The 72,089-nt window shown below is 35.8% G+C and overlaps 1 long non-coding RNA gene across 1 annotated transcript; it reads right to left on the bottom strand.

Annotated features, from left to right (window-relative positions):
* Positions 1–15,278: 15,278 nt before the first annotated feature.
* LOC137005206 (uncharacterized) lies at positions 15,279–64,340 on the bottom strand. The gene is made up of 5 exons (XR_010892215.1): positions 64,195–64,340; positions 31,727–32,003; positions 29,046–29,143; positions 27,752–28,004; positions 15,279–15,931 (listed from the first exon to the last, which is right to left on the bottom strand). It is a non-coding gene; the product is annotated as an uncharacterized lncRNA (long non-coding RNA).
* Between the last annotated feature and the right edge of the window lie 7,749 nt (positions 64,341–72,089).

Below are 72,089 nucleotides of genomic sequence, written 5' to 3'. Positions count from 1 at the left end.
GAAAATTTGATGTTTATCTGCTTACCCCCAGTGCATCCAAGATGTAGGTGACATTTTTTCTTCAGTCGATCACAAATGATGATTTTTAACTGCAACCGTTGCCGTCTGTCAGTCAAATAATGGCGGTTGATGGGAACTTCATCTATAAGAGTGAATAAACCTTGCTTAGACAAATCCAAATTAAACCCTGCGGCTCGTGACGACACATTACTGTCCTAAGACACGAAACGATTGGTTTGTGAGAGAAACCGAAAAGTATTTATATCATTTTTTACCTCTAATACACCACTATGTCCAACTCCGTTCAGGACTCCTTTTAGTGATGTCTGATCGCGCTCTGACAGCGGCAGTGATGTCTCACACTCATTGAAGTATATGCGCGAGACATCACTGCCGCTGTCAGAGCGCGATCAGACATCACTAAAAGGAGTCCTGAACGGAGTTGGACATGGTGTATTAGAGGTAAAAAATCGTTTCGTGTCTTAGGACAGTAATGTGTCGTCACGAGCCGCAGGGTTTCATTTGGATTTGTCTAAGCAAGGTTTAGTCACTCTTATAGATGAAGTTCCCATCAACCGCCATTATTTGAATGACAGACAGCAACGGTTGCAGTTAAAAATCATCATTTGTGATCGACTGAAGAAAAAATGTCACCTACATCTTGGATGCACTGGGGGTAAGCTGATAAACATCAAATTTTCATTTTTGGGTGAACTATCCCTTTAATTAAAACGAATCTTTTGTTTCGAGTCAGTGGTTGGGAGCGCCAAAATCACATGATTTCAGTAAACGAGGCTTCATTACATCATAAGTGTTTCAAAATTTCAATAGTTCTCGTGACTTTGCCAGTTTGATACACGATCCGAACTACTGATTCGAAACAAAAGATTCGTAAAGCTTTGAAGCTTCATGAAACAGTGTTTTGAAATCGTCCATCACTAGATTTTGTTGAATAAAGTCGTTATTTTGGGTTTTTTGGCGCACAAAAAGTATTCTCGTCGCTTTATAATATTAAGGTTGAACCACTGTAGTCACATGAACTGTTTTAAATATGTCTTTAGTAGCTTTCTGGGCATCTGAAATTTTGCTGGCTATGGAGGCCACATTGAGTTATCAGATTTCATCAAAAATATTTTAATTTGTGTTCAGAAGATGAACGAAGGTCTTACGGGTTTGGAACAACATGAGGGTGAGTAATTAATGACAGAATTTTCATTTTTGGGTGAACTAACCCTTTAAGGTTATGGTTAGTATGATTTTTAAAAATGTTTTTGAATAAAGTCTCTTACACTCACCAATGCTGCATTTATTTGATCAAAAATACAGTAAAAACAGTAATATTGCTAAATATTACTACAATTTAAAAACTCTTTTCTGCATTTTGAAATGCATTTTATTCCTGTGAAGGCAAAGCTGAATTTTTCAGCATCATTACTCCAGTCTTCAGCGTCACATGATCCTTCAGAAATCATTCAAACATTTCTTATTATTATCAATGTGAAAAATTGTTGTTTTTTTGAAAACTGTGATACATTTTTCCAGGATTCTTTGTTGAATAGCAAGTTCAAAAGAGCAGCATTTATTTGAAATAGAAATCTTTTGTATTTTTTTTTCTCATCTGTTTTTATTGCCCAGCAAACAAACAAGCTCCGTGTAACTTTCTATTTTGGTGCTGCAATGACAAAATGCATTGTGATGGGCCACCTGAAATATTTACACAATTAACCTCAATCATCGTAATGGATCTGCGACGGACAGAAATGACTGAGTGAGTCAGTCTAAGAGCAGAGGCTCAGACCACTTTTTGTAATGAAAAGACTTGGCTGTCTTTCAGACTGGGAGAAGCGAGAGGTGGATGGGAGGGTCAGCGTTCGGCGGGATGAGTGGCACCGGAGTGGAGGTATAGCTGGGGTTCTCGATTGCACCACAAGAGCTCCGCGACTCATTAGCCAAGAGAGTGATGAAGAGAGGGAACATGCTCTGAATCTTAGTGGAGTCCTGGACGAGCGTGACTGCAGGACCGGAGCAAAAGCCTCTTGTTCTGAGGAGAGTTATGGTGGCTCTGGTGTCATTAGGCCTGTTCTGATGTGATTGACTGCTCCACTGGGTGCAAATACATTCTCATAGCTGACTGAGGATGTGATGTGCCCTGTTGGACTATGTCAGTATGAGGCCAGACAGGTATGGCTGACGATATGCTGAAACATTTGCAGTACTGGGAATTATTATTGCATGCTGGCAGCTCTCATAAACTCACAGCACTCTCTTCTGTCCCTGCTCATCCAACACAGTCTGAGACAAGACAGGCAAAGATATTTGGCATTAAATCTGGTGCATATTCTGGCCAAGAACCGTCAAATACAGTGTGAGGGGGCGTGTGAGTGACATATAAAACAACCAAAACATAGTTTGCTCATTTTTATGTGACACTTATTGGGGCAGGCAAATATGAAATTAACGAGACTACAAAAATAGCAGTGGTTGTCCTGCTAACATTCAGCAACAAATACAGTGAGCTGCAATGTCTGATTCGTGAACAAATGACTCTTATGAATAAAAAGCCGTTATCGCCGATTTCCATGTTCGTGAAGTAGCCTAATGTTAAATATGTTTACACGGCTTTTTAAAAATGCGTTTGACCAATCAACGTACACTTACATCACTGATAGTTCCTATAGTGCTGGTTTAGACCCTAATCTGAAGTAGGATATTTTACAAAATATGTGATGGTTTAACATCCATTTGAAACAAATTTACTCTCAATACAAGACAAAGTTGCAAACTAAGTGATTATCTTAGGTGTCTGCATATGTAATACTAAAATGAAATGACATAAAAAAGGGAGGGTAGGTGATTAATTGGACCAAAAAGTATTTGTTCACGAGGCTGACAAAAGCTAATTATCCTAAACAACAGTCAGCACTGATCCCGGCCTGTACACTGTATTGCTATCATCACAGCAGACGTTTTATCATGCAGAGCACGGATAATCTCTTCTGAAATTTTTGCTAATCTGTTTTGATACAAATATCACCCTGAAATAACCAAAGTGTCTCAGTAGGAAGACTACACTGCTCAGATATCAGAAGTGATTCATTATAATGTGTGGGTTTTATGTTCACATTCATCCTTGTCAACAGAGATGTTTGCATTGATCCATCAGCGTGAGCTATTTCACTTGGTGCATCCATCTCCTGACCACAGTCTTGCACACTGACATGCAAAATAAAAATGAGATGAATAAAAATGGGGGGCGTCAAGTCAGCCTCAATAAAATAATGTAAGATCTTTGCACTTCAAATTCAAAATAAAAGGGTTTTTTCATAATGTATTAAAGAAGTAGTTCACACAACAATCATTTACCAAATCCATATAACTTTATTTCTTCTATGGAATGCAAAGTAAGTGGTCATGCACTTTAGCTTTAAGTTTAAGTTTTTTATCTAATATTTATATTTTACAGAAGAGGATTAGGACCAGCAACTTTTTTTCTCAAAATTTAACGTTTTTTCTCGAAACACAACTTTATTCTCAATTTAATGAGTATTCTCAACATTTTATTTCAACTTTTTTCTCGAAAAATACGACTTTATTCTAAAAATGTAATGAGTTTATTCTCAACATTTTATTTGGACTTTTTTCTCGAAATTTAAAGAATTTTTTCTCGAAACACAACTTTATTCTCAATAAAATGAGTATTCTCAACATTTTATTTTGACTTTTTTCTGAAAATGTAACTATCTTTTTCTAAAAACACAACTTCATTCTCAATTTATTGGGTATTCTCAACATTTTATTTTGATTTTTTTCGCTAAATTTAACTATTTTTTTCTCAAAACACAACGACTTTATTCTCAAAATTAAATGAGTTTATTCTCAACATTTTATTTAAACTTTTTTCTCGAAATTTAACAGTTTTTTTCTCGAAGCACAACAACTTTATTCTCAATTTAATGAGTATTCTCAAATTTTATTTTGCCATTTTTCTCAAAACACAATTTTATTCTCAATTTAATGAGTATTCTCAACATTTTATTTAGACTTTTTTCTGAAAATGTAACTTCTTTTTTTCTCGAAACAACAACCTCATTCTCAATTTATTGAATATTCTCAACATTTTATTTTGACTTTTTTCCTCTAAATTTAACTAGTTTTTTCTCGAAGCACGACTTTATTCTCAAAATTAAATGAGTTTATTCTCAGCATTTTATTTAAACTTTTTTCTCGAAATTTTACATTTTTTTCTCGAAACACAACAACTTTATTCAATTTAATGAGTTTATTCTCAACATTTTATTTAGACTTTTTTCTGAAAATTTAACTATTTTTTTCTCGAAACAACAACTTCATTCTCAATTTGAGTATTCTCAACATTTTATTTTGACTTTTTTCTCTAAATTTAACAAGTTTTTTCTCGAAACACGACTTTATTCTCACAATTTAATGAGTTTATTCTCAGCATTTTATTTCAACTTTTTTCTCGCAATTTAACAAGTTTTTCTCTTTATTCTCAATTTAATGAGTATTCTCAAATTTCATTTTGCCTTTTTTTTCAAAACACAACTTTATTCTCAAAATTTAATGAGTATTCTCAACATTTTATTAGACTTTTTTCTGAAAATTTAACTATTTTTTTCTCGAAACAACAACTTCATTCTCAATTTATTGAGTATTCTCAACATTTTATTTTGACTTTTTTCTCTAAATTTAACGAGTTTTTTCTCAAAACACAACGACTTTATTCTCACAATTTAATGAGTTTATTCTCAACATTTTATTTTGACTTTTCTCAAAACGTTATTCTCAAAATTTAATGAGTATTCTCAACATTTTATTTTGACTTTTTTCTCAAAATGTAACATTTTTTTTTAAACACAACAACTTTATTCTCAATTTAATGAGTATTTTCAACATTTTATTTCGACTTTTTCCCCGAAATTTAACAAGTTTTTTTCTCGAAATACAACAACTTTATTCTCAAAATGTTCAGTTTATTCTTAACATTTTATTATGACTTTTTTCTCTCGTTTTTTTATCAAAACACAATGACTGTATTCTTGAAATAGTAAACCTCTTCACTCCCAATTACATGCAATTTTCATTACTCTGATTATTCGCTAAGAACTGTGGTTATTTTTTACCGCCATTCTTCACATACCCCAATGCACAATACAAATGATGAACTCACATACAGTAGGTGTGTTACTGGCCACTGTTTGAATCTACTTGCATCAAATGCAAAACACATTTGATGCACAATATGATTTCGATGACACATGCGCACTATGGTCAGAGTGGAACAGATGCAATTAAAGTGTTTACATGCCAGTTTATTGTGATTAAAATCGGCATACACCACATACGATTATGAACTCAATCACATCAATTTGATCAAAGTATTGTGTTTGCATGAGGTAAGGTTTAATCACAATATTTCCTAAATCTCATAATCGCATTATGAGGGTGCATGTAATTGTAAACAAAGTCATTATGTATAGCAAAATCAAGACCAGCTGCCTCAGTTGTGTCATCCACATTCTTCATACAATGGACTGCTTTCATTGAGTTTAGAATTAATTGACTTCAGTGGATTAAGTCAAGCGTGAAAAAATTGGAGATAGCAGCATTAATCAGAAAACACTTTTCAAGATTTCACTTTTTAAATGGTGCTTCCACACAGATTTTATTAGATTGCTATTATTAGCTACAGTGCATCATATAATTCCTCTCTCTTAGAACATGGGATGGTTTTACCTCCTTTATACGAATAATTGCAATGGCAATACAGGTGTATAAATAACTAAACAGCTATTTCAGCTTGCTCTGCATAATTACTAGCCCAAAATTGCTTTAGCATCTAAGGTCTTTAAGATAAAAAGCAGCTATAATTGGCTTTCGCTGTAGAATAATGCTATCTCAAAAAGCGTATGATTCTGCTCCCAAAGGCAAAATTAGCCATTAAAGTTCATTTGGGATCTCATTTTCACTTGACACAGTGAGCACTTAACACAAGGCTAGATACATTTTTCAGAGTGATTTAAGATGGAAGCACTAAAAATCACTTACCTCCATTATTAGTGTTATATTAGAATTGTGTTATTTAGCAGTGAATCGCTGCTGACGCATCATGGCTGGGATTTTTTTTTTTTTTTTTTAATTATGCATCTAAATCATTACAGCTATCAGCTCTTGATGCCTAATTTTGAGGTGAACATCTGAATAATTTAACTGCAGGAAGAGTTTGTAGTCAATATAAAACGGTACCTCATTTAAAATACAGAAAAGGCAGCTCTATGCCACCCAGGTGCTGTGCTGTCAGCATGAACAACAACAGCCATTTATTAAAGGGCTTTGGGTAGCTTGCTCCTGTCTCCTAACTACAGAGATCCTTGTATTATGTCAAAGGCGAGTTTTGTCGCCTGAGTCAAAAAGGAAAAAAGAAGGGTTGGAAAAAATGCATCTAAATGCAAATCTGATATTCCATATGGCTTTGATCAGAGGAAGAGAACTATGGACTGTCTATCACAGGACACCTTCATGCATTAGTTCAGTGTAGTGATATTGCAACAGCGCAAATGTAGATAAATGTACTTAAAGGGTTAGTTCACCCAAAAATGAAAATTATTTCATTAATGACTCACCCTTGTGTTGTTCCAAACCCGTAAGACCTCCGTTCATCTTCGGAACACAGTTTAAGATATTTTAGATTTAGTCCGAGAGCTTTCTGTCCCTCCATTGAAAGTGTATGTACGGTAGACTGTCCATGTCCAGAAAGGTAATAAAAACATCATCAAAGTAGTCCATGTGACATCAGTGGGTTGGTTAGAATTTGTTGAAGCATCGAAAATACATTTTGGTCCAAAAATAACAAAAACTACGACTTTATTCAGCATTGTCTTCTCTTCCGGGTCTGTTGTCAATCCGCGCTCACGACTCCGCAGTGACGCTGCTGACTTAAGACGCTGCTGACGTGTTATCTGGTGCGGCAGAGCTTTGTTTACAGTCTGAGGGAGACGCACGCTGTATTCAAGCTATTCTACATTATTTGTATTTTGGTATTGCTATATTTTTTTAAATGGTGCGTAAGTGTGCATGTCGCGGATGTCCTAATCGCCAAAAACAACCTAACTAACCCACTGATGTCACATGGACTACTTTGATGATGTTTTTATTACCTTTCTGGAAATGGACAGTCTACCGTACATACATTTTCAATGGAGGGACAAAAAGCTCTTGGACTAAATCTAAAATATCTTAAACTGTGTTCCGAAGATGAACGAAGGTCTTACGGGTTTGGAACGACATCATTTTCATTTTTGGGTGAACTAACCCTTTAAGTGGCCACAACAGTTTAGTGCCCCAAACTTATTTTTCTTTTTAAATGAGAGCAGTGCTTGAAATGGAAAAATAAATGTGCTGGTACTCTTAGTGCTCGGTTCAAAACGCGTTCCTGGAGGAGGAGGGCGCGGCAGGCTTCCGTACGTGCAACATGTCGGAAGTGCCGGTGTTGTGCCGAATTTTGACTCCCTGCCAAATTATTTCTCCCCTCATTGAGGTCGCTATCTGATAGCCTAATCTTAACCCCTCCCCCACACCTAATCCTAAACCTACCAATACTAGAGGGGTAATAATTTGGTGGGGGTCAGAAATCAGCACCGGTACGCAAGGAAAACTGGCAGTGCGCTAAAGGTAAAAATAAGGGGCTTTTGCACCAGAGGAACATTTACATAGTTCCCAGAACTATTGGTGGAAGTACCCGTATTTTGAGTGTTCACACCTCAGGAACTAGGAATGATTTTAATTCTAGGAACTCCTTTTGGGGAAACTAAATTAACTCCTACTTCAAAGTAGGGTCTAAACCATCACTATAGGAACTACCAGTGACGTAAGTGTATGTTGACTGGCCAAACGCACGCGAAACACAGGCACCCGCCATTTATAAAATCCGTATACTAATGAAGATGGAGAATATGAGCGCTGTGTGCTCAGGCTCTGGCATTGTCAAATTAAAAGTCACAACAACAAGCACAACTTACGTTACTTTATAGTTCCTACTGACAGTGCGAATGCAACCAGGAAAACGGCCTTAGGGGACTGTTAGTTCTCAGGGAACCACCCTGGTGGCTGGAGGCCCCGGTGCAAAAGCCCCTATAGAGAAGTTGCGGTACTGCCTCACACTGAATGAGAGAAATCAAAATTGAAATCACAACAATGCCTTCATTTTAGCATAGTAAAAAAAAAGAAAAAAAGTTGCAAAACAAAAGGCAAAAAAGTGTGTGTATTATATTATATATATATATATATAAATATATATATATATATATATATATATATATATATATATATATATATATATATATATATATATATATATATACACAGACTCAAACAGATTTCATCTCAGAATACAGTATTTAGAATCATGAATAACAGTTTAAAATTTCTGAATGTCATTGCATTAGATGAAAAATATCAAAACATATTCCACAAACAACTAGCCTTTTTTGTCAGGTTTGAGGTAAGGGTATTTTTATTCATCAAAAACATAAAACAAAAACTACCCTGTGGGGGAAAACATGACTGGCTGGAATAGACAAGGCGGGGAACATCAGGGAGCAGGTAAACATGATGCACATATGACAATGATCTATCACAGGACTGCAAACACAAGGAGAATAAACAGGGAGAGCAAACAAAGCAGGTAATGAGGGAGGATGGGTGGGGGAAATGAAACAATAATCAGATAACTAGAAGGCTTGGGTTAGACAATAGACAGGAGAGCACATGGCACATAGAAACAAACGTGACAAGCCACATGCTCACAAAAACAAGAGCACATGGCCAGTGAACATGTGCTCAAACAAAACATGACACAAACAGGCAGGCAATGAGAGAACTCACCCCGACACAGAACCAAAACCAAACCAAAGTGCCAGGATCTGAACGCCACATTCCACACACAAAACAACTCACGTGGACGGGAGAACATATGGCCCAAGCAAACTCGAACTGCATGCTCACAACAACAAGACAGTAGTGTCACGGCTCTGTCACCAAACAAGAATAAACCAGACTGAAGTGAGAGAACCCTGTCACTTTTTGTTTTCTGAGAACCTTTTATTATTCATTTTGAGCAGTACAGTATATCTAGTGTTTTATCATTTGACTGTTTGATAGATGATTAAAAATGAGCAACTCTAGAACCAAAACAGTAGGCTGAATTTGCAACTGAATAGGTGTCATTCTATGAGAAAACCATTTTCAATATATCAGGTTTATATGGCTGTCGTTTGCTGGCTACTCGCCGCATTCCCATGTCACTGCCCCCAGCTTTTCAACTTCATGAATTATTCAAAATCATAGAAGTAAACAAAATGATAAAACAAGGGGAAAGACCCTGGCTAGTGGCAGATGCATGGCAGGATCAGAATGGAGGCTAGAGGCTCTGTGTTATTTAAACATGCAGACATAAATATGCACTCATGAATATTAAAGCACATGTATACATCCCCCAGAGACAGGAAGTCCTATCATCTTATTTTAGCAGCACACTTTTCAATTCCAGTTTATAGTTTGTTTTCCCCTAGCGATGATGGATAAATTATTGCGGCGCTAGATCTTCATTGGAAAAATGAAATGTTGGTGTGAATACAAAGAATGCAGACACCAAGTACTTCTTTTCCATATATATGTAATGCAGCTCAGTTCCATTTTATCTATAACAGAAAAACAGCTCACGAGAAGTGCTTATGACTGGACTTTACATTTCACTTGTTCACACAGAGCTGTTATTAAAAATATCTGTACTCCTTGAATGTTATATCACTGGTGCATTGTTAGTTATAGCTATCCAATTTTTTTAGAGATAAATCATGCAATTTTCAGAAAAATCAGGACTGCAGGTTAGACTGAATATTTATGCTTTCAGCTATTTGTGCGGCTTTGAATTGCAGCTCTCTTCTTTTGCTCTTCAGGACTGGTCAAAACAGAGCAAAAAGGTCAGAAAGGTACTGTAAGCCTCTTGTATTCATAATACACACAGTCAGAAGCTATTTCTTAATGCTAATTTAGGACTCACTCTGAAAAGCAATTTCTTGACTGGAGCAGTCTTACAATCTTTTTCTCCTAATTGACCCACTTAAAGCTGGCAAATGATTTTCATTTGGAAATTTCCACTTCAAGAGTTCTATAATTAGCATTCCTTATAGGCCTAATAAAAAATTTTAAGTGTTAATTGCACTCCTGTTTCCCGGCTCTAGCAGTTAGTCTCAGACCATGAACCCTAGATGCGAAAACGCCCTCTGGCATGAGCACATTTAAGAAATTCACACTTCATACATGCGTCTCTTTGTCAATTCCACTGGTCAAATTAGAAATTCAGGTAAAGTATGTATTCTCAATGGTTTTGATTCAACATCTATTGATACTTTGTGCTCAGTTTATCAGCTATAAATAAGTAAACAATCACCAGAACATGTTTTTAAATTAAATCCACTTAAAGGTGCGCTATGTAATATTTTCTGTCCGCTAGAGGTCACCAGAGGCCTATTGAAAACAAAGGCGTAGCTTGATGACACCAAGTTTGAGAGCGGAATCTTGGGACATGTGGTCTTTACCTCAATTGCTGTTGGAAAAGAACTGAAATAGGACTCAGGAAGAAATCATGTTCATGGATGCGATTATTAATGTTACTGTAGTATGAAGCAGAGCAGGAACGAGTGTTGTGGGAGGCCACTGGCAAATTTTATTATGACACAGTCGCCGCGCTGCTTCCGCTTTTCCGGTCATGAGTATGAGGTAACACAGCTCTGTTTATCATATTAGATACATTTGAGATTGTTGAAAATGATGTTATAACATTACTCTGCACGTTCGCTAGGCGGCTGCTGTGACACACTGCAGTAAGCTAGATTGATTTTAGAATATCATATTAAATGCTGGATGGCTTGTGTTGATAAATGGCATGCAATTAATTTTAAAAAGTATTGTATGATGGAGAAAATTCTGTATTAGTGTTATTAAAATTGAAGCTGCATCTGATTATGCTATGTTAGCTACTTCACAAAGTAGTGTTTTTCTCTGAGGCATGGTAAAGCATGGTACTCGCAAAAAATCAAGAAAATTAGATTTAAACAATAAGACTATTTTGTTGAGCTATATAACAATAATTAGATTTCTGTCTATAAATATATCAAAACAGTTGTTTCCTTGTCTATTAAAACATGTAAATATTAAAGCGTCTTTGGTGTTTGCATGGTTTCTACAAAATAAAATCGGAAACCGAGGGTAACGCGGGTATGACGCAATTGACAGGCGACTACTCACACGTCCCGGAGCCTTGGTTAAAATTGCGATTTTTTCACGATTTACAAATAGTTGCAAACAATTGGGATGTTGTAAGTACTCAAGTGAACAAAATACATAACACTGGCCAACATATTGCACCTTTAAACAATGATCTGTTTCCACAATGACCTCTGACGTTCAGAATACAATGACTGTTAGTTAACTGTATCAAATTCAGTGGAGCTGTGTAAAGTGGGGCATCTCTTTCTGATTTCTTAGTGGCTTTTCAAAATAAATATTCCAATGTTACTCAAAAACAGGTGCTTTTTAATTGCTTAGCTTTCATTTTTGGCCCATTATTTCAGGGCTGTCTGCAAATCCATTCTTTAATATTCTAAAGGAGCCCTTTCTTTTACAAATCCAGGGATTTTTTTTTTTTTTTCACTTAATCAAGGATGTAAAAAGGCCAGTGTGTGCTAATCTGCAATGCAAGTTTTCCAGATAAAAGACAGTTCTAGTGCACTATTCTTAGACACAAGTTTTGAAGGAACTCTTCATTATGATATGCATAAACAGCTCGACAGCTTGAGAGAGGCTGAGTGAATACTTCAATTTTGAAAGCACTTTATTACATTTCTGAGCCACTGAATTGAATTTGTGTTTTCAAATAGGTTTCTGAACACTATATAAACCTATCATTATCTGGGATAAGAGAAGGTATTTAAACTATTCATTTTGGATTTAATTGAGAATGCTTTTTAAATTTCAGGTCAATTCCTCAATTTGAATTGAGGTAGCAAGCACAACATAATTGCAATTAGAATTTGAAGTTTGACAGATAGAATGTCAGACAAATGGACGGATATGTATTTTTACTTCATGTCCAGTCAGACCAGTAGATATCACATTTTAAATGCTATCATATAGCAATACATATGGAAAAGGTGAAGTGCTGGGATTGTTTTGAACACCGCTTATTGTGTTGTGCTCTATTGTTTAATTACAGTGTTTGCGGCCATGAGCATAAAGTGATTGGTTTCTCCACGAGAGTCATTTTTAAAAGCATCCAAATCGAGGGCTTTCATCATCTATCAAATGCTTCAAAATGCTTCTAATTCAGCTATTATCAGTGCAACATTACCATCTCTACTTGGTACATGTTATAAAGCAATATGGATGCAGTTGCAAAAAAAATAAAAATAAATAAAAATATATATATATAAAATAAAAAAAATAATACCATTTCATTCTTGATCATAGCCTCACAAATACACTCACTATGGCAGAATAGTAAAGCAGCAGGTCTGAAATTGCTTTAGTGCTCACTATACTTCTAGTGCATATGACTGATTACATTAACTGACATTAATCTTCTGAAAAGAAATCTATTTCCCTAGATACAAAAAATGAACCTAGATTCCTGTCCAGGCTTGAGGCTGATATATATTTCGTATTATTTTGTCTAATGAATCTATGATGTGTTCTACTCAAGCAGGATACTCAAGTTTCCAGTGGCACACAAATTGTCAGGGATGCATCAAAAGTAAAATTCTGGCCAATACCAATAAGGTGACCCCATGTTCAGATTTTGACATACAGCCAATACAGGTGCAGGTCATATAATTAGAATATCATCAAAAGTTGATTTATTTCACTAATTCCATTCAAAAAGTGAAACTTGTATATTATATTCATTCATTACACACAGACTGATAAATTTCAAATGTTAATTTCTTTTAATTTTGATGATTATAACTGACAACTAAGGAAAATCCCAAATTCAGTATCTCAGAAAATTAGAATATTACTTAAGACCAATACAAAGAAAGGATTTTTAGAAATCTTGGCCAACTGAAAAGTATGAACATGAAAAGTATGAGCATGTACAGCACTCAACACTTAGTTGGGGCTCCTTTTGCCTGAATTACTGCAGCAATGCGGTGTTGCATGGAGTCGATCAGTCTGTGGCACTGCTCAGGTGTTATGAGAGCCCAGGTTGCTCTGATAGTGGCCTTTAGCTCTTCTGCATTGTTGGGTCTGGCATATCGCATCTTCCTCTTCACAATACCCCATAGATTTTCTATGGGGTTAAGGTCAGGTGAGTTTGCTGGCCAGTTAAGAACAGGGATACCATGGTCCTTAAACCAGGTACTGGTAGTTTTGGCACTGTGTGCAGGTGCCAAGTCCTGTTGGGAAATTAAATCTGCATCTGCATCCATAAAGTTGGTCAGCAGCAGGAAGCATGAAGTGCTCTAAAACTTCCTGGTATACGGCTGCGTTGACCTTGGACCTCAGAAAAAACAGTGGACCAACACCAGCAGATGACATGGCACCCCAAACCATCACTGACTGTGGAAACTTTACACTGGACCTCAAGCAACATGGATTGTGTGCCTCTTCACTGTTCCTCCAGATTCTGGGACCCTGATTTCCAAAGGAAATGTAAAATTTACTTTCATCAGAGAACATAACTTTGGACCACTCAGTCCAGGCCTTTTTGTCTTTAGACGCTTCTGACGCTGTCTGTTGTTCAAGAGTGGCTTGACACAAGGAATGCGACAGCTGAAACCCATGTCTTGCATACGTCTGTGCGTAGTGGTTCTTGAAGCACTGACTCCAGCTGCAGTCCACTCTTTGTGAATCTCCCCCACATTTTTGAATGGGTTTTGTTTCACAATCCTCTCCAGGGTGTGGTTATCACTATTGCTTGTACACTTTTTTCTACCACATCTTTTCCTTCCCTTCACCTCTCTATTAATGTGCTTGGACACAGAGCTCTGTGAACAGCCAGCCTCTTTTGCAATGACCTTTTGTGTCTTGCCCTCTTTGTGCAAGGTGTCAATGGTCGTCTTTTGGAAAACTGTCAAGTCAACAGTCTTCCCCATGATTGTGTAGCCTACAGAACTAGACTGAGGTGTTTTGAGTTAATTAGCTGATTAGAGTGTGGCACCAGCTGTCTTCAGTATTGAACCTTTTCACAATATTCTAATTTTCTGAGATACTGAATTTGGGATTTTCCTTAGTTGTCAGTTATAGTCATCAAAATTAAAAGAAATAAACATTTGAAATATATCAGTCTGTGTGTAATGAATTAATATAATATACAAGTTTCACTTTTTGAATGGAATTAGTGAAATATATCAACTTTTTGATGATATTCTAATTATATGACCAGCACCTGTAAATAGCCAATAGTAAAAATAAATTGTGTCTCAAAAATTTTATAAATTAAATATAAATAAAATTTTATTAAAAACAAAAACTACAATCAGTCATTTTTAAATACTGTACTACAAGTGAAATTTAGAACTCAGAACATTATAATGTACTGTATGAAAAAAAAAATCATTTTAAGAATTGCTAAAGATAAAATTTAACAGCGCTCTTAAATTATTACCGTTGTAAGATTAACTTTAAGTGAGTGATGATGGAAAAGGTAATCTTAATTTAAAAATCTGATAATACATACATTCCATTCAAAAGTTTGGGAAGTTTTTTCAATGGTTTTGAAAGAAGTCTCTTTTGCTCACTAAGGCTGCATTTATCAAAAATACAGTAAAATCAGGAATATTGCAAATATTCCTATATTAATAATAAATAATTTATATTAATTATTAATATATTTTAATTATTAATATAATCCTATATTAATAAATAACTTATCTATTTGAATGTATTTTTAATTATATTTAATTTATTCCTGTGATGGCAAAATTCTCCAATCTTTACTCACATCATTACTCCAATCTCCAATGTCACATGATCCTTCACAAATCATTGTAATATGATAAATAAGTGCTAAAGAAAAAATTCTTCTTATTATCAATGTTGAAAATAGTTGTGCTGCTTAATATTTTTGTGGAAACCACAATATATTTTCCAGGATTCTTTGATTAATTGAAAGTGGGAAAAAAAAAAAACAGCCTTTTTTTTTTTTTTTTTTAATAGTAAACTTTTTTTTAACATTTCAAATGTTTTTACTGTCACTTTTGATTAATTTAATGCATCCTTGCTGAAGAAAAATGAATAATATCTTAAAAAAAATCTGGCCTCAAACTTATGAACATTAGTGTATCAGGTATAAAACCAGCTGACTGATACAATACAGAACTGATACAGTATTGATACATTGGGCATCGCTAATTCAATCCACATCACATGTCAACTAAAAGGGAAAAACAGGCTGCTTTCTACGAACTCCAGAAAAGTTCTGTCCTTGACAACATGGACATGGTTTCACACTGTGCTTAAAACCCCAAAATAAAACATCATCCTGACACATCATATCAGCTTGAGGATATCTTCCAGCCTGACCGCAACTGGGAGCTCAGTCTTGGCTCTCCTGGAGACAACAGTAAATGACACAGTAAATGAGTTTGGATGACACTGACTGACAGTGTCATCTCCTGAGAAGTGCCCTGTGGTTTCTCCACGACAGACCTGTAAATACATTCTGTACCTTCTCCTCCTTCTTCCTGTCAAATAGAGGAGATACCTGCTATGGAGAGGTCATTAATGACCCAACTACCGGCCCCCAGCTCCCTCTTCAATTGTCACTCTGAATCCAATTTCGCCAATATTCACTGGAAGCTGAGCAAACACGGCTGGATCCCCGTCCATCAAAAGCAGCTGCTGTTTGTTGGCTCTGTAACATAAAAACAACAGAGCAGATTCTATGTTTGTTTCAGATGTTTGTTTGTTTTATAAAGAATGAATGTAAAGCATGTACTGTCATGTAGTATCGATCTGCTTATTGATCATGGATTCTGTCAAAGGCATGATTTACATTAATGACAATGTTCAAAAAAACATATGCAAAAATAGCCCAGAAAACTATAAGCTTGCTTTTTGACATCAAATATACAATATGTATATCTATAGATCTGTAGTGTGGGAGGATTTAAAAAACAAAACAAAACAAAATTCTCTGTATCACAGAGAAAAGCAATAACACTCTCGTCTTTTCTGAGAAACATGAATTATTTACACCACCCCTTGTCAACTGAAAGACTGTTTGGTCTTTCTATCAGAAAAATACAATAACAGCCAAGAAATATTGTTCACTTGAGGGAAACAAGGTAGAGATCATGTACTTTAACTTTTAAGTTTAAGTGTATGAGAAACATTTTATCTGTTTGTGGTGCTAAATATATTTATCAATATATTTTCAAATGTAATTTATTCCTGTGATGGGAAAGCTGAACTCCAGTCTTCAGTGTCACATGACCTTACAGAAATCATTCTAATATGCTGATTTGCTGCTCAAGAAACATTTCTTATTACTTTCATTGTTGCAAACAGTGCTTAATATTTTTGTGGAAATCTTTTTTTTTTTTTTTTTTTTTTTTTTTAGTATTCTTTGATGAATAGAAAGGGAACAGTATATATTTTTCAAAATAAATATTTTTCAGCATTATAAATGTATTTACTGTCACTTTTGATTAATTTAACATTCTTTCTGAATAAAATTATTAATTTATTTAAAAAACAAAGCTTACTGACCTCAAACTTTTGAATAATACTGTATTTTTTACATGTAAGTATTGTCATTTAAACACACAAAATAAAATAATAGTAATATTTTTAAATTATGAACAAACACTAAAAACTACAATCAATCATTTTAAATGCTAGATATGAATTTAGTTATCACATTATAACGCATAATACAGCATGATAAAAGCAGATAATAATTTTTTATTATTTTTATTTGTATAAACATAACATGTAATAGTTATTATTCAATTATTAGTGTTTTTAAATATTATCTCTGACATCATCTAACACACTTAAAGTTAATCTAAATGTAAAAATAGGGAATGAATGAGCAATGTGTAATTAACAAAGGTCAAGCAAAAGCCAGTGTAATTTTCCAGCATATGTATAACAGAAAAATCTAACAAGAACATTCAAGGACTATAACAAGCAGCCTCTCAAACAAGGTATATCTTTGAGATGCTGAATCTTTGAGATAAGGACCTCAGGAAAAAAGGATAAGGAAGGCTTTGTACCTTCAAACATCAAACACAGCAAAACCTATACAATCTGAAGAGGTGGTATGCACAGCAAAGGCATGAATGCCACCCGAGAAAAAGCCACAACAGCACAAAACTATTTATAATGCACACTTCTGGAGTGGATATGCCGGAATAACTAGAATAATGAATGATTGAAATGTTAAAAAGCCCTTTACTTTTCGCTGTTTGCATCTTTAGCGAGGAGGCTGGGGCACAGAGGCCGTTACTCTTGGTCAGATGCACACAGATGTGTCAGAGATAGATAGAGAAGAGAAAACATCTAATTGGAGAGAACGGTTGAAATTGCATCTCCAAATGATAAGGGCTCTGTCGATTTGCACTTTACAGAAAAGAGCTATAAATGACATGGACTTAAAGACAGATGAAAGCAAATGAAGAAAGCACACAAGCACAAAATGAAGCATGAAAATGAGGCTCGAGTGGCTCCCGGTTCACATTGATCTCTAGAGCTGAAACAGTAGCTACAGCATGTGCACTTTTGCTGAAGGGCTCTCTTGTAACTGTAGTTTGATCATATCTGCAGGAGAGCAGAACACCATGAGGTCTTTAAGGTGGAATTCTGAAGGGGTTTGACAGCACCGTGCCACCGTGTAACCCTGAATCTTAATATAACACGGTTCAGCCTTGCAAGGACATAGAGGTGCCAGCATACAGGAAGCACTTGACAGTATCATGGTGTGTTTGTGTGGCGGTCGTTCTGTTGAACAGGCTCGTGTAAACAGGCTCGAGAATGACTGCACACACTAATATTTCCCTTCAAGTGTGAATATATGACACAAGGTAAAGCGAGAAGATTCATTAGAGTTAATTATAATATAACACGATACACCTTTTTTTGATCACACAGAGTGGAGTATTTGTATGAAGCTGTTTTGTTGGTTCCAAAGTCATTTTTTCTGCCTTCATTAAAATTGGAAACTGCGAGGCATGAAATTACTGCATGAATTATTGTCATTTGTGTAAATATTTGTCCAAAATAAATATGCAAAACAGGATGCAGGAGATAAGTTATTATGATTACTGTGTCGTTGTTTTCTATTTTAATTGATTTTTCTCTGCGTGAGTGGGCATCATTAGTGCCAGCTTTTATTTTTAGACCTCTCTTTCACACACACATACGGACTGTCTCACAGTTCTCACAGTCATGTGAGAACAGAGATTAATTACATTTGTACTAATTGCACAAATATTAGGCTATAGTGAAGTCAGAATCAAAATTTTTTTCAGTTTGTATTGTAGCCCTAAACGTGTCACTCCATGACAAGGGAAAGTTTACCATTTTACCAGTGTAACAGTATTTACTACCAGCATATTGCCCCAAAATAAGAGAACACTGCCATCTTGTGGGCAATGTAGTAAGGCCATCTGTCTAGGCTTAGGTCATCCATTCACCTACACAACATTCCAATCATTAGTGTCAGCAAAAGTGAAAGACATTTAAGTCTATTAAACATACCTGTAGAAATAGCTGTGTGTTTTCATTCCCATTTATCTCAAGACTTCCTGTTCCTATGTGAGATTAAGGGTGGAATTCTTTCTTAATCGGCTCAAACATTTTCGGGAACATTTGTCAGGTACACTGGTCGCTCGTTCATTCACTCATTCATATAATAATATATGCGCGTCTCGATCGCCCCCAGGTGGCTGGAAGCAGTTATAGGTCATAAACCTCGCCCTCTCCACGAAATGTAATGGGACGCGAGACAAACTAAGCAATCAATTTACACTTTAAAAATTTTTTTTAGACGGTTTCTGTCATTTTAGGCAGTTTTTATTCACCCTGGTGTTAGTTCAAGTGTTCATTCTTTAAACAAGACTTCACTTCTCTGAGTGAAGTAGTCAGCGGACTTTTTTCTGGATCTTCACGAGGTGATTGGAGCTATAACTTTAATTTCTACATTTCAGTTTATTTCACACCGAAATAGTGACTTGTTCTGAGTTTGGGCGGGACCTTGATATCGCGGCTCCACTTCGTGCTCACCACTGCGCAGACTCGGGCTCCACGTTCTCGAGACTCAGCGCCATATTGGCACACTGGCGACTTCACTTACTGCAATGGAAGAGAGTGAAGGTGCGCCGTCCATCTTTTTTTTTTTTTTTACAGTCAATCGGTGCTTTCCAAACGGTATATATCGCCCTCCGAAGGAAACTTCGGAGTGAAAATAATCATGGCCGCCATGTTTGATGTGCTCAAAACTAGCCACTTCAAAGGGCCTTTTGGAATGAAGGATTTCGAAGGGTACAACTGATGGACACTTCGGGCCAGTGCCCAAGGAAGTCGACCGGAAGTTGAAGTCGGCCGCGTGCTACCATCTTGTAGCAGAACTTCACTTGCGTTAGCATTCCATTGACTCCCATTCATTTTGGCGTCACTTTGACAGTGAATAACTATACATCTGAAGCGTTTAAAGACTACATTTGTCCATTATTTATTTCCAAAGATACACGACAATGTATAAAGGGCTCCATTACCTTCTATGTTACATTATGGCCCCGTAGAAACAGTTTTTGTAAAAGTAAGCTAACGATTGCGTCATAACCACTCGACTCTCTGTCGCACAGTACAGAAATTACCGTACAGACAGGAGGAGAAGCTCGCAGGCAATCGGGGAGATTATCTTAATATGGCGTACTGGCGTTACATTTTAAAATACTATACAAACTAATTAATCAGAATACTTACTCCTGCTCACTCACGCCAAAGAACTCCCCGCTCAAGCTCGCCGTCTCTGCAAGATTAACGATGGGAGTTTGCACGCACAGCTACTAGAAGATTTACATCTGTCAGACAGGTTGCGGACGTCATCAAGCCTAGTGTGAGTCTGCGCGTCAGAAACGGAAGTACTAAAAATCGCTAAAAATGGGCTTCACTTGACTCAATTGACCTTTCGCCGGGAGTTTGATTGACAAGCAATCTAACCAATCAGAACGCCGCATCCGCCATTTTGTCCGACAAAGCAGCCAGTAGTTAAAAGATTAAACTCGGTGGAGTTAAACTTGAAAAATGGTGTGTATTGACGTCTTTCTGCGTTTGAAACAACATTCATTCTCATGTTCATGGACTAATAGGAAGAGATGATCGGTTTTTACGAGCGGTTGAGCTGAGGATCTACAGCAATCTGTCACGACCATGGTCACGACACATTAAAGAGCAACAAAACAGTTTTTATTGTTTGAATTTCTTTAATAACTACACGGTTTGAAAGCTGGGACTTTGTTTAATATCATAAGTAACCTGCTCTGTCTTGTCTGTCGATGTGTGGTCAGTATCCTCTTTGTTCCGCGATGTATTTTTCACTGCGTGTGGAGTGACAGCGACACGGCTTGTCGGACAAAGCAACAGTAACTAAGGGGGGCGGGGCTCGGCGAAAGGCTAATTGAGTTCCAATGGGGTCGCTGTGTCCATTTCTTTTACTGTCTATGCTTCGGGCCCCAATGATCCTTTGCACAGGTAAGTTCTTTGACGTCACAGAATGGGTACAGGAGGTTATAGGAGTTTGATTTTACCTATGAATGTATATATAGTATTTTTCTATACTACTGTAATATTTATACGAGTTAGATTTGGTACATTATTATGGTCAAAACGACATTGTACTTAAACAAAAATACTTTACAGCTCCCTTTATCAGTCCATTCAAATAGAGTGCCTCAGGGATGATGCATTTTTGTAGGCAAAACCCGGAAGCGAGTTAGCATTTTAGGACTTCCGTTTCCAGCGCCGCAAAGTCTATGGGTTTTTTGAATGGGTTTTTGCTAAATCACCTGAAATAAGGTCTGTGGTTAACAAAGCCTCTAAATACTTTCACGTTTTGATCTATGACATAAAACACACCAGTTATAACCCACTTGTGATTTTTTAAACTTTTACTGTGTCTTAAAATCGGCGGTTGCTAACAAATTGCTAAAAGGGACTACTAACTTTGGCGGGGACTTTAGACGTCATCATGACAAACCAGACATTTGGACAGCATTTCTCATGAAAAAGTGGATAAGTATTCATACACAGCGCAGATCATAATCAGCGAGCATGTTTTTAAATAGAGTTGTTTTCTAAATAAAGTTTGAGTACGCTTGGTGGTGACGACGTTGATCCGCGACCATGGTGTGCTGTAGTCCATTTATAGCATAGTGATAGCCTTTTATATCTGACGACTTTATTTAGGCTTCAAAATCTATAAATGTTGTGTTAACTTGTAAAGATTATCTTGATAGACAAAACATGTAAGTGTCATAACCCTTTGTTAAACACAGAGCTTATTTTCTGCGATTTTCCAAAAGTCTATGGGAAAAATGAATAGGCTATCAGTCGAGGGAACCCGCGCGCCACTAACTTCCGGGTTGGCCTAAAACGCGTCATCCCTGGAGCACTCTATAGTGACTTGTTCTGAGTTTGGGCGGGACCTTGATATCGCGGCTCCACTTCGTGCTCACCACTGCGCAGGCTCCGGCTCCACGTTCACGATGCGCAGACTCGAGATTCAATGTCAGCGTCATATTGGCACACTGGCGACTTCACTTACTGCAATGGAAGAGAGTGAAGGTGCGCCGTCCATCTTTTTTTTTTTTTTTTTTCAGTCAATCGGTGCGTTCCAAACAGCATATATCGCCCTCCGAAGGAAACTTCAGAGTGAAAACAATAATGGCCAGCATATTGAAGGTTCGTTCCAAACCGAAGTGCTCAAAACTAGCCACTTCAAAGGGCCCTTCGGAATGAAGGATTTTGAAAGGTACAACTGATGGACATTTCAGGCCCCCATGATCCTTTGCACAGGCAAAGTCCCTTTAAGACAAGTCATTTCACTCGGCGGCCATCTTTGAAACGTCTCTCGGGCATCCAAGTGCAGCTCCTATCCCTTTGAATGGGGAAACATCAAATTCTCCAAAGCTGTTTGCCAAGCTTTCGATTAAATTTCATATTTGAAATCACTAATGAAATCTAACAACAACTGTCTCGTAAATTTTGTTTCTAAACACTCAAATCATGACAAAAAACTGTATTTTTCAGGATGGATCAAGCTAAAGCCGAGTTCAGACTACATGATTTTAGCCACGATTTTGGCTCGTCGACAGGTTTTGAGAAATCACTGACAAATGCCCGAAATCACAGGCAAATCGGTGCTCGTTTATGCGAGTGACAATGATCCATCGTGCTGATCCATCGTGCAGTGTGAACACAGCAGCGACTGAATTCTGGCCAAGATAGTCATGCAGTGCGAAAAGAACAGTGACCCGACTACTTTGAAAATCATGCAGTCTGAACTCGGCTTAATGCGCATGTGCAATCCTAAATGCACGTCTCTTGTTTGAGGCGTGCGTCTGACTGTTTCTATAGGAACCGGAGCTTCTAACTCCCGCTGCAGTGACGCAATGATTTTACCATTCAGCGATTGGCTCTTATTTAGAAGGCGGGACTTATTCCGCCATATTGCGCGTTGCACTTTCTCCCTTTCAAAACAATATGCGTCTTGTGTTATTCTATAGTCTTTGGCACAGGAAAGTTGTTTGACGTCACAGAATGGGTACAGGGGGCTTGGAGTTCAATTTTACCTATAAATGTATGTATGGTATTTTTCTATACTACTGTAATATTTATACGAGTTAGATTTGGTACATTATTATGGTCAAAAAAATGATATTGTACTTAAACAAAAATACTTAACAGCTACCTTTATCAGTCCAGTCAAATGTTTCAAATACATAGACACAATATACATTATATTTCATTGACCATATATTTGTACATGTTGGACCTATTTCTGGCCAAAGAGTAATCGATCTTGAACTTTTTTGACATACTTAATGACTACTTCTGATGTTACTTCAGCCATACAGAAGTCTAAATTAATTAACTTAAATAAATAAACTAATGCTAAACAAAAATGCATGTTTTTTGGGGGGTTAACCAGCGTACAAAATGTGCGACAAAGGCACTTCCTCGATTGTCTCGTTAAGATGACGCAAAAGTGCATTCCAAAAGAAGAGTTTTTTTGACCCCTCAACCCTTCATCCCTTTGAAGTTCTCACTCCAGAGGGTAAACCCTTTGAAGGGATTAGGGCATAGGGATGAGCCCTTCCGAATGGAACGCAGTGTATGAGTGGATAGCAGTGTTGGCAGTTACTTTTGAAAGTAATGCAATATTGCGTTACTCCCTAAAAAAGTAGCTAAATGCATTACTTGGTTACTTTTTATGAAAAGTTATGCGTTATTTTACTTTTCTCACCTGGGCTGGGCTTGCTTGTTTGTTTTTTCTAATAAGAACAAAAAAAGTTCTGTTTTTGGCAAATGTTAAGGCCCTTTCACACCAAAAGTGAAATGAATAAGCCTCAGGCTGAAGGAAAAGCATATTTACTCCTGTACAGTAGAGGGCGCAGCTCAAACAAACCTTCCAGCTGTGCTGCCATTCTGGATTAAAGAAGAATAGGATACAGGAGAAGGAAGTTCAACACTCTTATTTCTAAATCTAATCTAAAGTAATTTTTGCTTATTGGTGTGGATGAATTAGATCATTGAAGTCAGCCGCAAAGACATTTGTTAATAAAATGAGATTAAATAAAATATATTTGTATAATTTAATATAGTTAATTATTACAGGTTTGTATACAATTCTGAGATTGCATTTTACTGTTTCATTAATTTTGAGGAATACTGAACATTTTCGTGCAATTGAGAAGAGTAAATGCATGTTCACATTTAGTCTAGTCTAGAACTACAGTAATAATCATGTTCACACGGCGCACACAACACCTCTGCACTTTATTTCTCTCATAGGGACAGGAGAGCTGTCAGTCAATAAATGTGAAAAAGTAATTTAGATATTTTGTTGTAAATTGAAAAAATAATGGGTTACTTTACTAGTTACTTGAAAAAGTAATCTGATTACGTAACTCAAGTTACTTGTAATGCGTTACCCCAACACTGGTGGATATAGCTACATTTATGGGAAGCGCACAAGTCAATTCAGACACTAACACTGGCCTACTGTGCACCTGGTGCTGTGACAACACAAAACATTTTGAAGATATTAAAATTTTACATTTTGTATAATAACAATGTACTTTTTCAGCTTTGTGGTTTAATGGTATGTTGATGCAATTTGTTCTGTTTCATGAGTAATATATTTGTTCATAACATTCAAATATTATATATTTACAGTATATACTCTTTTAACTAACAACAATAATCAGCACATATGAACTATGTTTATTTATTTGTCTTCCAAGCTGTCTATGTATGGGGCGCATAGCGTCCTTATCACCATTAAGCAATTATTAAGTTATAAATAACATTGAATATTAAAATAATATGCTTTTAAGGGTCCACCAAAAATAATCTATAACTGGTAAGTATGTACTATAGTACAATCACATATTTTTATTTTGCTTGGGGAAAATGTTATTTGGTCAGAGAATACATTAACATTACTTTTGTATGGCCGTCTACCCTTCTTGTTTGGACGTTCATAATAGTGTAGTTACAGACTCTACCTGAGGGGTGCTCAAGAGCAATAAATAGCTCCGATTCTTTTCTATAATTGGCAATTTAGCCTAACTTACTAAAACAAGACCGAGTAACTTAGAAAAACGCGCCAACATGGATACTCAACCATTGAAGACTCTAACGTCACTAAAGGTAAGAAGCAATGACAACAACAACTCTTTATAGGGTAACTGAAACGTGTCTTAAAATAGTTTTCCCTCACACAATTACAATTTCTGTGAGCAAGTTACATTTCGTTACTTCAAATGTGATCGCCTACCTTGTTTAGGTGTGACCAGGTAAATTGTGGTGAGCTTTGTGAACATTTAGGCGACTTGGTTGGTTCTTAGTAAAACAAAGATAATAAATCGTTATCATGGTTAGATCAATGTACAGTGGGTACATATGGGGTGCTGTGTAAGTAAACTTAAATAATTTTAGCAAATGGCTGCAATATAACAAAGTGAAAAATTTAAGGGGGTCTGAATACTTTCTGTACCCACTGTAACTGAGGTTTCTTTATAGTAGACTATGATATTTGTTATGAAAAATTATAATAAAAATGAAGTATATTCCATCACTTACCCTATACATTTAGTAAGAATCTATTATTACTAATATAATTGCAAATGTAAGGCTTTTATGAAGACCTAAACCTGGCAAATGTCGAAATGCTTGTATTTATGTGCATGTGGATTTGGTGTGTACTTCACAAAGCTGCAAGAGCACCCCAGCTCTGTGACTGGATATGATAGAGGGTATATGTGGCAAGAATATGAAAGTTTCAGTCAGTATTACTGCAAAGCATCAATCTTTTTCTTTCTTTTTTCTTTTCTTTTTTTTTTTTTTTTACCTACAGCATAGTTGCTTTACCCTTTCTAAAAAATTTCAGTGAGTTCAGAGAAATTTGCATATGTTTAACTTAAAGGATTCCATCACACACTTATGAGCTTGGGAAATGCCTACCATCCTGTCTGTCTATACTGAATGTGCAAATGTGAGAGCTTATGGCACAGTTTTGATCGTAACCTGCAGGCAAAGATTCAGAAATTGAAATATGTTCATTTCAATAGATCCACTGTCCACCTGCTGCAAAGGGTGAGATTTAAACCCACACCGTAGCTTACAAATGGAAATTAAATAGAAATTCTATTTATAAATATAATATAAATAAATATAAATATATATGTCAAATATAAATATAAATTGTGCCTGTTCAAAATGTTGACAATCAGTTTGTAGAGCAACAAAGTTTTTTAAAGCTGTAATATCAATGCTGAATATTTTCCAAGACTGTGTATAATAGGCATATCCAAACGCAGTTATAAAAATGAAAAAAAATATAAGGCTGGTTTATAAACTTTGTCTTTAAAAGTAAATGCTAGCAATCCATGCGTTACACCACTAGATGGCAGGCTTTACCTTTACAGCTCATTCTGCTTTATTTCCAGGAGATCTTCTCTAGCATTTCACTTCAGTTGTGCATTTTATAGGCTACTGTTGGGAAAAATCTGATTTATCTTAATTTGTTAGTGCACTGACAGGTGAATTTCAAGCGAGGTTTCATTTCTGATTATGTTGCAATGTGAGAAATCAACCCAAATTCATCAATTTGCTTATTCAAAAATTTCAACTCCATAAAGATAAATATGATACATGGGCAAAATAGTTAGCTTTTGATCTAGCCCTCAGTCTGTTTTAACTTTCTTCACCCACTTTTTGTCACAATGTTGATTCTAAATAAGTATAAACCCCTAAAATGAGACCTTTTAGTTGTCTTATGAATGGAGAGCAGTTGTCAGCAAGTCTGTGCCCATAATTTCTTTTTTCTGACACATTCCTGCTTCATTATGAGTCTAACTTAATTTTCTTGTGATATTTAAACTAGAAATGCAATGCCTTTTGTGTAAAACACTCAAATACGTCTGCGCTTTTTGATGATGGTAGAAACACAATGTTTGCTTCTCCTACAAAGCCAAGTTTTGTGAACCCAGAAAGAGGGTTTGAACCTCTGCTGTTGTGGTTTTGGCAACTTTGTAGTTCAGCAATCAAAAGCGCTCATGTTCTCTGAGCATTAGTTTGAATTCCACTCCTGTGTTTTTTTATGTACGATTGCTGATTTTTATTCTGTTCTTTAGTAGAAATAATCATTTCCTTTTTTTTTTTTTTTTTTTTTTTTGCAGATCGCTTTTTCTAATTCAGGTCTCTCTGGGCTGGCTTACTGTTTGGATAGAAGTATGAATTTGTGCATGTAGGGATCAGGCCATTTGAATGGAGATCTCTCAGTGGAATGTATAATTAGACAGAGGCCTGTGAAGGGAGAAAGGTAGGCATCTCTCCAGCCTTTAGGCTACCAGCTTCAAAACATTCATAACTTCATCAAATACACAGTAACTGGAACATTCCACATTTATTTGACTTCAGTTTTTTGAAAGATAATTATAATATGATGCCTTATTAGTTAAGCAACAATATTAAAAGTGAGAGCAATATCAGTAAAGCTTTTCGGCCCTAAATTTGATTAGATGCATTGTGTGAGATTTATCTGTGACTTCTCTATGCTATCTGCTGCTTTGCAAAGTAAAAGAGCTGTAATTGTGTTTTAGATTGCTTAATATCTCTGCAAACGGCACAACTTCAAAGAATGTTTGACTTGGCTGTCTCACGTCCTTCCGTATAAGCTTAAATCTCACAGTCAGGTTCGTGCCTGACGCAAATCTGACGCATACAGGCAGAGCAGATGAATAAAACCGACTAATGAATTGACATTCGAGACTCATGATAATATGATAAAACACACTGGAGACCTGTGGCTGTTACTAACCCAGTCTGCCAAATCGGAACCAGAAGAAGCGCTGCTTGGTTTTAATCTGTCTCATTCATTTTCAGTGGATGTCTCAATAAGGCACTAATGCTCAAAATTGTGGCTTGTGGAAAAAGCTCTTACGGGAAAAAGGAGCTATTCTTTCCGTTGCCCTTGACAAGCGAACAATAGAGGCGGTATTGTGGAGAGAAGGTCAGCTTGTGTAGCAGGTAGTGTCTGTGGCAGGTAGCTTGGGCAAAGCATGGGGCTTTTGTCTGCGTCTGGCTCTCTGTCTGGACTCTCATGGCACTCCGTACCCCCTACAGCAGTGACCGGACTCATCCTATTAGAATGCAGTGCTCATTCACTGCCTCGGCTCACTGGTGGAGAGAGGGGGCTGTGGAAGAGAGATGAACGATTTTAGCTGGGAGAATGCCTTGCAGAACTCAGTCTTTTCTGGTCTTTGGATTCTAGTGGTCCAAGGATAAGATTTTTTATGGCTGATGCTGATATCTAAAGAGCATGCCAATACCGAATTGCAATAACAATAATGAATAAAAACTTTAACTACATGATATTTATTTTTAATGCTTTATAATACATATATTAAATATTTATTAATAAAATGTTATTTATTATTTTCCACAATATTAACAAAATTTACAGGGGGAAAAACTAATTTTTACACTTGTTCAAAAGCAGGCCAGTAAAAAATGCTGAATTTAAATAAAATGAATGAATAGAAAAATAGTTTTTGTTTTATATGTATTAAATTATTTATTTCACAATATGTAACAGGAAATCTATTTATTTTAACATTTAAAAACGTGCATTATTCATTGTAAAATGACCACTTCTGTTAACTGGACAGGCTGCTGCTGATTTCAAAAGAGTAGATGAATATAATACTAGATTTAAGAAAAAAAAATTATGAATAAAAAACTTTTTATTTAGAATATTATTTTAAATTTTCTACTCAAATATTATTTTACAACAGAAATGACGTGTATATTTTTGTGTTTTGTTTCCTTTTAAAATAATTTATTAAATTTATGACATGTATCACTTTATTCTATAAAGCCTGTTTAGTTTGAATTCATTTGCATTTAATTCATATTATTTTATGTTTTGTTATCTTAAACCCCCAAAATGTCAGTTGGTGCAACTGTCCGAACAAATGAACAACAGACTAAGAAAACTATTTTAAATGGTGTGTTAATAAAACATTAAAAACTAAATATCAGTAGTTTTAAAGCTGTTGAGATAACTGAAACTTTTGTCCAGCAATTTGTATATTCTCAAATGTCGGGGTGGCACAACTGCAAACATGGGTCTTTTATTATGAACTGACACCATAATAACAACAACAGTAAACATGATAATGCATTATCCAGAGGAACCCAACTGGGGGGTATTCAAAAAAGCAAGGTTAACTTACTGTCACATATACCCTGAACTCTCGGTTGAATAAACCAAGCTTGCTTACTCAAGGTATGCTGGTTCCAAAAACGTGTCAGCCAACCCAGAGTAGGTTCCCTGTTAACACACAAGACATTTTCAACCGAGCAACGAAACGATGATTCACCATGGAAAGAGATGCAAAAAAAGCACTCCATTCTACTTCCTTCTTCTTTTGTTTAATGGCAATTTACATAACCACTTTGCCACCTATTTGGGGGTTGTGCAATCTTTTTTTTTTTATCTTAATTAAATAAGTAATCTTTATTCACTGAGAATAAGAAATATATTGTTTGTTTGATGCTAATTTATAATATATCACATTTTTTATTATAGAAATTATAGCATAGAAAACTGTTATAAAAAGAAAAAAGCAGATCCATGTGTGAGATGACAATAACATAAACACATATATTAAAATTGAATAAACATTTAAACATTACCGCTTTATAATAGTGCTTTATAGTATACATTTAAATGGAACTGGTTGAGTAAACAATTCAATGACTCACTGATAAAGTATTCCTGTAGCTCAAACAGTAAAACATGATCTCTGTATGTATAACAAATTTATATAATATAAAACAAATTTAGTTACATTAAAGGGTTAGTTCACCCAAAAATGAAAATTCTGTAATTTATTACTTAACCTCATGCCGTTCCACACCTGTAACCTTTGTTCATCTTCAGAACGCAAATTAAGATATTTTAGTTGAAATCAGATGGCTCCATGAGGCCTCCATAGGGAGCAATGACATTTCCTCTCTCAAGATCCATAAATGTACTAAAAACATATTTAAATCAGTTCATGTGAGTACAGTGGTTCAATATTAATATTATAAAGTGACGAGAATATTTTTGGAGTGCCAAAAAAAACAAAATAAGGACTTATTTAGTGATGACCGATTTCAAAACACTGCTTCAGAAAGAATCGGAGCACAAATGAATCAGGGTGTCGAATCATGATTCAGATCGCGTATCAAACTGCCAACGGCTGAAATCACGTGACTTTGGCGCTCCGAACAGCAGATTCGACACACTGATTCACTGTGCTCCGATGCTTTCTGAAGCAGTGTTTTGAAATCGGCCATCACTAAATAAGTCGTTATATAGTTTTTTTTGGCGCTCCAAAAATATTCTCGTTGCTTTATAATATTAATATTGAACCACTGTAGCCTACTCACATGAACTGATTTAAATATGTTTTTAGTACCTTTATGGATCTTGAGAGAGGAAGTGTCCATTGCTCCCTATGGAGGCCTTACAGAGCTATCAAATTTCAACCAAAATATCTTAATTTGTGTTCCGAAGATCAATGAAGGTCTTACGGGTGTGAAACGACATGAGGGTGAGTAATAAATGACAGAATTTTCATTTTTGGGTGAACTAACCCTTTAATAAAACTATTTCTGTCAGGACCACTATCGTCAAATATGATTGATAATTGCATAGAGTTTGTATTGGTGGTATGGTTCTGTTCTGGGCAAAGAACTCCCAGCGCATTCATGCAGCCTAGCATGGATAAGAGCAGGGAGAGCAGCGATAACCCCCCTAGGGTAAACAGAACAGAACCAACATATGCAGGTATAATTAATGTCAATAATTTAACATGTATGCATATTTCAAGTATTAGTCTGATTCAGGGGAATCATAAGGCTAATCCTGACTGAAGAGAGGAGGAGCTGGGGATGGAGGAGGGTAATTTGCTCCTGAGAAATGCAATAGCTACTGATACTACTGAGGAGCTTATATATGGATGCTGTGATAGGTGTCGTATTCCTATAGGTAGACATAAGTCACCTGGGAGTCAGCTGATTTGAGCTTGACTGACGTGACCTGCCAGAACTGCTGCTAACGCTGGATATTAATTATATAACATGCATCTGAATACCTCTTAAGCAAACTAAACATGGAACATAACAGTTATGTTCAGAGAGTAAGTTGCTATGGCTACTTACATACCCTGAAAGTTACCTTCGTTTTTGGAACCAAAAGTTGAGGATATCCACTTACTACTCTTAAACATACCCAGGTATGTCACATAACCTGCTTTCTGGAATACACCACTGATACTTGTATCAGAGTTAAAAGGTTTGTAGATCTCTCTCAAATACTAGTAAAAACTGATCATTTCAAGTATGGATAGGTTGGTACACTTTCCATGTCAGGTGGTTCAACTACAATACAACCATTTGGTTGTACCGCCTAACATAAAACAAGTCAAAAAATGAATTTAAACACTTTGAAATGTTTTTTAACAACTGAAACTTACTCAAAAACACCTTTTTTGAAGCTTTATTTGTCAATTACCCACATATTAATATTTATTAATACAATGCTATTTCATATTTTACACAAAAGTTAAAAAACTAACAGAAAAATGTTTCAAGATTTTACACAAAAACTTTACTTCTGTTAATCAGCCAATCAGGCATAGGACAATGCTGGTAAATGCTTAAAATGGCCAAAATCAGCAGCTTAACTGGCCTGGTGGCTGATTATATATATATATGGCCAGTTAAGCTGCTGATTTTGGCCATTTTAAGCATTTAAAATATATATATTTAAACAGCAGCTTTGAACCGCTAAAATCTCCTGTAAGATGTGTAGGAAAGCAGTATATTTCTTTGAAAACACAAGCAAGAGAACCAAGTTATTCACCTTTTATTCCTTTATTGGACAAAGTCTGGTCAAAAGCATTCTGAAAGTAATAAAAGAGCGTATTTCTTTTTTTATTCTGGTTAATGCAACAGTGAGAGAGAAGCAGAGCAAGAGAAAAAGACAGAGAGAGTTTCAACAGTTTTATAATGCATCTAATAGAGTGTGTCTGGTTGTACTTGGCAGTCGCTGTGGCAGCCCAGGAACTCATTGACCTCTCAGCTCATCTGTGTGGAGATGTGCTAAGTCTGAGGAGCTTCGCTTAAACACCGCCGACTGCCTGCAAATGAAACACACGGCACTATTTCAGCAACAATCGCACATATACATCATTTAAAATGGTCCTCACTCTGCAGTATTTCAGTTTGAGCCGAAACCACACATTTACCATCTTATGAGAGGGTTTTAGAGTTTGGCGCTCGACTCATCTGCGGTAAACCCACATATCGGCCATAAATAACGGCTACATTTCCATATGAGGCACAATATGTGCAGTTTTTTTGCGAATGGAGAAAAACGATGCTAAACATTCCATGAAATTACCCCTACAATTACCGTAAAGTTGAAGCTTGGTATATGAGACACGCAGTGAGGTTTTCCTCCATTGAAGGATTATTTAGCCAGTTTAAAGAAAACATGTCAGCAAAATGTGACCTGGTGGCTGAAAAAAAGTGCAGACAATCTTAATCATAGGATATCACATATTCAAATTGTGTCCGTGCACATCGTGTCTGCTCAATAGCTCACGGTGGGCTGGCCGACATGAGGGTTGCTGACTTTGGGAGACAGACTGCTGAGAGAAAGTGACCTTGGTGGTGCCGATACAAATAATGCCACAGTGCACCTTGTTGTCACTTGTGAACTGAAATATGGGTGCACAGGGATTGGGTTGTCATGGCAACTCCTACAAAGCAATGCAGTAGAGGGCGCCAAGGAGATGAAACCGAGTTGAAGAGGGACAATGGGAGATTTGGAGCCAGAATATCATTTGCATCAGTTACAGACTATATCCACATGACGACACTAAAGTGAATCTCACAGGCGCTAATGGCTGTCTGACAGCGCATGGTTGAAATTAGGTAAAAAAGATCATAAAATATTGATTTGCTTCTCAACAGCACATTTTCCAGAAATTGAAATGTGAAAATGAAATGAAAATGTTGTAATCTATATGCGGCGTATTCATAAGATTGAAATGGAGGGTGAAAGCAATGGCGGCAGCACACTCAAAGATGGAGTGAGTTTTCAGGTGACTGTCTGGATGCCTGCCGCAGTGTCTGAAAACCCAGACATCAGCCAACTCTGATTACGACCCAAGTGTGTGCTTGCAAATATGCACGGGTGATAAAAAAGAAGAGAAAGGAAAGAGTCAACTAGAAAAGAGCAAGACATCTGTGACCAAAGCAGCTGTTGTATGCTTATTTGACTTGCATTTAGTAAATGGAGACAATAACTTCGCCCTCAAGCATCATACTTACAATATGCGTCAAGAAATTCAGTCACTTTGAGGCCTTCCTTGACCTCCATGGGAGTACATATTTTAATGCATCACTTAAATTGGCTAAAGATTGTGTGGAAATTACCCCCAATTCATGATTCATACTGTTAATATTCTTGTTGATAAATCAGTGTACAAGTCCACAATCAATCTTTTATTCACTTTGTAAATTTGAATAAATCAGATGATGATTTCCCAAGAAAAAGACCCACCAAGCCTCATAATTTACTGCCAGTTTCTTGCACAAATTGATTTGCAATTTTCTCAGTACACTGAAAAGAGCCTACTAAACTCTATATCAGAGTTTCTCAACTCTGGCCCTCCAGATCCACTTTCCTGCAGAGTTTCGCTCCAACCCTAATCAAACACACTTGAACAAGCTAATCAAGGTCTTCAGGATTACTAAGCAAGTGAGTTTCATCAAGGTTGGAGCAAAAATCTGCAGGAAAGCAGACCTTGAAGGCCAGAGTTGAGAACCCCTGCTCTATATATACTATATAATGTCATTACTAATATCCAGCGAGCTGTAAACCATCAAGTTAGGTGTTTCCACTTTGAATGGAAACTCAAAGATACAAAGTAAAATCCACTTTCCGATGTCCGATTTTCAGTGGTCAGATTACAGACAGACGCACCATGGCTGTTTTTTTTCTTTTTCTTTTTCCTTTCAGTGGGCATGCGCATCTGACTGAGTCTAGTGGCTTCGGGCTTACTGTGCCATGCCTGACTGTTTTGTATTCATGGTGGATGACTATCTCGCTACTGTTGCTGGGGGCTCTGTGGAGCAAGCACCTATTAGCTGGAAAACTGCCACTGCTTGGAGTGAAGTTTAATAAATATATAAAAGCCATACAGTGCGTAATTGGATGGTTAGCGTCAGAGGACAATCAATTTTGTTGAGGTTGCATTTTTAGACATTTTTCTTCTCTCAGAGATCTAAAAATAATGACAAAAAATGAGCGAGAGTCAATCTCAGTGATTTAATCAAATATATTACTTACTGTATATACATACATACATATATACATTAGCAAAATGTTAGTCAGTGGCTTTATAATTACACATCCACAATAAATGTTGGTTAATACAAATGGAAACCAGGTCCTGGAATAGAGAATTATTATTCTGAAATTAATATGATGCAGGCAAGTATACCGAATGGCATTAGAAATGTCTGCAGAATTATGCTATTAATCCATGAAAGGTTTGAAGACTTGCTAACAGCTGTCATAAACACAACAATGATATTTTTGAAGCAAAGCAATTATCCTCAGACCTAATGACGTAAACTCTAATGACGTACAAATATCTGAGTGATGGGATTAAATCCCACTTGCTTCATGGATAAAAAATATATATATTCGTAATCCTCCATAGTTCACAGACATCACATGGACAGTAATGGAATAAACTGCCCTTTTCCACCTTTTATTTCCATTGTACATCTTGCCTCTGCGATAATTCCATAATAAAGAAGCCAATCTGCTTTTAATTAATCTGCCAGAGAACTTCTTCAAAAAATTATTGAAAACAGCATTTGCCCTCCCTACACTCTCAACAATCTCTGTCTCTGCCAATATACTGTAATAGTAACCATATGCCCAGCAGGAAGCAAACCAAATGCATTACCTACATATTAAATTCCCAGTAAATTCTCCTTTTGATACGCCTTTTAATGCATTAGCTGTGCTTGTGAAAGAGCCACAAGATACATCTCGGTTTACCAAAACTACGTATAAAGAACATGTACATTTGCTGCATTTAATTAGACATTTACTATAGTATTGAAATACATTTATGATCTGATCTGATCTAAGAACTTTTTAGATGGAAAACCCCCTAACCAGACACGTTAGCTGCCAGGTGTGTATTCTAAACTGGTATTTGCCAATTTACAAACCAGTTGTGCCTCAGGGTGACTGAAGTGTGTAAAATACATAAAAAGTTCAGAGCTTAAATACAGATCTCAAAATAGCCTGTGGGCTTTTCACACTTCTCATTCTAAACCCTGGTTTAATGTAATCCTGGGTTAACTTGATTCATATTTTACAGTTTATACTTCACTTATGGTTAGTTAACTTCACACAGTATATTTGAAAACTCTAGGATAGTGTTCAAATTTGCGAAATTAGTAGATAAAAAGAAAATATTCATTAACAAGTGCAGCATGAGAACCTATTATATACATCGGTGGAAACCGCTATGTTTTAAATCTTTTAAAAATATATAAACTACAAGAATATCATTTACACTATAAGAATATAAAATAACTTTTCCCCCTCAGATGACACTAAACACAGAGTTTGAAAGTTTATGACTGTTTAAAGCCTATGAATATTTAACAAGGTAAACAATTTATGATTAGTTGTCTTTTCCCCCCAAAAAAATCTCAATTACTTTTATCACTGAATTGTTTTACCCTGTCTATTTTTGGCACCACAATTGGAGGGTTAGCATCACAAAGTCCTGGTAAACCCTGCTGTAACCCGGGGTTAACAGCCATGATAACTTGCTTTCAAAAATAGAAGTGTGAAACACTTTACCCAGGGTTAAAATTGGCGTTTACCTTGGGATTTAAATGCTCACCCTGGGTTAAGTGCAGTGTGACAAGTCCAAATATTACACAATACATTTAGTATGTTTTAACCAGGCAAACAGACTGTTGCACAAGCTCATCTGACTTTGGAAAGTTTTTTATTTTGGTCAGAGGTGCTGAAGCCCTCCACCTGTCTCCCAAGCTCCTGACCCGTGATTTTGAAAGAAGAACTCACGAGTTAGGGTCTCAGGGAACAGGAGGAGGGCAGCTATAACCAGCTGAGGCTACTGCTTTGCTATTATCAAAGCTGAACCCAGCAGTTCCTACAATGCCAAAAGTTGGTGTCTGGCTGCATCACGTCTGGTTTGTGTCCTACAGCATCACTGGTCCTGTGAAAAGCCTGAAAATGTTGCAAGTAAAATACAAAGACGTTTCGCTAGTAACTGTTATGCATGAGGCGGAAGGCAAGACAACAATAGGATGATGGGGTGGAAAAGAAGAATGAAAAGGCAAAGAGCTGAATGACAACTTGTAAGACTTGTTTTCTCTTTTTCAGATTGGACTTCAATAGACAAATGCCCTCTGCTCTGCAGTCTTTGTGTGATGAAAGGAAACACATCCCCCCCCCCACCTCCATCTCTGAGCCAGACGGTCAGTCCTTCCTCTTTGTTGTCTTCTCTAAGTCATGATAGACTTGCAATCCCAGCAGAGACTCAAGGTGCCTCGTCCACATAACAGGTAGGACAAAGCGACCTTGCATTGCAGTTATATGCATCACACAATAGTTGCAGACACAGAAAAGACAGAAAAATCCCCAGCAAAAAGTCTGTTACTTTAAAATAGGCTGCATCGGACACCCCTTTGCAAATGCGGGCATGCACCAAACGCCTAAAGACAAAGCTGTCACTCAGATATTTGAAGGTGCGACTAGTTGGCAACTACATACAGATGTGGCAAACATCCGAACGGCGAACCCCACCCCCCTCTTTTACCTCTGTCGCCACTATTCGGTGCGCTTAATGAAATCTCTCCCATCTGTGGTGGCAATTCAGTCGCTCACCCCAGCCAAAACATGAGTGATGTTATTCCCTTCACCTCTCCCGGCTCCTCCCCCAATCTCCTCCCTCCCCCCACACCTTTGGCCCCTGTCCTCCCCTGAGGAGGACAAGGGGGAACCGACTGAGGTGATGCTCCCGGGAATGAGCAGATTATTATCGGCATTCACAATTTACCTCTGGCTTTCCGAACAAACGAGACGCCATCGCTGCCACCATCCATCTCTGAAGGAGAGAAAAAAAAGGTAAAGAAGAGAGGAGCCGGGTGCTGAATCAGACGCAGACTGGTCTTAGGAAGGGGGCGGGGGTGGACTGGAAGGCGCAGGTTATACCCGCCCCGCCGCTCGCTGCCATTGGCTTCTGGGAGACATCCATCATGCTGTCCCGCAGTGGCAGGAAGCTTGTGGCGCATGAGTGAGGCGGGCGATTCTCTTCAGGCGCAAGGCAAATGGCCGGTGGCAGAAAACTGAAGATCCAAAGAAATAGCTCACAAACTAGATGACAGCCGACCTAGTCATCAACCTCATCCCGGCTCAAGGGATGCTAACCTTAATTGGTTTATTAGGAGAGCAATAAACCTTTTGCGTGAACTATTCTGCGGTTGGTCTGGGTCAATCGCTGACATCTTCTTTGAGAAATTAACTGTTAAGCAATCATTTACACCACTGCTGATAGCATATTATGAACAAGTCTATGCCTAATGACTAATTCATCATTAGCTATGTCTAACATTATAGTGCAAACACTGAGAAAGGCAGAAAGGGTTTGCATAACGATATAATGACTTGCAGAACAGCCTATCTTGTGGTTCAGTTCATTCCCTGTTTCATTAACACTCCTGCCCTATGCAAGCATTCTCAGAGGAGCGCAGCGCTCTGAATGTCAGTATATAATCTCCACTGCACCACAAGGAACACGGCGATTTCTACAGCAACACATAATTCAAGTCCAAGTCCGCTTGGACTCCAGACTGCAGACATTGGAGACTACGGGGCCTAGGGACTTTTAAAGCAAATGAAATCAATGCGGGCCCTAAACTAGTGCCTGTAATCAATCAACTCTATTACAGCCTTTGCCTCAGTGTCTGGACACTGCTGACCCCCACTTTCACCTTTGGACATTAAGGATGCAGCGAATACATTTCCAGCTTTACAAAGCTTGTTAGTCCTTGTGTAGTTGAGTGTTATGGTTCTGCAGTGGCCCTTCACTGTAGGCAAATACAAACCCAATTAATGAACATCTGAAACACTGTATCAGGGTTGTGCAAAATTCAGAATTGAAGAATTGGCTCTCTTTCAATTCATGAGTGTGAATTTGATTCAAATAAACCACACCCCACTGGAAGTTCAATTTTTGAATTGAAAGAGGAATTTACTGAATTGCAATTTAAAGAAATTAAACAAGAGTTAAAAATATGGTCATATTTCATATTTGATTTAAACTTAAAAGGCATTCTCAATTCAAATCCAAACAGTGCTTCATTCTGCTCTGCTAAAAATATCTTCAAGACCATAAAATCTGTCTAGTAAAATGTTTCTGAGCCACGATGTACTGGCCAACAGTGTAGAGTGTGCAAACATTAATAACTATCATGTCTTGTCACACCAAATGACAGCCAACTCTATCGACGCTGCCCATGCCCCTTGCGCTCAATGCTATTGATTTCTCTTAGGGGTCAAAGGGCGAGACGGCATTGATCCACGAGACTCTTTGACAGCACCGAAAGGACCAGCTCCAGACAAATCGATGACACCTCAGTGCACCACGTATACATTATGGTTATTTACTGGACATGAAGCAAAAGCAAGCTTTATCACTTGTCCGTCAGGTACGGCAGTGCTAAGCAAAATTCATATTAGAGCTTCAGAGAAAAATCAAAAACGAATGGCCTCATAAAATGGCTAAAGGGTGAACAGATGGGTAAAAAAAATCCCCAAAAACCCCCTTAAGGAAACTTGTTGGGTTGAAATTATAAGCATAGGTCAATTGCTTTCTTGTGGTTTTAAAAGACAAATGGACTAAGATGTAGACAAATATAGTATCAATTCTGTTCAACCTGTAGTCGAAATATGAGCCTCATTGTAGTGCACCATTCACCAAAGATGGATGCATGAAATTAATTGTAATAAAAAATATATCTCTCAATGAAGCTAACAAAAGACCTTGATTTTAAAAAAGAAATAAAACTTCCCACTTAATATGTTACCGATTTCAGCTGTGATTGAAATGATCTGACAGACATAATCCTAATACCAATAAAAGGATATGTAAAGGTCCATCTCTCAGACAAACACTAAATTGATTCAAATACTCATTCCAAATAAAAATGCATTACATCATATGACTTCATTCTTCAAGTCTCAAAGTTGTATTTTAGTTTAGTTTTGGTAACTGTATGCTGGTCGGTGGCTTGTGAGCTCCAAGGAAAGCTAGAAGGTTGTACAGTTAACTCCCAGGGCAAAATTCTAAACCATACAACCTACTACCTCAACCTGGATGCACACAGTCTCGGTTGCTGTAATCCCTTTTGAAGAAGTTTACTTAAACGTCAATCAATAGTAAATTACACTAGACAAGTCTGAGCAACTTCAGTGCCTATGTAAAAAGCCAAAGAAGGCTGGCCTTACATTTTGGATGATTTTCTACCACAGAGACAGAGACCCATAGAAACGAGCTTGTGCCATCAAACTTATCACAAGATCGGATCTACGGGTTAATGACAAGTGGCTGCTCATTTGATTATGAACTTGAAAAAAAAAACTGCAGTGATTGTCCTACACTATATAGAGATGTTAGTATCTGGCAAATCTGTGTATGACCTTCACAAAGATCTGCATTGTAAACTGAACTTTTCTTTTAATTTGGGCCAACGTGCAACGTAATGTAGAGAAATATACCAACCATTGATGTATACGCAAATGTATGATGCACTATGAGGAAAGATATTTTTGCAATATGCATTTAAGAACACAAAATAAAATGAACACAGGCATTCCTGTTTCATAACCTGTGATAATAAACTAGATTATAAACACACAATTTGCTACAATTGCAGTTAGGATGCATCGTTATTAAAATGCCCAATACAGAAAAGCACATAATTATTTTTATTTGTTAATTGACATTACAATTCTATACTATTTTGTGTAAATAAATGAATAAAATGCACTAAAATAAAATAACTTGTACAGTACTACTAACTTGTACATAAAGATTAAATCAACCCACAACCCTGTACCTGTAAAGTGGTTATGATGGTTGGGGTAGGGGAGTTTAATTCAAGAGCTCAACTTAGTTCAAATGGCTTCACTGAAGAAAAAGAAAAATAAAATAAAAAAATTAGGTAGCTCAACAGATCATGTTCCCCACTAAAATCTTCGACAAGTTGAGTGATTGATAACACAGAACTCTTACCTAGTCCAAAACCACAACAGCCTTTCCCACTCATGAGTCACTGAGGTAATCTTGCTTTTTCAAAAATGATGCCAAAAATCCAAATACCGGCACGCCCTGGGCTGTCAAACTCACTTCTGTGAGGAAAAGAGTTGATCTCTCTTGCTAAGCTGAGGGCAAAGCTGCATCTTAGCATTACTTTTAGTAACTCTAACTAAACCACAGTTAGCTACTAATGCTAAACATGAAACAGCTACGTAATGACAGTCTGAAGACTCACTAAGTACAGTATCAGTTTCATTACCTTTTGACCTCTCGCTTGATTGACAGTTTTTGTAAAGCCAACATTGTATGGGCTCACAGTGGTAGACAATGTTGCGCTTGGAGTGAGATATTTACAACCACCATCTGAGCTTTTTACTGTGTTCCATAACAAAACATCTGAACCAAAAACATCTTCTACTGAAACGGCCATGTAAGGTCAAACATGGCTCTTTGATTTTGTGGTCAGCTTCCAAGTTTAACCTTGTCCATAGGCTGGTTCACATTACCAGTGAATTTAAATGGAGCATGGTGAATAGGAACAAAGCTATGAGGCTTTGCAAATAAAGAATGTGGACATGTCAAAATATACCAGTCATAAAATAACATTTCATGCTTCCCACACCAAAGAAAAACTCAGGCATCATTAATAGTCAACATGGATACGTATATCTGAAGGAAAAAAAAAAAAAAGATCAGTTTGCCCTTACAAATGATTTTTTGTTTTGTTTTTTATTAGATTACCTTTTTACAGTTTTAAAAGAATAGATTGCTTAAACTCAATGTCTGATACTATTCCTTATCATATGATTTTCTTTCTTCTTTGGAACACAAACACAGTATAAGTAAGTGGTGACCAGGTGCTGTAAAGCTCCAAGAGCAATGTTTTATAAAAGTACCATCATATTTTAAAGCAAGGGATGCATGAAAAGAATTGTATCTTGAAAGAAATTCAGTATGCTTTGTATAAAAGCATCTGCCAAATAAAAAATACAGTGAGAAAAAAAAAAGTTTTGAAAATTTGAAATTCACAACAATTACAAAGGAATGGGAAGCAACACAATGAATAAAAACATGAAATTTTGAAATAGAAAGAATGAAAAAACGTACTGTCATACTTCAATAATCTTTGCGTTATTTACTTTGGAAAAAAGAAATTACTGACATGGACTGAAATTTAAGTCATTACAAATGAACATGATTCATTTGTGTGTTTTCCCTCAATTAAGCTAGAATACGGCTTCAGAAGACTTGAAATACAGCACAAGACTTGCATCATAAAATGGGTCCTTTTTTTTTTTTTACTTGGAATGACATGAAAATGAGTAAATGATGTTAGAATTTTATTGCTGGGTAAACTAATCTTTTAATAATCTTATAAAAGTAAGCAATAAAGATAAGCAAACTTATAGCCTTTCCTCTCTAGTGCCCCCCAACTGTATACTTGCATAAAAGCTTATTTTACCTTGCCAGTTACATTCCTTGTAAACATAAAGATTAGCCCAGAATATGACAAATCCTAGTTCACTTATGAAGAATATTTCCATACATCATAAATTCCATCCCTGGTGGATTTGTACTCTCTGACATGTGAGAATGGAGTCCTAGACTGATCGATTAGTTTTATTCCCAGTATTAACAAAAGTAATGAAAGCAAGGATAGATAGGGATTGCTGTGGCAGTTTTTCTGAAAAAGCGAGATATTTTTGGCTACAGCCTGACTGTTTGTGCACACGTGAAGTGAACTCAACGGTGCCATTAGTCTTAAACAAGCAAATGCGAGCAGCAGCTGAGTGGGGCCCCTCACGTGCCATTTGGCTACAAGGCAGTGTTACATGCGTCGAGGAGTCACTCGGTTCATAGCAATTACTCAAACATATGACAGGACTCATGACTCACACACTGCACTGCATTTTGGTGAGTGAAAACAAGACTGGTCTGAATCTTATTAAAGTCACAGAGAAAACTCTTGACAGATCCACCACACTTCTCACTGCAACTCTCCAGACCTGACCTAAAAGGTTTCACAGAGAGAACTGTTGCCATAATTTGATTTAATTCTCCAGCTCATTTGGGGAAAATATTTTAACTGAAAGCAGGAAAAAGCATGTTCTTTATCCATTATTTAATTAAAGCTCCTTTGCATTAATGGAGGTTACTCATGAGGTCAATATCTAGTTAGTATTTCACCGGCAATGTGCGTTTAGCCTTCACCTGTCTCATCAAAAGTTGTTTTTATTGAATATTCTGTTTTTTGCCAACTTCTAAATAATTCATCAAAAAGTGAAGATCAACTAATGAAACTGATTATAATAAGAATACATTAGGGCAAAAGGTGATGACAAAACAAGTCCTAGTACTCAAGTCCTCGAAATTTAGCCAAGCACATTGAGCCAACCCACACTAACTTAAGACAAACTGGAATTTGGTTATGGGCAGTGCCTCTCTGCAATAATTCATAGCCAATTTTAAAAGCATTATACACCTGTGTGTGGTTTTCCAAGAGGAAGTTGTGGCCTACAGTACACAAAGACCACTGAAAAAATGTTGAACTTTTCCAGATGTCAGAGAGCAAATCCCTCTTTTTCTTGATAAACAGTTAAACCTTTACCCAGACTTGATGTACAGCAACAGGACATGGCTATCCAGGTTTGGGAACCTAAAAAATATTGGAACCAAACTCTTCCCAGTTCTTTGTAGGCAATCAAACACAGCCAAACTCTTATGAGCCGGCTCATTTTATAAAAAAATACCTTGTTGTGGGCACTTGAGAGCGATTCGTCGGCGCAGCATTTTTTTTTTTTTTTCAATTGAGACACTATATGTGCTACATGATATGGAATATCTGCGGAACTGTTAACTAGTATCTAATTTCGCAAATATTTTGTTTCTGAATATAAAAATGTTGACACAATGTAACATACTTGCTCTGCCACTTGTTTTGGATGAAGAGATGCTTGTTGTTGTCGTTTGTTATCGTTGAACAAGCAGAATGTGATGGTTGGTCGGTGTGGTATTTGTCCCACCTTGATTGGATGACTAGGAAAAAAGTGACAGTGATGAGCGCTGTGTTTTATCCAAAGTTGAACATTCTTCAACTCTCAGTGACCGGTTAAAAACGCAGAGCATTCTGTGAGTGTGCTGCTGCCATTTTTAAAAAATGTGGCGCTCTAATTGAAAACAATTGAACAAAATACGCTAGCCTCAAGGGGAAAAAAACAAAAACACTTTGGTGGACCGGGCACGCGGCCTAACTGTCTGTGAGGCTTAAATCAAGGTAGTTGCTGACTTGTTTTTATCACATGGTGTAGCTGTAAAAAACATTAATTAAAACGTGAAAACACATCTTTTGTAAGAATTGTATTACATTTATTTGTGTTTTTCATCATTATTCTCAAAGATTATCTTCATTTGGCAATAAAGTATTTTTTATGAATATTTAAGCGCAAAAAGAAATGTTACCGGAATTATTAAAGGGTTAGTTCACCCAAAAATGAAATTTCTGTCATTAAGTACTCACCCTCATGTCGTTCCAAACCCGTAAGACTTTCGTTCATCTTCGGAACACAAATGAAGATATTTTTAAAGAAATCTGAGAGATTCCTGTCCCTCCAAAGACATCTACAGTGCTTCAGAAAATTTGGACTAAACCGCTCGATTCATATGAGGGGTGTAACGGTTCAAATTACTCACGGTTCGGTTTTTATCATGGTTTTAGGGTCACGGTTTTGGTATGGTTCGGTATGTACTATGTTCAGGGAAAAAAGGGCTACTGTAAAATAAAAATAAAGAAAATAAGAACAAATAATCAAACTACAAGCAGCAGCACATTATTCATTATGTATTTATTACAATAGAGCAAACATACATATAAAATAAACAGTACTTTTCAGGTTATTTAGGTATCTAACAGTATTTTTCAGGTACAGAAATTTAATAAAGTAATCAAATGTAAAATAACATTGCATATAATCTTCAAAGTATAAATTAAATAAAGATTAATCATTATTAAAGTTACAAAAGCTATTTAGTAAAGAGCAGTGAATGATTTCCTTTTGTTGTTTGATAAACATTAAAGGTGCCATCGAACGTTTTTTTACAAGATGTAATATAAGTCTAATGCTGTGTTCACACCAGACGCGACTTGCGCGAATAAATCGCGCTATTCGCGCGTAGTTGGACGCTTGAACATTTTGAGTTTACTCGCTTCATTCGCGCGTGACATTCGCTTCATTCGCGCTTGAAAATCCCTTCACAACAGACGCGAATTCGCGTCATGAGAGGGGCTCTCCCGCTCCTTTATGTGTCCCAGACTCTCCAACTGCTTTCTGCACACTTCCTCTGAATAAACACAACTTGTCAGTGGGGAAATAATTGTAAATTACAGCGAATAAGCTCAATTGGTCGTCTTTAGTTGGCTTGTAGTCGTATGTATATATATGTATATATATAGCTCAAATTGAGTAAAGACCGTTTTTTACAACTTATCAGATTGTCCGACCTCCTCACTCACTTTCTTTCAAACACGATCCTTTTTATTTCTGTTTCTATAAATGTATGAAGATGTACAGCGACGATGATTTTGTCCTCCATTGTTGTTTCGAATTTCTGCCTCAGCTCTCTACGTCACGTCACTACTAGAGCAAGCTCCTGATTGGTTAACGCGGTGCGGAAATTCGCCAAAGTTCAGATTTTTCAACTTGCGCGATTCGCGCGAATCGCGTCATTCGCGCCGCTTCATTCGCGAGAATCGCGCCGCAGGATGTCAATTCGCGTCTTTGCATTGACTTAACATGTAAATCACTCGCGCTTACCGCTTCACTCGCGTCCGGTGTGAACGCACCATGAGGTGTCCCCTGAATGTGTCTGTGAAGTTGCAGCTCAAAATACCCCATAGATTTTTTTTAATTAATTTTTTTTAACTACCTATTTTGGGGCATAATTAGAAATGCACCGATTCAGGTTGCGGCCCCTTTAAATCGCGCGCTCTCAGCCCCCGGAGTTCGCGCTTGCCTTAAACAGTGCATAAAGTTTACACAGCTAATATAACCCTCAAAATGGATCTTTACAAAGTGTTCGTCATGCATGCTGCATACATGCGCCCGATTATGTGAGTATGGTATTTATTTGGATGTTTACATTTGATTCTGAATGAGTTTGATAGTGCTCTGTGGCTAACGGCTAATGCTACACTGTTGGAGAGATTTATAAAGAATGAAGTTGTGTTTATGAATTATACAGACTACAAGTGTTTAATAATAAATGACAGCTCTTGTCTCCGTGAATACAGTAAGAAACTATGGTAAATTTAACCACATTTAACAGTACATTAGCAACATGTTAACGAAACATTTAAAAAGACAATTTACAAATATCACTAAAAATATCATGTTATCATGAATCATGTCAGTTATTATTGCTCCATCTGCCATTTTTCGCTGTTGTTCTTGCTTGCTTACCTAGTCTGATGATTCACCTGTGCACAGATCCGGACATTATTACTGCCTGCCCTTGTGTAATGCCTTGATCATGGGCTGGCATATGCAAATATTGGGGTCATACATATTAATGATCCCGACTGTTACGTAACAGTCGGTGTTATGTTGAGATTCGCCTGTTCTTCGGAGGTCTTTTAAACAAATGAGATTTACATAAGAAGGAGGAAGCAATGGAGTTGGAGACTCACTGTATGTCATTTCCATGTACTGAACTCTTGTATTTAACTATACCAAGATAAATTCAGTTTTTTAAATCTAGGGCACCTTTAAAAACACAGACAGCAGGAAGTTTAGGCTGCTGTCACTTTAGGACATAATGCACGGATCGAACATACTGATACTGTACACATGCATTGTCTTTCTCAACGGTTTACATTCACTTAAGACATAACCTACTATGTTTGCTAGGATACTCACCATTTGTGCACTGTCTGAGATTTTTCTCACAGCACACACGCAAATTTTCTTTTATGTCTTCTTGAACTTGAATATTTAAATTTGCAAGGCTTCAATGAGTAGTTTAAACACAGAAACAGTGCATGCTGTTCAGGTCTCACCTGGGGATTAACGGCGTAAATGATTGATCATATTAGAGCATATGGCACTCCTATTGAACAAAGTTTACAAAGAGTGACTGCTTTGCCCATGTTGTTGTTTTTTGATCATCACTGTTGTAACATAACATAAGCCAGAATGTGGATCCGTTGACAAAAACATATATTAGCTGAATTCCGTCTGTCTGTTTTATGCATTATTTTCAACAAACCATATTATAGATGTGTCATCTTGATTTAAGATAAGTGGTGCAAGTGTGTGCCAAACCTTGGGTGGAGAACTGAACAGTTCGATTTTTTTACCGAGACCTGTTACACCCCTAATTCATATGGATTCGTTTTACGATGTCTTTATGAACTTTTTGCAGCCTCAAAGTGGTAGTTGCGTAAAGTGTCAATGGAGTGACCGGAATCTCTCAGATGTTATTAAAAATTTGTGTTCATTTGTGTTTTGAAGATGAATAAAAGTCTTATGTGTTTGAAAATGAGGGTGAGTAAATGACAGAACTTTCATTTTTGGGTGAACTAAACCTTACCCTTTGAAATATACTTTAAAATCCATACTGTTGCCTGTGTTTCTTGTCTTAATACCCTTCTCTCAATCCATCCATTTTTGTAAATTTTAAGCAATTATTGCTTTGATGGATGATTGGATGAGCTGAGGCTTGAAGCCTAAGGCATGCGGAGAAAGGTCTTTTGTCAGCCCCTGTGGAAAGGGACCTGATAGCACTAATTCAAATCAAGTAGAGATTTGCTGGGAGAAGCGCCAAGAAAATGACTTTGTTTGACCCAGCTGCCAATCAATCTCCTTGCACAGTGCCAGACTAAACACGGTCAGTATTTTAGCGGGACATGTTGGCGGCAGTTGCCGGATGATTGAGGGGAAAACTGGGGTTCTGTTCGGGGAGAGTTACATGAAGCACCAGTAAACACACACTCACCCTAGTGTCCGAGGATACATGACTGCAAAATGCAAAAGTTGCATTTGGCCTGAGATATATAAATCTGTTCATCACAGAGAGATTTACGTATTTATAATATAATTAGTTTGAGGTGTCATGCTCATGTTTGAAAACTTAAATGTTAATTATTACACAAAGATAAACTTTTTTTTGTCATGATCATCTGTTTTTCTATTAGAACAACCTTGTATTAAATATTCTGACAAAGGAAGCTAAACTAGTGATAACACATGTAAGCATCAGATTACACCAGTAAGGCCAAGCAATTTAATTTAATTTACTAAATAACAAAGACATTTGAATTCCATCGATTGGTCAGCATACTACAGAAATGATTACAAAAGTTTTCAAACCTGAGCTGGGCAGCTTAATCCTTTATCAGAAAATATATATCACAATAAATATCAATAAGTCATGTTGAGGCCAAAGTGATGGAATAAGATATTGATAATTTCTCATTACATAAAAGACTACTGCCAAGCACTACATCTGGGGATTATGAAAAACATCAATACTTTATGAATTTCAAATGAACCGGGCTTGAAAATAAACACAAGCATCAATGTGGCTAAATAAAGCATTGTTTTAGGATCAATTGCAAGCAAAAGCTTATGAATCCAGAATTCTCTTTTAAAAAGAATGAAATGGCATTTCAGTTTAATTACTTACTTTTTTAAATTACTTTCCTTGTCTGCGGATCAACTATGCTTAGTGTTAATTGCTTATAGGCGTGTGTGTGTTATCCATTAGAGGCTGAATCCCAGTACAACGAGGATGCAAATGAACTAATATGCAATCTGCACTAAAATTGTGGTCTTCTCTCTCTCACGTGGTCTTTCCGTTTATCACAAAGCAGCGTTTGTCTTCATCTTGAAATTATTTAAATTTAATATAAAAAAACTGCCATTTTGTTTCTAAATATTTCAAAATGTGTGGAAGTTGCAAAAGTCTGGAAATTTCATCTGTCTGAATAAGCTTGAGCTAGACTAATGCTTACAACTACTCAGTTTCAACAGCTGGCATGTAAAAATAAAAATTCCCTTGATTTCATATGATTATATGCAATCCTTATAATGCAAGCTGGACACTTGGCCACATGATTCAGTACCGATGAGTCAGTATCAAACAATATTAAACAGACAGGCTAAACCAAAGCTGATCAAACAAAGATATTTGTAATCCCACTTTAAAAGCTGTTCAAAATGATGTTGTTTCATTCACAAATATATATTTATTTATATAATTTAAAAAATATATATATTTTAGAAATAGAATAAGTGATTCTCAACCAGTCATATTTTATGACAACACAACACTTGTTTATGATACAAAAGTCACAAAAATGTCCTTAAGATGAGAAATGTATTATTATTATTAGACTAAACTGCAAAGAACCAACAACAGGTTCCAGAAAGGAACATCGCAGTGATGCCATAGAAGAACCATTTTGAGTTCCTCAAAGAACCTTTAAGTGATCGCTTCTCAAAAGATGCATTTTCTCCTTAGTGTGAAGTATTCAATTAAAAAGAGCACAGATGCCTATAAAGAACAAATGAATAACATGTTAACAGCTGAGGTGTGATTTACATGAAACGCCTCCAAAGAACCATGTAACCAAGGGTACTACAAACAGTGAAAAACCTTCCTTTTTAAATGTAATGCAACCTGTGTGCTTACTAAGTTTCTAAAAAGTCGAATGACTCATGAACAACATCATCCATTGGCCTCTAGATACATTCAAGATCACAGCAGATAAAAATACCAATTCATTCAGATTCTGAACAGCACTGCTGTTATTGTCGCAGACTAAAGAGCACCTTAGTGTGAGACTGCAATAAAGAATAAAGGCCACATTATTAAACGTGCTGGTGGCCCCATCGTAGCAAAATGAGAACAAAAAATAAAATGGTGCAACCCATTTTCAAAACCACTGAAATCTTATTGAGTACAGGACATCAATGCGAACTGTAAATGCGTTCAGGAAACTTAGGATCATATTTTGGACTCTGTCTGGACCACAAACTTAGACACTATATACTGAAGTATGCACCTTGATTCTCAGATCTCTGAAAGCATTTACCACAGCAACACAAGGGGGGAGACAAAAATGACTTGTGGCATTAGTAAAGCGTGGAACTTAAATGCCATTCAGAAGGTCATGAGAATGGGTTTTAAAAAAATAAATGAATAATAAGTCTAGATCTACAACAACTGCTTTCGTAACAGTGGTTAGGAAATAATACAGATTTAAAACCACCTCAGAAAATTAAAAATAAAAATCTTTAAATGCACTCTAGTCTTCATGACAGTACTATCATATACAGTTTTCTGATGAATATTACATCATTTTCTTCAGAGAATTTGTTCCTCTTTTCTATTCATTTTTTTTACTCATACATTATCACCATATCATAGTATGCATAACATTTATGCAAAACCTATATTACATTTTTATGTATATTGTTGTATTTGTAAACTTTTTAAAATACAAAATCGTGTTAACTAATTCACAATCATAAACAAGGGCCCTCAACCTTTTCTTTTTCTCTACTTTTGCATTCACTTCTGCTCTAGTTAACATCAAATCTGGGATCTAATGATAAATGGTTTGAAATGTTCCTCAAGTTGCTTTGAATGAAAGTGACTGCTAGATTGCTAAATATGATAAATAGATTGAAAATTGAGTTTGTTTTTCTGTATTTTTTGTTGCATTTTTTTTTATTTCTAGATTTTGTGAAAAAGAAAATATTTTTTCTAAAAAAAAAACTTTTTATTAAATATTAAAAAAATCATTAATTCATAAAAAATTCATTAAAATTCATTAAAACTTTTAAAATTTATTGTGGGCTTTGTGAATGGACCTTTATTTTGACACGATTGTATTATATTGTAAACAGCATGATATCTACTCGTTTTGGTATCGAACTACTTTGATTCATATTTGTGAGCAAATTTAAGGTTTGATGACTTTGTTAAAACTCACAGTTGCATTGCTTAGCATGTAAGAATCTGTGCACACCACAGTCTCTGTGGGAGGCAAAGGCAATGCAAAGTGGTATCCCTCAACAGTATGGCTAATGGAAACAGAGTAGAAATGCAACATAATGAAAGCTGGGGTCAAACGAGGGGAACGATTCCTCAGGGGTGGAATCAAAACAAGGAGCCGAATGAAACGGAGACTCAGATTTCACTGCTGCACAATTCGATTGTGTGATACCACTCAGTGCTACTATAATATTCATAATTACGGTAACACGTTGAGAAGGGAGTACATTTTCTTCATATGATATAATGTGATCAATGCTTGTTACAAACAAAGAAGATTCTGAAATTACAGTGCACTGAGATCATGAATTTTATGGAAATATTCATCCTTTGCTCAAATATTATCTGATGTTTCAATGTGGAGATTGATACATGCATGTCTGCTGTTAAAAATGATGCAGATTAATAACTTGATGGACATTTACTTCATAGTTTAATATTTATGGCTCATAAGTTGCATCATGTTTTAAGCTCCCTATTAATGGTGCACAAAAGTGTGAATAAATGAGTTTCTAACAAACTAATTTCCATAGCAACATACCCTCTCAAAATGAAATCAATCCCAGGTCAGGCTTTAGCTTCATTCTCTCCCTCCATTCCCCAAGGAGCAGACTCCAAAAACTGAAATCACTCCAGGGAAACAGGGAATAAATGGTTATGATCCAGTTTTATGAAAAGCAAACCAAAGAAACTCACAATCAAAATCGGAGCCAGTAGAACAAAGAGCAAGACTACAGCAATAAATATTTGCCAAACCTAATCAGAGTGTAGCAGAAAAGCAAACCTTGTCTAAATAATTTTCCATGTCAAGTACGCTACTCGAGGGCAGTGAATGCTCAACGCCGGGCTTTTTTTTTGTTTTGTTTTTTTGTTTTTTGGCTCAACTAAACAAATCTGGAGGATTTTGCATCGCTAAACAGAACCAAACTTGCGGCATCCTTATAATGCGGGGAAAAAGAACCCAAAATGTATGGAAAATATGCAAAAGCCAGAGTTAATTTAAGGCTAACACTTAGGGAAGTGGAGCATGTAGATTCCTGGTGTTTCCAACATTCTACCCCTGCTGTGTTACATGGCCGCAACCCCTTTTGTGGAGGGTTAACCCGTTAAATCCCACCAAAGTGGCTATTCAGTGGAGTGCCATCCACCCCAGGGGTTATTGTGACTGGCCTTTGTTAAGAACAATAGACGTAAAGAGGATAAGACACCAGTAGCACTTCCTAACTTCCCCCAAAGTCTTCTCTCTTTCCCTACACTGGTAGGGCAAGTGCCTGGATCGATTGATCCCCCTCTTTTCCTGTTTAACATTAGAGAACTCATTTGTTTGATCCTAAGTGCACTAAAATGACATTAAATAGCTTGACATTTTTTATACAAATGAAAATAGTGTCTATTAAATGTGTCTTTTCTATGACTGGAGCTTATGTTTTAGTCAATTGGTTTATTACATTATTAAAAGCTGCCTGTCTAGATGGAACTATTTAATAAACTACACTTGCTCAAAAGTAGAAGCAGTGCCAGAGCCACAAATGAAAGAAAACCATCAATGCAACCTCCTAACCAAACCCAAATTAAAGAGTCAAACTGCATCCTATACAGATGAAGTTGCAGCATCATATTTTTTCCCTTTATCATTCTAAGCAAAATATAATAAAAAGCATATTTTAATAACTAATTTAAATCTGCATGGAATTACAAATGCTGTTTCATTATATTTTAGTTCTCTATTATGTCTATCATGAAATCATAGATTTTCAAATAAGTTCAATGGTTGGGATTGAAATACAATTTTATCCATCCCTTTAATCATGGGTCACTGGTTAGAAAATATATTCTCGCTCTTGCCTCCCTCTAAGCAGGTGAACTGAGCTCAAGACTTTCCCACGATCCCTCAGTAAATCTCTCTTTGCTCTACCCCTTTCCTCTGTCCCAGCCATCTGTCTGTTTTTTAGAGTGCGTCTGGTGGAGCAAGTGTCTGCTGCCGGGACAAGTCCAGCATTCCAAAACAGATTTCACCTTCAGTATTTAGCCAGAAATACAAATATTTCAATTAAAATATTAAAGTATCAATTGTATATGGAATACGTAATGATTTCTCTTTGTTTCTGTCTGTCCATCTCTCTTTTGAAAAAAACCTGTGGTGTTCTGACAGTCCAAGAAAAGTGAATTTTACAGAGGTAAGCATGTTTTTTTTTTCATAGACTCTGTGCTTCTTTAAAAAGATTCACCATCATCAATCATCGACCTCTCATAATATTACTTTCTTAAATAAAAAATCGACTAATTAAAACAGCACATAATACATCCAATGTGAGAAATTGAAGGATTAATATATATATTAAAAAAAAGGCACAATCTCTAACCAGAATTGTCAAGAATGCGATTATGAAGTCTGTGCTTTAGCCCGCAACGTTTTTCTCTAAAACACAATATCTGGAACATATCCAGCAGCATTTGACCTTCACGCTCATCTTAAAAAATTTTGAATTACTGAAACCGGACTTGTCAAAGCAATAGCCAAAATAACGCTTCACTTTAAAAAAAAAAAAAAAAAAATGTAATAAATAATAGAGCTATGTTACGCAGTCATGTGACATATTCTATCCTTCATTTCTCCTTTTTCTGGTGAGCAGCCCATGCACGTATCATTAGAGCGTTAAAAGAAGCGCGGCTGGTGCCGTGGGTCTCCTCCTGTGCTGCCTTCCCTCTAAACGTGTGACACTGGCTGGCTGAGAGCATGAGAACGGAGCCTTTTGAATAGCAGGATCCTCATACTTGGCTAGTAACCATGGAAGCAGATGCCTACTCTCTTTGCCCTCCTTACCTCCTTGCTCCCTCATTGAAAAGAGGGCACGCCTCGCTTTCTTCTTCCTGACCGAACTTGCCTGGCCCTCAAAGGGAGCGATTGAGCAGGTCACTGGTCTAGACTTGTTTGCATGGTCCACGGAACAGCCTTGAGGTAACCCTTGCTCCCCGTGCGTCGCACCACCGTACACTGCAGGGGGGGACATCGGAGATGTGAATTTGAAAAGGAGCTCCGTCCGATTTTGCCTTTGTGCCTTTTTCCCTCATCGATCGGCTGAATATCGAACCCTCAGTCTGTGCGTGTGTGAAACGGATAGCTTAGTAAGCATTTTTTCTAATCAAGCTTGCGTTGTGGGCCAACTCTCTCGTTTTTCTCTCTCGTACTTAGCCGCCTTGAACCCTCCCTCTCTCTCTGTCCCTCTTTCTCCATTTTTCTCTCTCTCTCTTTTCCTCTCTTGCTCTTTCTGCTTTTTCTTTCTCTTCAACGCTCCTCTAAGCATTGTTTTGATTATCTGGGACATTTGGATAAGCATGTTGTGATACTTCTAATCAGTGTCAGTTTTTTTTTTTTTTTTTTTAATCTGTTATTGAGAGATTTCAGCTTTGTGTTACCCGTGGATTTTGTGTTTGCTTTTTCAATTTCAACTGGGATGACCACTAACCACAGAGGGACTTTTTAGACTATTTAAACAAAAACACTTGCAAATCCACTGCTTTTGTTTCCATTCCATCTTAAAAGATGTATGGATGACAGTTTCTTCTTATAAAAAACAGTTTTCTTGTGAAAAACTGATGTCTCATGAGGTGAGTATAATTATGTTCTCATGTATTAAATTTGGTATAATCAGCTGATGTAAAAAGATTAAAATATGAAAAAAAGTATCTTTTTTTCAGCTGTTTAATAAATGTACACTATCTACCTGAAACATTTATGTTGAGTATGCTGTATTAAAGCTGAGACTCTTTGAATGTATCCGTGTCTCTCATCATATGACGTGTTGCAATTATTGTGGGATTACTGGGTTTTCACTGTGTACATATTGTAATGGGATTTCTTATGTCAAACATCACTGAATTAGTATTTGACTTCTTAAATACTAATAGGAAACATTTCATTTGGTTTTAGGCTGTTACTAGAGGAAATGTTTCTGTTGGAGACACTTAAATTCATTTTAGTAAAATGATTCTTAATTTATTGTGTTAAAATTGTTTATATATTTAAGTCACTATATATGGAAACTATATATAAGAACTCATCAATCGACATCAATGATAATATAAACACCAAAAGCACACTAAAAAATGATCACTAAAAAAAGATCATTTGTCATGTCATGTTCTAAGAATGTAAAATGTAAAATATGATGACAGTCTGGAAAAAAAAATATTGCAGGCATCAAAACTGACAAGCCAAAATATTATATATTTTTATAGTACAATTATTATTTGAAATAATATAGGACTATATTAGACAATATTATTAGACTGTATTTAAGGATTTTTACTGTATACTTTTGGCTACAATCAACTTTATGTGCTCTGTATTTTTTATTTTTTTTAAATATCTTACAAAAATTATTAGATCAATTAAACATAAAAAATATATAAATTAATTTTAACATAATACATTTAAAAATTATCCTATATGAAAGATTGATTAAATGATTTAAGAAAAAAATTAAAATGCTTTTTTAAAACTGTGTAATGTAAAAATAAAAAAAAACATTTCAATGAAAAAAATCTTAATGATATTTTGTTTTTCTAAAACATCCCATATTTCCCATATATGCATTTACATACATTATAACTACATGTTTAACTACATTATAGCTACAGTTTAATAAAAAAATAAAAAGTGGTAGCACTTTATTTTACAGTTCTATTCCCCATGTACTTACTATGTACTTATGATAGTAATTGCAATAACTGGGTAATGACTATGTACTAACCCTGAAACTACCCCTAAACCTAACCTTAACCCATGTACTTACCTTATATTACCCAGTACTTTCTTAGGTAAGTAAACTGTCAGTACATGTAAGTGCACGTATTTTAAATTAAAGTGCAACCTAAAAAGTTTTGTATCAACCATTGTAGACATACTCTTTTCACTTGCTCGATTAAATTTGGGTGAAAGATTGAGAATGCACCAAACTGGGTGTTTAAGGGTGCTGAAGTGGGGATTATATTTTGGAGAAATTTGATTGGATGAAGCCCCACGCAGTGTACGACACGCGCCATGTCAGTAGCTGGCGGTGAGGTCACAGAAAATGGAAGCTTAAGGTCTGAGTTCAGTCTGGAAATTACCAACCGTCTGATTCCATTTACTGGCTATTGTCATAAAAATACAGACTATTTTAAATGAACAAACATTAAAAAGTAATTGGTAAATTATTTACAATCTTTCCATTCTGAACAGCTGCTTTTTTCCCTTTATTTTACGGATTTTACTGCTTTAATTATGCAGCTTTTGAATGTGAATATAATTTTCACTCATCATTTTCTTATTTTTTTCATATTATTTATACAACTTTAATGCAATTTTCAACATTAGAACAAATGTATAAATGTTATACTGAAGCCAAATCTGTGGTGCTTGTTTTTACAATGCAAATTTGTAGACTTATTAAGAAAGATATTAAAAAATGGCATTACTTCTTTAAAAAAAAATAGACAATTAGATGCTCTGTCTGCCTTTCAAAATAATTAAGAAAAGCTCCGAACAACATTTGATTGTCTAAAATAGTGATTTATGCTGAAATATAATTTAATTTAAAAAGAGAAAATACATTGCCAATGCATTAAATGCATTAAATGGTCAGCTCGTCCCCAACGTGACCCAAGCAAATGACTTTCAGCATAATGCAATGATATCACTTGTGGTATGCGTTAAACAGTCATGTCCAAAAGTGTCATTTGTGATGTGCATCTTAGTGTTTTGACTTTGAGACTGCCGTTCAATATGTTCTTTGGCTTGCTCGAACGTGTGACTCACAATAGACAATGAAGCCAAGACCAGCTGTGATTTTCTGTTGAGCTCACTCTATGCATTATTTATAGTCACATCAGTAGATTAGGCTGAAAGCTTGACCCTACCGCATGACAACGTCTCCAGCCCATTCGCGTTCTGGTCACCGCAAACAAACGATAACCCCTTCTATCTGCCAATAATCCCACTGCTTTTCCATCCGCACAATGCATTTTCATAGAGCCGAGTCTCAATCGCTATGTCAAACTAATCTGTTTTTTCACATACAATTTTTGCTATTATAAATACTAAACAAATCTCAGATTTTTATAGCAATTTGGTGGACACACATCCACGTGGTCCAATACATTGTTTTTTTGTGGATTGTACCTCAAGTACCCTATCGTTCTTAAAACAAATTCTCAAACAGATCCCCCTCAGTACACATCGCAAAAAGATCCCCCTCTGCATTCCCTGAGCTAACAAAACACCATTATCAGTTTAATTGCCTGAGAACTGTTAAATACCCTTTATTTACATGACAAGATTCAGCTTGTTGCGAAGTGTGACACAAACGAGTCAATACACAAAAGATGACGGCGGTCACCACCGCCCCTGCACCCCCCAAAGGCAGGAGTCCGGCTCATGAATGACAGTGCTGCAACACGCACCCTGAACAAACACGAACACACACACACACACAAACCTAATTGGTTTTTAAACAGGTTAATGGAGTTTGGCATAAGCACACTTCACTGTACAGGTGTTTAATGGAATGACCACAGCAGTGTCAGTGTGTTTCAAAATATGTAAAATATAAAACATATAGGTTACACTTTATTTTAAGGTAGGAATTATACATTTAAGTACAGAGTAATATTAATTAACTACATGTACTTACTATAGGGTTAGGGTTAGGATGAGGGTTTGGTTTAGGGTTAATTGCATGTAATAATGCATAATTTATAGTTATTACTACAGTAACTACATGCAACGTGAAACAAGGACATTAACAAAGTGTTACCATATATGTGTGTGTGTGTGTGTGTGTGTGTGTGTGTGTAAATATAGATTAATAAAAATACAAAATATATGAAGTAGGAATGCACAAATAATATTCTAGAATGATTCTATCATTAAAAAGCTTTTAAAATGCATTTAATTTTAATTTTAAAAATGCAATATCTCACAAAGAAAAAATTGGTTAGGTTACTTTGACATACAGTGGGGTCCAAAAGTCCACTAAAAAGCTTCTATTTTGTATCTTTTTAATAAATACAATTCAATATTTCATTACAAATTATTCTACATTACGATATATATATCAGGATAAACATTTGAGTGAAAATTAACATTAATTTAATATTTGCTTTGGGTAACACTTTACAATAAAGGTTTATTAGTTAACATTAACTACAGCTTTTATTCATCTTTTTTAATGTTAATTTCAACATTTACTAAAAATTTTGTTAACATTAGTTAATGCACTAGCATGAACAAACAATGAACTACTGTATTTTTATTAACTAACATTTATAAAGATTAACAAATACAAGAACAAATGTATTGCTCATTGTTAATTCATGTTAGTTAATATAATGTTAACAAATGAACCTTATTGTAAAGTGTTACCTTGCTCTGTACAGTATTAATCGACAGCAAGTTTGTGATTTAAAACCTGATATGATATGATGAAAGTTCCAAAGAGTTCACAAAGAGCTTATTTGATTAGTGACTTAAACATGTATGATTTCATTAATTCCAGATTTAAATGAAAAAGTGTTTTAATGTGGATTCTGACGTTTGAAGCCTAGTTGATCATAGATCAGCAATAAAAAAAGTGGAGAGATTTTGAGCAGAGGACGATTGACCCGAAGGCACAGTGACTTGGAGAAAAGGCTGGTATCACACTGGGAGAAAAAAAGGGAGAGAGATGGGGTTCATTCTGTCTTTTCTCCCTCTCTCGCTCTCTCCCTTTCTCCTGCTGCCTTTGTGTGCCGTGCAGGAATGTGCTTGCTTTTCATTTCTTTCTTTGTGTCTGCCCCTCAGGCCCTAGCAGGCAGTGTCTTATGCCACAGCGGGGTCATGGCAAACACAGAGACACATTCATGGCCACATCAAGTTTATGTGAGAATCTGGTCTTTCCTTGCCCCTCATTTCCATATGAATTGTTAATAAAATAGCAGTCCTGTGAAGGGGAGATCACTCCAGCAGGGGAAGTCAAGCAAAGCAACCTTGGTTTTAAAACGGCCTCATCCCTTCTGTTCCTTCGATGCAGAAACGCTCCGGTTAAAGCTATCACGAGCATATGTCATCATTATTGTCCATGTTTACTTTAGCACAACCGCATGTGAAATGCTCCTTCACAAAACACCAGCGGAAACTGTATATTTGGATTAATGGCTCAATGAAAATAACATGCCTAAATAATCAGTTTTGAGAAATAACCATATAAAATTCCATGTTTTGTTGGGTGTACTGGAGTTTCTCACATATGCATTAAAGGCAAGACTTTTCATTTCAAAATTTTAGCCAGTAATAAAACAAATGGGGATCTTGAAAATCAGATCCCCATTTTTGGAAAGCTGTTCTCAAGCCAATCACAGTTTGGGCCTTCTGGACAGGGAGCAGGATACATCTTGAGGGGCTGGCCAGTTGATTGACTTTTCTTTGGGTTCAACACACGTGTCCTGTGACCCCGCCACACTTTCCCATGCCCTCCGATGCCCCATCTATTCTAACAGACATCCCTAATTCCCCCCATCCTCCACAGACAGATCAGCCTCGGCCATCACTTGACAGCAGCCATGTGTACGACTTCCCTCTGTGATGTCATAGAGGTTTGCTGTCCAATAATTAGAGGGCGAGGAAGGGTCAGGATAGGAAGATGGGTGGTGATTGGACAAGATAAAGGAGCTCACCAAATCAACCTGCTCCGACTGCTTTTTATTCGGCACACGTGATGTTTCATTAAATGTGTAGTGAAGAGAAGTAACTGAAATAATATCATCAAGCAAAACATTTATACATGAATGTCAACCTGGAGGGGTAAAAAGTATTGTAAAAAAAAAATCTGTTTTCCATTATACTAAGGTTATTTATTTAACAATAATACAAATTTTGTTGTTGATCTTTTTTTTTTTTTTTACATTATAATAACAATACAATTAATTATCAATATTTTACAATAATTATTCAAAATATAATTTCTTATTATTAATATTATTCAGAAACATAAATGATTATACATAATATATTTCATATTATTTCATCTAAATTAATATAATTAAAAGTAATTATAAAATGTAAAATGACAAAATTCTTTACATTTTTCTTTATGTCAGAGATGACATCAGACCCAGGACTACAAAACCAGTCATAAGGTTCCTTTTTTTTTTTTTTTTAAATAAATAAGCTTTCCATTGATGTATGTTTTGTTTTTGTTTTTTAATATTTGCCCGAGATACAACTATCTGAAAATCTGGAATCTGAGGGTGCAAAAAAAAAAAAAAATCTAAATATTGAGAAAATTGCCTTTAAAGTTGTTCAAATTAAGTCCTTAGCAATGCATATCCACTCACAAAAATACATTTTTATATATATTTATGGTAGGAAATTTACAAAATATCTTTATGGAACATGATCTTTACTTAATATCCTAATGTTTTTTTGGCATAAAAGAAAAATCGATAATTTTGACAAATATTGTCCTTTCCTAACAAACCATACATCAATGGAAAACTTATTTATTCAGATTTCAGCTATTTCAAAAAATAGACACTTATGACTGGTTTTGTGCTCCAGGATCATATATATATATATATATATATATATATATATATATATATATATATATATATATATATATATATATATATATATATATATATTTCAGTCTTTATTAAAAATTGTATGTTTAATTTGCCATTTCTTTGTAATTAATTGTGAAAATTGTTAATCACTATTTTTTCAGCATATAGTTAAGTTGAATACTGAATATACATACATAAAAAACTACAACATTCTTTGACACATCTTGATTAAATCCTATAAATCTCCATTTCACAGGATGTCAAATCTCATAATCTCTATCTTAATAACTTGTGTTATCATCTCTAACATGTATCTGAATGGCTCTTCTTCTGCTCAATCCTGTTTTGTGGTTCTGTACATCTGCTATTCATACAGCGCTCTTCTCGTGATTAAGTCGTCTCTTTGTGGACATGGATGTCCTCACTCTTCAGTGTTTTTGGACTTGCGGACAGATCTTGCTGTGAATCGACGGTATGTCTGCCAGCTTGACACACACAGAAGGAGAGCATGACATCAGGGCTTTGTCATTTAGAAGATCTATTCAAGGATTACAGTGGAGAATGAGCCCCTGCCTGGAAGAGACTTATTTCACTGAAACCCTAGCTGTTTTCACTACAATTTTTTTTTCTCCAAGTACTTCTGGAAGTACATAGCTTGGGAGAGTACTATAGTTGGCATTACGTATTTAATTCTGAGACGTTTAACCCTTAGGCGCCACTTCGGAATACAAAAGAGGATGTGTGTCTGCATTAATAATATCACATGAGCCTCCCACCCAAATATTATAAAAATTACAAACAATGATACAATAAACTGCTTGTAAGAATAGCTATTAAAAAAAAAAAATCAAGTCTTAATTCTTGGCTATCAAACAGATAAAGTAGACCAGATAATGTATTACTTTTATATATAGATCGTAAACATAAAGGTTCCAATTGCAAACAACTTTTTAAAGGATAGATAGATATAAACACTCAAAAAGTACTTTCTGTCATGAAAACCTTCTGTAGATGTCAGCACTTTACAAGCATTTTTTTTTATTGCAGTATTGCAGAAATAAATGGTTGTTTTGGCAGGCAGAATATCACATATCAAAATCATGTTAAACGGTTTATATATTTTCATGGCAAAAACACTCTGACTCGAATGGTGACAAGTCTGACATTACTTGCTGTTTGCTGAACCCGAGTTCAAACTCTCTCGCTCTCTCTGCAACACAGCAGAAGACATTTCCTGTGGATATCAGTGAGCCATTCTACTCACATACTGCTTCTTTTGTCTTGTCATTTCCCCAAACAAGTGTCCTGTGATTTTGGAAAAAAAACAATTTTGGAAATGTAATGCTTCCTTTGTACTCATCACAGGTGTTTGTACAGCTTACTTGTAAAGGAGATGATAATATAAGCAGAAGCATGTTTGGGCAATTCCGAGTAAAAAATCATGTTTCAGTTTGACTGGGATATCAGTCAGCAAGATATACAAAAAAAAAAGGCCAGGAATTAATTTTGAACCGGCTCTGATGTTTAAACATTCGCACGGTCATTTCGAGTGATTTTTTATGTAATAGTAATTTAAAACTGATTTCTAAATTTACAAGGAAAGCCTCTTCTTCCCAGCAGGCAGCAGGGTTTCCTAATTTTACACATTAATCTATACAATTCAAATAATTTACAAAATTTATTAAAATACATACTATAAGTAGATTTACTTCTAGTTTGATTGATTGTACAATCAAATACATTAAGGCTTACTTATTTTCACTGTCAGCTATTTTTTTTTTAAATTATACATATATATATATTATATATATATATACACAAAGCATAAATGTGGCTCTCAAATCTCCATAACAATAAAAAACGTCAAAATATGCTACTTCCTTGAGTCAGATTTTGCCTATGGTTTAAAAATACCATTGCAACTAGCCTAACTAATATAAATTTTAAGCATTATTAAAGACAAGTAAACACTCAATAATTAAAAAACAACAATTAGCAATCGCACAAATAAATACAACTGAACAAAGATATGATTTAAATAAACAGTTTTCAGATTTTCAGGTATTCAGGTACAGAAACTGTAATCAAATGTAAAATAACTGCACTTTATAAATAAAATATACATTACAAATATATTTTGTATATATTATACAAAAAACGTTATTCAGTCAAGAACAATGAGAGAATTTCCTCCTTGTCTTTTGTTGTTTTTAGATTAACGTTATTATAGAGACGGCAGCAGGATTATTAGGCTGCTGTCACTTTAAGAGCTGCAGAGATCCAATATACTGTTACACACACGTTTTCTTTGCCAACTGTTTACGTTCAGTTAAGACATAACAAGCTGTGTTTATGAGGATATTTTGACACATTTTTGTGTATTTGTCCGTTCAAGTGCAACAAAGAGATGTGGAAGAGAACTCAGTTTAGTATCATGCACTATTCAGTATGAGAGGTGGCTTTCTTTGCGCACATTTTGGATGTGTGTGCAACGCAGAAAACAGCGTGCGGGTCTTCTTGCACATGGTTTAAAGTCATTAAAATGCATTGATAAGGAATCAAATGCTAATTTTAAGTTATCAAGTGTTTGATAAGGGATCAAAAGTTAATTGTTAAAATGTTAATTTTATAACAAGTATCCGATCTCTGACCTTAAGTATTTGATTCCAGAATTGGAATTTATTTTCGATTCCCAACTCTATGCATAATAACTTCATTTAAAGTCATCAAGTTATGTAATTTCAGAAATGCACATATATAAATCACACTATTAGCTAACAATCTATTCATTTAAAAAATGTATTAATTTAAGGCAGAAACAATTGAAGTAATGAATGCATGTTAACAATTCTTATGTAGATACAACAAAACATACTGCGGTTGAAGCTACTTCCATGTTTTGCATCATGGCTTTGAAAAAGTCCACCAATCTGAGATGAAAATATCACAAGGGTTTTGGTGGCTGACAGTAAATGTCTCTACAGCAAAGTCTCCCTTACGAGAACGACCCTCGAAAAATGCTCTCTCAGCTCCCTCCAATAGCTCTTCTCTTTGTCCATTAAAAGTAAAAGTCCCTGAAAAAACTTTTTTCCTCTTTAAATGGCTCAGAAATGTTCTGGGAAAACCTAAAAACACATTCAGCAGCATAACATGCGAGTGTGAAAGAAATTCCACATTAAACAGAGGAATTTGAGCAAGATGGACCTAATCTGTCTTAATCCTCTGTGAACTCCAATTACAATTTTCTTGATCTACACTTGACCTACTACTCCCATGCGTGGCACCTCAGACCAAGAACCTTAACTTTGCTAATTGGGCCTTCTTGCCAACTCGATGAATGTAGGTCTTCAAGCAGCATTCCCAGCAGGCTTGTTTTCAGTCTGACTGAACTCACTAAAAACCTGAATCGGAAAACAGCTTTTCCACATCCACAGAACCGTCAATCATCATTGATGTATCATCAACCTGTTTAATGGTTAATAACTTAGTTCGACAGAATGGACTGAAGAATTATTGAAAGCACCAAAAATACAAATGATCCATTCATACAAAACTTTAAACTGGATGTCTACGCAGGCTACACAAATAAACAGCATACAGGACTCCATGCAGCGATGAACAGCACACCCAGGTAAATACTGAAAGCTATTCCCAGAAAGTCCTTGAAAATGACGGAGCCTGCTGGTTAGTGTTTGCTGTCGCTAAACAGAGAAACTGGACTGAAACTGAAAAGCACTTAGGCCTAAAACGTTTATAAAAAGAGAGATAACATACTAAACTATTATTTGATATTAACAAAAATATTATTTTATGTTTTTAAAAAATAATATTTTAATATTTATGTTAATACACAATTTTATAAATATTTTAACATATATATTTATTAATAATAGATAATATTAAATATAACTTTTTACGTTTATGATATGAATGTGTGCGTATAACACATATATTATATAGTCTTGAGAACACTGGTGAAAAAAAAAAATCAAAAGACAATATGTAACCAGGAACTGCTGAAAGTAAATTCAGCCTCGTTTTCACGTTTTCAAGTAAAAGACTGAAAATCCAGACCAGGCCTCTGGAATTCTAGCACAAAGCTGGCTTTTTGCCTCAATTCTCAGTTTCAGCTGATAAGGCACACAGAGTCAATACAAGATCACAGATAAAAAAAAAAAAAAAAACATTATTAAAAATTTGGAAAGATTGCTTAAGTCTATGTCCATTCACGGTACACATACACTTTACTCTCTCTTTATGTCAGAACAAAATTGTGTAGACAAAGAAGACAGAACTCACTCACCATGCCTTTAGCCTCATAAAGTCTCATAAAGGGAGTGAAGCATCCACCTTTTTTACAGTCTATTCCATTTTAGGTTTTGAAGTAACTGCTGTCTAGACCACGCAGAAACTTGGTGCTAAAGAAGTGAAACGACCTTCCCCCTTCCTGCGAACGATCTATTACCCCCCTCCCCGCCCGCCACCCCCTACCTCATCCACGAGTGGAATCGCTTTAAGTGCCTGTCAGGCAGAAAACCGGCTTCAGCATTGTGCAGCTGTAAGTTTCCCCATTCCGTTCTCCAATGAGATTGGCCCTTCCTTCACCACATGACTCAAAGGGAAAAAAAAAAAAAAGGCTAGGAAGTGAAGAGCAGAAAAAGATACAGCAGATGCGGGGAGAGCATAATCCTGTGTGTAGGGTCGTGTACCTGAGGAGCAGGTTTACGTTTTTAGAGCTTTTTCAACATAGTTTATGGAGCACTAGAAGAGAGCGAATGGGAGGGGGAGGAAACAGCATAATCCCTTCCCTGCAGAAACTTCCTCCCTCTCGCTCTCTCATAGGAGCTGCTGGCCCTTGTCTGAACAGTGGAATGCAAAGGCCATGCTTCAAGAGGCCCAGTCAGACAAGCCCAAGTCAGTCACTCTTCTGTGACCTCAAGTTTAACACTAGCACGTGTGCATGGATGCGCATTTCAACCAAATTAGAGCCCTATTATCTCTTTTACACCATTTTAAAATTAGCCAGGGTTGGGGAGGAAGTAACTAAAGGTAGAAGGATATATATGGGAGGTGTGTAATTAAATGAAATGATAGATTTGTTACTTAAATTTGGCTTTATTTATTTCACTATTTTATTGTGGTATTGCTTATGGTATATACACTACCATTCAAAAGTTTGGTAAGATTTTTTTTTTATGTTTTTGAAATAAGTCTCTTATGCTCACCATTAGTTTGATCAAAAATACAGTAAAATTGTTAAATATTATTACAATTCAAAATAACTGTTTTCTATTTGAATATATTTTAAAATGTAATTTATTCCTGTGATGGCAAAACTGAACTTTCAGCATCATTACTCCAGTCTTCGGTGTCACGTGACCTTAAAGAAATCATTCTAATATGCTGATCTGGTGCTCAAGAAACATTTATGATTATTATCTACAGCTATGGAAAAAATTAAGAGACCACTTAACATTGAGTTCTGAACTTGGAGTGGTCTCTTAATTTTTTCCATAGCTGTATATGTAAAATATTATATTTTTTATTGTTGAAAACCTTTGTACTTTTTTGGTGGAAACTCTACTACATTTTTTCAGGATATTTTGATGAACTTTTCTGTACAAAAGAACAGAATTTATTTGAAATAAAAATACTTTTTATCAATGTAAATACAGTTATTGTCAAAAAATCTTACTGACCCTAAACTTTTAAATGGTAATATACATCAACTGACATTTATTTAAAGACAAAAAAGCATTGCATTATGAGAGTATAGGGTTTCATACACATGACTAAATTAGAACTTTATTTCTCCCCATATCCAAATGATCACCCAGGACTACGGAAGAGGATTAGGGCCAAGCAATAATAAAAAAATAAAACCATCTCGAGATTAAAGCTGTTAAATTTCGAGAAAAAAGTCTAGATAAAATGTTGAGAATAAAGTCATTAAATTACGAGAAAAAAGTTGTTAAATTATGAGAACAAATTCATAATTTTTCCTCGTAATTTAATGAATTTATTCTCAACATTTTATCTCAACCTTTTTCTCGAAATGTAACAAGTTTTTTCTCCTAATTTAACGAGTTTATTCTCAACATTTTATCTCAACTTTTTTCTTGAAATTTAATGTTTTTTCTCGTAATTTAATGAGTTTATTCTCAACATTTTATTTCGACCTTTTTCTCGAAATTTAACGAATTTTTTCTCGTAATTTAACGAGTTTATTCTCAACATTTTATCTCGACCTTTTTCTCGAAATTTAACAAGTTTTTTCTCGTAATTTAATGAGTATATTCTCACCATTTTATCTTGACTTTTTTCTTGAAATTTAATGTTTTTTCTCGTAATTTAACGAGTTTATTCTCAACATTTTATCTCGACCTTTTTCTCGAAATTTAACGAGTTTTTTCTCGTAATTTAACGAGTTTATTCTCACCATTTTATCTTGACTTTTTTCTCGTAATTTAACGAGTTTATTCTCACCATTTTATCTTGACTTTTTTCTCGTAATTTAACGAGTTTATTCTCAACATTTTATCTCGACCTTTTTCTCGAAATTTAACAAGTTTTTTCTCGTAATTTAATGAGTATATTCTCACCATTTTATCTTGACTTTTTTCTTGAAATTTAATGTTTTTTCTCGTAATTTAACGAGTTTATTCTCCACATTTTATCTCGACCTTTTTCTCGAAATTTAACGAGTTTTTTCTCGTAATTTAACGAGTTTATTCTCACCATTTTATCTTGACTTTTTTCTTGAAATTTTATGTTTTTTCTCGTAATTTAACGAGTTTATTCTCAACATTTTATTTTGACTTTTTTCTCAAAATTTAACGAGTTTTTTCTTGAAATTTAACAACTTTAATCTCGAGATGGTTTTATTTTTTTATTATTGCTTGGCCCTAATCCTCTTCCGTACAGGACAGTATAGTAATTTAGAAAGACTAAATTAGTAATTTTATCAAGCTACTTTTGACAACGAGAAGCAATTTTTGCACTGAACAAACTTACGCAACGTAACGGATTTGTAATACACATTTACTTTTGTAAACTTAAAAAAAAAAAAAATTCTAGCATGTGTTTCCAGAATTTGACTTATATCACACTCATTTCACTTAAGTGTATGTTTTGGATGTCAAACAAGACAAGGATCATTTTCCATGTCCAACTGTAGCAGTGAAAATAAGTTACCGTGCCTCAAGGTAGGTTGTGAACCCAGGCAGTCTTTTCCATCTGGTTTCACGCTTGCTCAGTGAACAGAACATCAGTGTTTCACCATAAACACAAACTTCATGCTCATATGATCAGGATACGTTTCCTTTGGCCTTTGCCTTTCTTACACTGTCTTAAGGCAATCACAAGACATGAATATCCCTCTGAGCCAGTCACTCACGAAAAGGAATACTATTTCTAGCAATGCCGCTTGAACTAACACTTTCACTTAGAGTCAAAGCTCAAGATATGCAGAAGTCGAGAAGCTTTTAGAGCACTATCAACTGCTTGTGTCTGTTCCAGACCACACACTCACTCGTGTGCTGCTTAGAACCTATTTTAGAATCAACCTTGTCTTCAGTGTGCCCTTTTCGAGAATTATTCTTGAGACTAATCAGACCCTGGGGATCTAGACCACAGTGCTGAGGGCCTAGAATAGGGTCTATTAGACGTCCATTTGGACTCAAGCCAACACAGCACACATGACAAGTGGAGTGTTTGCTCCACCCATGAGGCCCTTGTGCTTTTCATTATGACACAGAACCGCCTAACCGATCTGACACTTTTTATAATGTATTATTTTTAAATATTATAAATGAATGAGAAGTCAAAGAGTTTAATGGACTAAACTAAACAATAAATAAACACCTTACTAGCAGCTGGATTTGTTCAGCTGTGCACCAAATGACCCTCGGTTAAACTCCACCCCCCTTTCAGACAAGCGCTACAGAAAGTCCCATAGGAAAGAACTGGATCTTTCATCTTCTGTCTTTCTTCAAAGCAAATGCTAGATTACATAATAACATGATTTAAAACTTCAGAAATTGAATAAAAATCAAGGTAAACACTAGTAAATTGAATAGAGAAAAGCCTCATTTGAAAGCGATTACAGTAACGTCAATGTGACTGAACAGAAATGTTCTTCTACATTACTCATACTCATTATACTCAGTATTTTTGGGATAATTTCTGCAAAAGCTCATTTAAAATTCTACCCAAACACATCAGAATTCCATAAAATTAGACTTAAAAGAGTAAAAACTCTTGGTCTTCATTTTTACAGAATTCTGTCGTTGAAGACACCCACATTTACAGTTGTAAGCCATTAAAGGGACAGACTGGCCAAATGAAACCTGCAATGATCAGCCTATTAAAGCATGAATTTGATATAAACAATACATATACATTATATGTACATATGCAGCTAATAGAAGGCTATAATATTTTATCTCACAATCCTTTTTTCTAGCAATTGCAAGTTTATATCACAATTCTGAGAAAAAAAGTCATAAATGTGGGATATAAACTCACAATTCTGAGGAAAACAGAGTTTGTCTCTTACCATTCTTATTTTTCTTCTTGGGATTGTGAGATATAAACTAGGAATCGTGCACCCTCGGATTACAGATTTCGGCAAAATATTGTCCTATCCTAAAAACCATAAGCCTACATCAATGGAAAGCTTTCAGATATAGAATGATATATAGAATGACCCTTATGACTGGTTTTGTGGTCCAGGATTAAAGATGTTTTTTAGCAGACTGCAAAATTTGCAAACAAAGATTTGGTCAGTAGTGTTTTTAAAGGGGTGGTTGATTATGATTTCACTTTTTTAGCTTTAGTTAGTGCGTAATGTTGCTGTTAGAGCACAAACAGTCTCTGCAAAGTTACAACGCTCAAAGTTCAATGCAAAGGGAGATATTTTCTTATAATTCTCTGTTTAAGGACTACAACAAATGGCTGGTAGGGACTACAACAAACTTCTTCCCGTGTAGGTGACATCACTAACCCTAAAATTTACATAAACCCCGCCCCCGAGAACGCGCAACAAAGGGGGTGAGGCCATGTAATTGCATACAGTACATAACACAAATGTCATAAAAGCAAGATGTCAACTTAAGTTATAACCGTAATTAAACTAAACTATACCTGTTCTGTCTTCATGCAGCATAATTCTCTGGCTCTGTAATCTTACAACTGAGTGATTTATAGATTATCATGACAGAATATGCTAATCAATGACTTTAAGATATCCCACATCAGCTACATAAATTCATCAACTAACCATTCAGAAACGTCCTGTTGCATTCTACATGTTGTCACTTCTTCTTGAGTCTCTCCATCATTGTCTGACTCCAGTTTGAACTGGAAAAGGCTGAACAGTTTCAGTGAGTCAGTCTTCCTGAGGTAATCGGCGCTGTGAGCTAACGCAAGCTCTTGAAACCCCGCCCTCTGCTAAGGAGCACCAGCTCATTTGCATTTAAAGGAACACGCACAAAAACACAGCGTTTTTGCTCACCTTCAAAATGACTAAATTAACATGCTATAAAAATTATATGTGGGGTATTTTAAGCTAAAACTTATCAGAGACTTATTTTACATCTTGTAAATATTGCATTATACCACCCCTTTAAGGTGGGACTTAGCAATGTGTTGTATTATGTAACATTGTTATATGTTAACTATTTATTAAGTTGGCTTGAAAAAGCCAACTTACTGTTATGCTATTTTCTTCTGAGACTAAAATTTCTGACTCTAACTCCTAGAGATTTAACTCTACAAACTCCAAACTCGGGTCAGACCTTCAGACTGTTCTGACTTAGTGTGCTATATCTTTTCTAATTGATCGGACTTACGGTTTTCCTAAAAATGACTGTTAAAGCTCGGAAAAATCCCATAGACTTTCATTGACGGAATGTTCAAATGAGCCAAGACTATTCAAACTCCAACTGTCATAATTCAAATTTAAACTACAGAAGCCCATTAGACTCAAAAACTTAATTAGACTCAAGTGCCATTCTATGTACTATTTCTAATCCATTCAAACTCTATCTATCTATCTATCTATCTATCTATCTATCTATCTATCTATCTATCTATCTATCTATCTATCTATCTATCTATCTATCTATCTATCAAACTAAATCTATCAAACTATATCTATCAATCAAACTAAATCTATCTATCAAACTATATCTATCTATCTATCTATCTATCTATCTATCTATCTATCTATCAAACTAAACTATCTATCAAACTATATCTATCTATCAATCAAACTAAATATATCTATCAAACTATATCTATCTATCTATCTATCTATCTATCTATCTATCTATCTATCTATCTATCTATCAAACTAAATCTATCAAACTATATATCAAACTATATCTATCTATCAATCAAACTAAATCTATCTATCTATCAAACTATATTTATCTATCTATCTAACTAACTAAATCTATCTATCAAACTAAATCTATCTATCAAACTATCTATTTATCAAATTATATCTATCTATCTATATCTATCTATCTATCTATCTATCTATCAAACTAAATCCATCTATCTATCAAACTATATCTATCTATCTATCAAACTAAATCTATCTATCATCTATCTATCTATCTATCTATCTATCTATCTATCTATCTATCTATCTATCTATCTATCTATCTATCTATCTATCTATCTATCTATCAAACTAAATCTATCTATCAAACTATATCTATCTATCTATCTCTCTATCTCTCTATCTATCTATCTATCTATCTATCTATCTATCTATCTATCTATCTATCTATCAAACTAAATCCATCTATCTATCAAACTATATCTATCTATCTATCTATCAAACTAAATCTATCTATCAAACTATATCTATCTATCTATCTATCTATCTATCTATCTATCTATCTATCTATCTATCTATCTATCTATCTATCTATCTATCTATCTATCTATCTATCTATCTATCTATCTATCTGATAGCAACCACCCAGAACAACTAAGCAACCACATAGCAAACAAACCATCATGGCAACTGCCTAGCAACCACACAAATCACCCTGGCACACATCCTAGCAACCACCCAAGTAACCTAGCAACCGCATAGCAACACCCTAGCGACCACCCCGTACCCTAGCAACCGCATAGCAACACCCTAGCAACCGTGTAGCAACACCCTAGCAACCACGTAGAAACACCTTAGCAACCACACAGAGCACCCTAGTTCTCTAAAACTAAAAACTTTCAAACTGTAAACTTTTAAAACTGCTTCAAACTTTCTGGAGCGGCTTTTTCAAGCCAACTTAAAGTTTGTCTCAACAAACTTTTTTATCTAGTTATTGTCTGCTTTCTTCAGTTCCGTAACAGAATCCACGGGGAATTGTGATTTTCTTAGCCTGTTTATCTTCAGTCTTGAGATGTTTATGTAAGGATGTGCTGAAATATAAATCTTGGAGTGCTCTACCCTCACAATGACAGTAACACTTGCATGTTACTCTAGAGGCACTACACTGTGATGAATTTGGTCCCCACCAGGTGCTCATGGAAATACAGGATTTTTAAAGTAATAATAATATAAATACTACACTGACTCACAAGATCCATTGTGTCTGTCTGTACACCAATTTGCAATCAGCTGACCTTGGCTTTTTGTCCATTTTCTCGCTGGTTTTTCCATTTGAATCTGCTGTGGGGCAGTCCAATAATATATTGTCCGGTGCAGTACACATCACACTATTTGCAGCCAGTTTACTGCGAAAAAAAAAAAATCACAAGAATAGGTAAAATGTCTGTCTGAACTTTCCCTTCCTTAGTATTTTAGTTATCCCAATTTCAAATGAAAACTATGGAAAATTATTCTCTTAGTCTTAGTGTGATTAGACATCTGTTCAAATAAAAGAAAAAAGTTCAATTGGCAGTAACAAAAACAAATCACAGGAAACTTAAAAAAATGAAATCATGGAAACTACAAATAAATCAATATAAAAATGCATATAAAAAAAAAAAGAAGTGTCAGGCTGCAGTGAGCTCTGCTATTGTCTTCTGGCATTTGAAAGCATTACTGCCTGTTGAGAATCTGCAATAAAACTGTCGTGTTCTTCAAATGGTCACATTATACTAGCATACAAAGACTATAAAACTAAACAAAGGTAGTTAGGGTACAACACATTTATAAGCAACGCAACAATGACATTT

Source organism: Chanodichthys erythropterus, chromosome 17 (assembly GCF_024489055.1).
Source record: "Chanodichthys erythropterus isolate Z2021 chromosome 17, ASM2448905v1, whole genome shotgun sequence".
Classification (NCBI taxonomy): Eukaryota; Metazoa; Chordata; class Actinopteri; order Cypriniformes; family Xenocyprididae; genus Chanodichthys; species Chanodichthys erythropterus.
This window is presented reverse-complemented; position numbering and strand designations above follow the sequence as displayed.